A 72,089-nucleotide genomic window follows, 5' to 3' on the forward strand; every position below is an offset into this window, starting at 1 on the left:
ATGCACAAGCTACTGACAGAAATAAGAATACTAATAAGAATACTAACTAATAAAAATACTAACGTCTTAACCAAGAGTCATTGAATTAAATATAGTACAAATAAAATAACAACAATTAAGTATGAACTGATTTCATTAAGAAAAATGTTGGTCGAAAATTATACTACACTACAATGTATGTAGAAATTTTCCTGGAAATGGATATAAATAGGTGAAAATTATTATTATTATTATTATTATTATTATTATTATTATTATTATTATTATTATTATTATTATTATTATTGAGAATTCAATGCTACATTTAAATTCGCAAAGGGCATCACAGAGGCAGTGCGTGCGAGGGGAGTGAAGTATGCAGGTTCACAGAGGACTGGGTACAGTGTGACCACCCAGCAAAAATATTTCGTACTTACCTATGCAGAAAAATAGTAGGCTACTAGATCTGGGGAAAAATACTAAAATTTTATCTACACCCGTTTCACCCTACACTGAGAAAAATCCGCTCTCCGGACATCGGTATATTGTACAAATACACAGAATCCTCTTGTTTACTACAGAAATCAGTATGGAGCGTTCTCCATATGTTACATACGCACTTCCCTTAGATGTTACATCATGCCGTTGCAGGATATATGGCATCTAACAGTTTTCCGTATATCAGATGCATATACTTATGTTACATTCCTCAGCTATATGTTATATACGTCCATTTGTATGTGCGACCGCCTATATTGTTTCATACGGAATGTATTATAAAACATGCGTTTTCAGTTGTACGCCTGTTGTACGGTACGTTGTCAGAAACTACAGGAATTACATACCTAGCTACTTTTTAAAATACGCCACCTACATCTTTTCTCAGTGTATTTATGACATTTTACGATATTAGTATGTTATTACACTGAGAATAAAAGGTGACGTACTTAAAAAGATAGGTTACATGCGTAATTCCTGTAGTTTTTGGACAACGTACAGCAGACGTATAACTGAAAATGCATGTTTTATAATACTTTCTGTATACACCCGGTGTAAGTGCATGAAACAATGTAGGCGGTCAGGATCTCACGTACAAATGGACGTATATAACATATATCTGACGAAGGTAAGATAACCATATGTATGTGATACACGGAAAACTGTTAGATGTCAGACATCCTGCAATGGTATGATGTAACATCTAAGGGCAATGCCTATGTAGCATACGGATAACGTATGATCCGTACTGATTTCTATAGTAAGCAAGAGGATACCGTATATTTGTACAATATACCGCTGTCCGGAGAACGGATTTTTCTTTGTGTAGGTTTTCCGGCGGCTCCCCCTCCTCTTGGAAGAACCTCCAATTTTAAATTGTTTACTCAAAATTCGATACAAAATGTGCAAACCACTTACACCCTCCCAATTTTGACCGGAATCCCTGCTTAATTGTCGTACTAGAACTCACTGTAAAACCACAAAAGTAACACAAGCAGTGGCGTATTTAGGGGGGTGGCTTCCGGGCTTAAGCCCCCCCCCCCGAAATCTTACTTAGTATAGTAAAGTAAATGAAATATCTTGCAGAATTTTCACATTTCCAGGCAAAGCCCCCCCCCCCGAAAGTTAGCAAAGCCCCTCCCGAAACAAAATCGTAAATACGCCACTGAACACAAGTATGACAAATTTAGAGGATGTCGGGAGAAAAACCGAAATACAATAAAATGGGCTTATTGAGAAAATCGAGTTTTAATTTCTTAGAGGTCTACTGTTTAAACCAGGGATGCAAACAACCACTCGCCCGGGGCGAGTTTTTCATCAGTGCAGGCGAGTATTTAATATCATACCGAAGATAAGTAAATGATTTCTACTGTGGAATGTGAGCTAGTAGCTTTTTTCTTGGGCTAGTAAAATTTTGTTGCTTATTTGCATCCCTGGTTTAAACGGATTACCATATATGTAATATTGTTTGCTGTGGTCATTTGTTGGAGGAGGCGACTGGACGGCACTTATGTCCCAGTTCTATATACCACTGTTAGAAAAAACGCAGATAAATGTTACCAGGAACAGTAAAATGTATTTATGAGAAAAGGACTAGATCTGTTGATGAACGTACTAGTTCAGTAAATTATCATAAAAGGTACTAGATCTAGTACGAAAATTCTAGCAGTGGTCACACTGATTAGGTACATAGTCTAAACGATATGTGAGCATTGAAATAATAACTATGACCAACAGTGTTTCTGTCAACAGTTTTCACAAAACATTATCATGTTCAAAATTAGCATACGATCTAATCTACATATTATGTAGTCTCCAAATTATTATTATATGGTCTAATTTTTAGTCTCCAAAAATTCTAATTGCTAAAGTTTCACTTGGGAGAGTAAGTAGGCCTACCTGCAAACACCTTGTGTTTCACTCCAAAGGAAAAGGTAATACACTGTGTAAAATATTCCTGTTTATTTCCCTTTCGAATACTTTTTAATTCTCTTTAAATTCGTGTCCTTGGAAAATTTTAAAAATCATACTAATCTGAGTTCGAGTGCTAGTAAATTCGTGTATTCTTAGTGACCTCTATCTGTGTAAAACTACAATATATAAGCTTCAATTGTAAAAATGAAATGTTTTAGTTTCACTACTCACGTTATATCTTTTAGGCTATAGTGAACCAATGATTAATGAAAGAGAATGATTATGAAATTTATTTTTGGCTCTTTCATCGGGAATCGAACTCTGGAGCATGCGCACAAAAGACACACGCACTAGCTGCTAGGCCAACACGAAGGGCTGCAAACGTAAACGATATTATGGCATAGGAGGGGAAGGAATCGTAAAATTATTCCATTCAATAAATACTTTAGTAAACATTTATCTTTTGGCTTAACTTTATACTTTCACTACAAGTGTATGTGTGTGGTACTTTATTTCTCGGTAACTGCTAACACACCCCAAAAAATAAACTACTTTTAGACACAGTAGGACACTTTACCCATTACAAACAATCTTTGAACACTTCCAGATTACACGTTCAACCCTTTTTAGATACTGCATTGTCCGAGTATGTCCCAAATGAATGTACAAAATGTATGTCATTACTTTGTTTTCAAACTGTTTGCCGAGAAGTGTTTTAAATATGACATACTAGATACTGCTTTTAGAGAATTAACACTTTTGGACACGTAAAGCACACTTTATAAACACTATTTCATCAATTTCTCCCTCAACATCTGTACTGAAAATGTTTAAATAGTGTTTTATTTTTTACAGTGCAGGATCTGTATCAAATTTAGAGCACAAATAATGCATTGGCCAGAAGAACAAAAATGTTATATTTGGTGGCCGGGCTGTGTTGGATTCGACTCGCCTTGTATGTGATACATTATTATTAGGTAACTACTGGCCGGATCTGAACCAAATTTCTTGTTAAAATAACCCATAGTCCAGGAAAAAATTGCTGTATTTTGTAGTTTATGTTGTACTTTATTCCTCGGTAACCACTGACCGGATCCGAACGAAATTTCTGTGTGGGCAGGTCACCTAAAACTAAAGATTGTCATGTTTTGTGGCTAGGCTTGGATAAGGACACGGTCAGCTCAACAACCGATGCTGTGTTCTAAAAATTTGCACGTTGGCAGCTTCTGATTTCGATTCATGTTGGGTAGTTACAGTATTTGTAATGACTTCCGAAAAGGCATTTTTAAAAGCCTATGAACAAAATAGTAATTTTTGATAAAATTCGTCTGAGAAGAATAAACTACCACTTGTGAATATTTTTAGAAGAAATAAATTACATCACATTAAATGGTAATTAATGAAATATTTATTTATGAAATATCAACAAAATTGTCTACGACGTATTCGAGAAAATAGCCCGAAAGAAAAAAAAACACTCCTAAGATTGGACTACCTCTTGTGAGTGTTAGAATTATAGATAAGTAACGTCAGATTGTGGTCTTATTTATACTCTTCTTCTGGATTTTCTTTTAGAAATGAAGAAACTATACCGCATTAAAAAACTAACTGTTAATGATTTTGTTTTAAATGCTCGATTTGAGACAGAGAAACGACTTACACCATTGTACAGAGTTGATATATTTTTAATTATAAAAAAAGATCATTTTCGAGAAATTCAATTTAAAAAATACCTTCCAGAAAGCTACCCTGCAAATCCATCGAAATCTCTAATTCGATTAAGTTAACGATCACCATACATTTTTCACTCCCATCGCCGCTCCGAAGGAAAAATTCACAGATATGAAATAACATATGAAAGAATACCGGACTTCATTGTTTACGCCTGTCCAAACTTTAATTGACAAACGGAAATGCGGGAATAATGACCATATTTGTGATGAAAAATGATAGTACTGATTACAGATACCCAAAACTTAAACATTGTATCTACGAAACCCACGCGCCCTCCCTTCATCTTAGTGCGTGGCGTCATGAAGAAACTACCAGCAGCGTCACAGATAAGCATTCCACCGAATGCTGTTTCCGTGTCGTTTGACAGCTGGATTCCAGTGATTATGTGCTTTAAAGTTCCTGGATGACTCATAGTCAATGTCTGGATGATGTGTGATGCTGACGAGCAACAAGTCAAAATGCAACCAAGACAGATCTAAGCCAAAGAGCAAGATGGTTTATTGTATTCTGACGAACACTCTTCAGAATGTGGATACAGTGCTAGGAGACACATCGGGTCTAGTAGTCTACCACTACGCTATTTAATGCATGCATGGAGAGCATGCTCGCGGCTTTTCAGCCTATTTGATGGTAAGGTTCTGCCAAACAAGGAACCCTGCCCGTAGTTCCTCTTTCTTGTTCTTAGACCTCACGCACGAAGTGCACAATCAAGAATTGTCCCTCGACCTTGACGCCTTAGCATGTAACCTCTATTCTCTAAGGGAGTGGGCTATGCCGCCGAAGTCCCACCAACCAGTTACTTATTGGTGGAAGTGGACTGCTAGCGAGCCATTCCACCCATACTCTGCAGGTGTGGTACCCGAGCGTAATAAGGTATGCTCATCTCCCGCCCATGTTCACTATTACCGAGATTCCTGAGATTGGCTCACTGAATCCAACGGTATGACAGATCCCGGCAGAGTCCAACCCAATCCGAGAGCCCAGGCATGCCCGAGGGTGCTTGTTCAATCTCGGCCCTGACTACCTCTAATGTTCAACTGGCAACCGCCTTCACATATAGAGGTACCACGCACACGTCGAGATACTTCCGTATCTCCTTCGGATCCTATGGTACGTGTTAAGTCACCATTTGAATTTGGTGCCGGTCCATATCCCGCCGAGTTTCCTTCCTTCTGCGGGATCAGAACCATTGCCCAGATCACGGCACATCCCACACCTCCGTTCAGTCCTCCGCAGGCAGGAATCCGACATTCCCCTCCCGGTAGGATCGTCCAAGCAATACAGGACTTCCTCTAATTACGGTAGAGCTACACCGTGCATTACCAGAGCCAATGACTAATGTAGACCGTCTGCTCAAGGCAGACATTGTCATTTGAGAGCCGTGTCGCCCCTGGCAAGCCCGTCCAAGCCATGCAGGACTTCCTCTAATTACGATAGAGGTACACCGTACGTTACTAGACCCAATGGCTGATGTAGACTGTCTCCCTTTAAAGACAATGGCCATTTAGGAGCGGCGGCTCCTCTGATAGGCTTGTAAATTCCTGCACAAAACTTTCCCCGACTCGGGGCACATGAATTTACTTTCTCTAATTACGGTAAAGGTACACAGTACATTACCAGACCCAATGGCTGATGTAGACTATCTCCTTTTAAAGAGAATGGCCATTTGAGAGCGGCAGCTCCCCTGCTAGGGTCGTGTTGCCTTTACCCAGCAAGAGGAACGACCCTGGCAAAGGAACACTACTTCAGCGCTCCTTAATACGAGTGTGCATTAGGATACTAGGTATCCCACCCCACACCCAAGAGCATGCACGAAACGCTCTTTGAGGGCAGTACTTACGTCGTTGGATCGCCCCATTGGGCGCACCAACTATCCACTCTATCATACGTGTCGGGTACCACGTAACCTTATCTCCCGGACCCAACGGCATGGCCTGTTGCCCATTTCGGAGGATAGCCGAAGCCTCACCTCCGCCGGTAGGGACGGCAGTTGAAAACTACCTACCTTACTGAGAACGTGGTCACACGTACTCTCTCTGTTACAACGGTACGAGTTAATCGCCCATTTCGGAGGATAGCCGAAGCCTCACCTTCGCCGGTAGAAATATAGTGTTCCGCTCTGCGATGTCCCGCTTTATACATGCACTGGAACGACACATAGTACAGAGAGACGTCCCGATCTCCCCTTCTGGCGCCAAGCAGCCACAATGCATGATGCTCAGTTGACAGCTAGATGAGTCCCTCCCCCTTTCTCAGCACGGGCTTGGGGCCGGCCATGGCGGTGTTAGTTCCAGGAGACAGGAACAATGACGAGACAACCATAGCAAGGGCGCCTGCGGAGCATAACACTCGCACATGACCGTTATTCAAAGTTAACAGCCTGTCGTCATAGAGGCATGAGGCCTGTCATAGAGGCCTGTCGTCATAGAGGCATCATAGACCTTTATGCTGTTATTGGTACCTCAATTCGCGGTGAACGATGTACCAGCACCTCAATGGAGCATGACTTCATTGAAGAATGCTAGTGGCATCCCCATCACATACAGAAGCGATACAGGTGATACAGATACAATGCACAATTCAACCTAGAATAATGAGCAGTAGTCTGTTTAGGGATGAATTGCGATTCAGTACGCAGAGCGACTATAGACGTGTGCGCGTGTGTGGGAATGTTAGGAGTCATGTTTGTTGCTCTAACATTCGATAAATGTATCACAACCAATTCGGTGGTATTATGACGTGATCTGGATAGTTGTCTATGGAAAAATACTTATGTATGTGCTGGAGCAAGGCATTCTGAACACCCAGACATGCCGAGATTACATCTCTGAATTGATTGTGAGAATTTTTAAGGAGACGTTGAACCACATTTCCGATACATGAACAATAACAGCCATCCTCTTCGTGCACAAATTGTGCCTGAATTATTGAATGGGGAGGATATTCGACGGATTCCATGGCTTACAAGTTCTCCGGACTTGAACCCCATTCAACATGTGTAGAACGCCTTGGGAAGAAGATTTCCCACTCATTTTTCTTCCCACTTCTTTCTCCTTTCCAGGCCAAATATTAGAAAACGCTTAAACATGTATGAAGTTATTTTAAATGAACAGTCTCAATACGAAATTTCAGGTATTTAGCCATATGTAATTTCGAGGGAATATTACGACAATTAATTGTCACTCCTTTTCCTTCTAGATTATTTCCCCTTTATTATCAAAGATTATAAAACATCTGAAACGTGCGTATAATTTTAAATGTAGTAAAAAAAAATCATAGCTCTAAACTCAAGAATATCAAGATATTGACATCTACCTACGTAAATATAGTTCTATTCCTTACTACTTTTTCTTCCCACCGTTTTGGAGTTAGTTATTTCAAATCAAAAGTACAAAAACCAATTTTCGTCATTCTAACCTTAAGGAATTTCGAAATATTTCATAATATTTGCACGCCCACAGCTTTTTGTTGTCTTGGCTTTTCTTATTTTCTAGATCAAGTATTAAGAAACTGAAAAATGTGTTCAATTTCATCAAATGGAATATACGAAATTTCATGTATCGAACCGTAACGGATTCTATAGATATGGGGTCCTTAATATAATTGTAACAGTCATTCCGCTACTTCGTTTCAAAGTCAAATTTTAAAAAAGCACCTGAATCGCGCATTTAATTACTTTAAATGTAAATTAAGAAAATAATCATGTCTCTAAAGACAGGGTATTCTAAGGCATTCCGATCCTAATATGATAGTTACAGCACTGCTCCTTTCTCATGCTATCTCTTTTCTTCTCTTCTTGGTGAAACACGATAACCCGAGACGCTTATTTAATTATTTTAAATGAAAAGTTTAAATGCGAAATTTCATTATTATAACCTTAAGGAATTCCAAGAACTGGACCTATTATAATTGCCCCTCCTCCCAATCCTTCCACTTCTAATTTCCAAAAATTGTTCCTTAATGGTACCTTGCATCACAAATTTTATATTCTATCACAAATCTTATAAGTTCCTTCTTAATTATTTACATGTTGATCATCCAATCAGTCAGGGTCACTTCTTTTAAGATAGATATTAGAAAACACATGCTTTTGTTGTAGTTGCTATATTCTTATACGTACTGCTAATTCTTGAATCTTAGAAAGTGAATATAATACTTTTAAGTATTTACAAGTTAGAAATACTAGTACTAGATGTTAGTTTCATGCGATTATCTTAATGTGAGATCGCATTTCTGTTTCTAGATTAAGATTCAGCGGTAACAAGCATTACATATCATTCCGTGGCGTGTAGTAGCTCCCGTTTATTAACTTAATTTGTGGACAAAACTCGCCTATAAAAGAGACGTCGCTTCAGGTATGAGAAATCGATTTAACCGCGTCTCGAATTTGCGAAAATCCATTTAAAGATGAATTTGAGAAAGCTTGTCTGAAACGATTTTCAGTCGAATAAGATGAAGTATCAATTTTCGTGAGGCGGCATCCGATTTACGTAGATTAATCTGGTCCTTCTGAAATTTCCTTTACTGTTGCGACTGCAGACAATTGTTTTCCCATGACTTTACAATTTTCATGGAGTAAGGTAAATTTTTCATCTTCGGACATGAAAAAGAGATTGAGCTAGGTTTCGAATTTGCAAAATATCATATATACGCTATATCTAATAATGTAATATGCCTATATTATTCTAGAATTATAACTATGTGTAATACTCTCGCCGGGAATCAGATCCGGATCTCCCGCACCAAAGATTCGTGTGCTATTCACGTAGCCACGAGACAGAATTTCTGACAATTTTTACTTCATAAAGTGCAACTCTAAAATTTATACCCGTAAGAAAAGATTTGAAAACAGTTAGTTATTATTTCATTTAAAATACTTGTTATAGTAGTTATAATATAACTATTACTTATAATAGTTATATTATATAGTAGTTATAACTAGATTCTATATGACTTACTTTCTAATTTTTGATATTTTTGTTATTTTCTTGAAGTTATTTGGTTAAATCCAAAAACATTGATGAGCAACGTAGTGAAGATATTTAAATCTTTATGGCCATATTTCAATTTCGAGATAATGAGTAATGACAAACTTGCTGTGTAACATCTTATTATTTATTTATTTCATATTTGTTTAGACTCCGCAATTCTCTTCTAATAAGGTCCATCATTATTATCCACTTGAATTGTTATGTTGCTAAAAGTATAAACCGCAGTATAAGTGAGTAACTTAGCAGTAACTTAATCTCATTTCGCTTTTTAAAACGTAAACATATTTGGTCAGAAATCCTATTATTACTTAAACAGTTAATTTATTTTGTGTACAACAGAATTGTATTCTAGTCTATAATTGAAAATAGCATTTGATATCAGTGTTTCTTTTTAATATACGTAATCAAAAAAAGGATTGAACATGTACTTTTTGAATCCTCTACCTTTTAACTTTTATTTTCTTCCTTTTCGTAAAGTAAGTGTGGAATAGGAATATCTCGAGTGAGTTTCTTGTTCTATTATACCAGATCTCGCCATTTATCTTTTGAGAAGGAAGAGAAATTTCTTGAGTGGTTGTGTACTTCACGCAAACAGATGAATTTCCTCTTCATATTATTGTTTCCTGGTCGTGTTATTAAGACAAGTAAGAGCTACTGGGAGCGGTCGAATGGTTAGTACTGGATTTTCCAAGCCCCCTAGTCCCAGTTTCGATACCCAATGAGAGAACACGTATTTGACATTAATTTATATAGACTCTCATTCCCAGTTATTACAAAGGAACGATAAACAATTCAAATAAAGAATAATTAAGAAGACAATCAAGTTTTTTCCCCTACATTGCAGTGATCACAAAACGGGTCAATATCCCTACCGAAAATTTCTTATCAAGGTAAATTGTTTTACTGTTTACCATTCTGAAAAAAAAATTATGTACATTTTTCTTGAAACGATCTGTTGTTCTTTCTCAGTTAAGTGTAATAATGAATTTGTTCAAGCTATACACGTTCTGTTAGAGATAGACACATTTTATAATGAAGTTTGATGCTATTTTAATCTGTTTTCTTCATTTATATAGGGATATAAGTGTAATAGGCCAAAATATACCAAATTGCATTATCATATTCCCTTGGAATCATATTCAGATATCAATACCACAGGATTTGTGATTTAATTGAATATTTAAAATGCATTTTGTATATAGAAATATATTTATTGTAAAAATATTTTTTATAATATAAATAAGGTTTTGTGCAGAAATTCAGGTCTTACAGGAGTTTCGTGGTGCCGAAATCAGATGACTCAGATGACTCAGATGATTTACTAAGTTTACTTGGAAGCTGAAGCGAGATGGTGCCGTAAAGTTGGGAAAGTTGTGATCACTTCTGACCAAGGTAAGGTATTGCTGATCTGAAACAAGAAACAAGATATTACAGTTACTTCATAGTAATATAAAAGAAGCATTGAAATACATGTATATTAGGTCCTTCTCTAAATGAATATAAACACTGTTGTTCCATGTAGTACAGAAGATAGCTTTGTGAATTTGAATTTAAATTTATTTTTTAAATATATTAAGTAATACTATTTTTTTCCAACAAGGTTGTTTCATATTTTGAGAAATTAAACGGTCATGCTCGAAATTTACACAAATAATATTCGAAGAAAACTTCCATAGGCATCATTTTAATATATTTTTCTTCCTAAAATAGCACGTTATATCATAATAACTAATTTTTGATTGCCGTAATGACAGGAAGTATATAAACGTTTTCGTTATTGAAAATTAACCTCCAAGTAGGATTAAGTTACTGAGACAAATTTAGTGGTTATGTCGAATACTTCTATTTTTTTAATTGTTTTTTTTTTTTACCGTAAATCTTATCATGAAAGGAATAACGATGTCTGTTTTGTGAATATAAGTCTTCATTCTGTTCTTAAATTTGTATAAATGTTTCAGCTAGCGTGTATTTCCATATAAATATTTAGATTTCCAAAATTACGCAGATAAATTCGATCATTTTTTTAAACTTATAATCTGAGATCATTAGATTTGGATGTACCTTTTAACCATAATATCCATATCCGTAACCAAGACCAGATCGAAGCCCATATCCATATCCAAGCCCACTGTATCCGTATCCAACAGCTGGGTATCCATAGCCAATACCATAAGCTCCCAAGACTCCTCTCTTGTCTCTGGCAGTTTCCTGGGCGAAGGCAACAGCCAACAGGGCGAAAAGTACAAGAGCCTGAAAACGAAGTTGAAATATTTTAGGTTTAAAATAGTTATAATAGTAGGTCTATAGAAAAAATGTAAGCTTGAATCAGTTATTACGTGTTCCAGTGTTTTTGTAAGTATATTTTGAAGATATACTTTCACTTACCAAAAACTTCATGTTATTAGTTGTTTGTAGATTGTAGCTAACAATTGCTATGTTTTAAGATCTCAAAAATTGCATGTTATATACGAAGTCTTGTCCTTGCTCTTGTATAGTTTTACAATTGAGATCGATTACCTCTTTCACTTTTGCTGCTTTTCTTGCTTTTTTTTTTTTTTTTTGAGAACTTGTACTTTATTGTTGAGGTCATTGTCACTTGTATTCCAGCGTGTGTTGGTAATTCAATCAACCTTGAATAATTTGACATTATTAGATCGAAAGTTTCTGTTGGGTTCACTGAACAGTCCAGGAAGTTTAAATAAATGTAATTTATATGATAAATGCATGTTTCCGTTTCTAGTGATATGGCAGGTTACAAATACAGTAAATTATTGTTTTTTGATGATCACTTCTCCTACAGCTATTGAAACTTTTTTTTCAGTTAAGTTATTGCATTTCTTACTGAATGCATTTTTTCATAGTTCAAGTTACTTCTACGCAATCTGTATTTCCTTTCTCTGTAGTATTAGAAAAAAAGGTAAAGCTTTGAAAATGTCTTCGATTTTACATAAATACCGAAAATGGAACTAATAAATGAGGAGTATTGAAATAATAAGTCGACTAATTGGAGTTTAGTGCCCCATTGAGGTTATTTTAGATGGTATATCTTGCTCAAAAGTTGGTTCCAGACCACTAGTTGCAGACAAAAAATCACACATACAGGCAAAAATATGCATTTGTCACTTTGACTCGAATAATTCGAAGAGTTTTCTAGTGCCATATGGGCAGCGTACGCGATTTTGGCGACGGAGACCCAGTGTTCGATTCTCGGCTGCAGCTGATGTGATACAAATTACACGTTAAGCTATATGTTCATGTTTTACAATCTTCGCTGCTAAACGGGACGCTAAAATCAAAGAAATAAATAAATAAATAAACGAAAATCGCGATGATAACCTGTTTTAATATCAATTTTATTTCATTTTTTATTATGTTAAAAATATAAAATATGCATTTATTGCATATTATTGTCTTAATGCAAATATTATTACTTGACACGCGAGGAAAAACTAAATTATATTGGGCAGTATTCGACATTATTGACAAACAATTGTTGTAGTAGGTTAGAAATTTAACGCACTCTTCAGTATCTAGGTTAAGGTAGGTAAACGAGACATAGACATGATTCAAACCATATTGAGGTACCACTTATAAGAGAATCCGTTACTTCCGTACCAAAGGCACGTATGTTAACCGCTTAGGACAGAGAAAGTTCGACAATGAATTAAAGTAATTTCACGTTTGAATTTGTCAGATAATCTTTAATATTAATTAACTGTGTTGTTAGTAATAATATTGCAGTGAAATTTGGAATAAAATATTGATGTTGAAAACAACTAACTTCGCTGTGGTCATGATCTTGCTATATGGAGCAAGGGTATGGAGGGACCTATTCTACAGAGTTATTATAAATATGATTGAAGCGATTTCATAAACTCACTGTAGCTCTAGCAATTGAGATATTGTAACAAAACCAGTAGCATAGAAAAATTCAATAAGTTTTGTTTGTTGCATGTGTACTTCAGATTTCTCGCACGCGAGAACGCAGCAGTGAACAGTAAGGCAAAACGGCGACAGTGACCGAGAAAGCATTTTATGTCATGACCTCCAAGCTCTCGTGACCTAACCGCATACGTAGACCTTTGTTTTTTATGTGTGGTTATGTGAAAGAGTCAGTGTTCACACCTTCTCAACCAGCAAACCTACCAGAACTGCGAGCCCGCATCAACAATGCCTTTGAACTCATTGATAAGGAGAAGCTTCGCCGAGTGTGGGAAGAACTTGATTTTCGGCTTGATGTCTGTCGAGCCACTATGGGGGCACATATCGAGTTTTTCTATGTGTGTGAAAAAATTATCGTAATATATATATATAGTAATACAGTTATTTTAGAGCTGTGAAATCGCTCGAATCAAATATAATAACTCTGTACTTATTGATTTGTTAGGTGGGTAGTCACTGAATGTTAGAGTGGTGCATATTGGTATGACAGCAATTCGCAAACACCAATGATTAATTGGCTCTATGATGATTAAGTTTGTAGAAAGAATGGATAAATATGTCCTATTCTTAAAACGACAGTAAATGTTCTTTTACCGTTTGACATATGCATTTATCTGTTTGTTTAATCTATTCGATTTTGTTTGATAATTAGAGCAATGAATATAAGAACTAGTTTTTGAAGTTCTGGTAATAGTTTCTGAACATCTCCCTTGGATTCTGCCACCACACTACTACCATCATAACACTGATATATTATTCCTTCCACTAGGAATTCTCCTTTGGAAAGAACTTCAAAGACATTTGCAGTATGCCTTTAGATGATAAATCTGATAATTGAAAAAGACACAGTAGATGTTCATACACTTTCCAACATATCTATTTTTTGTTTGAAACTTCAGGTGACGCATATTGCGCTTACCGAGGAATATGTATAACAATGAACTTCAGTTTAGAATTTTTTCCATTGTACACTTGAACAATGGTGTACAAAGTCGAGTAGAACTTAGTTCATAAGAATTTAGTTGTTGCAAATCTTTGAGTAAACATCCTCAATACTCATGATATGATACCTCATTTACTGCGAAAAATGCACCACTTCACCTACATAATTATTGGGATTATATTGACATTTTTCCCCTGCACTATCTTAATTTAACTTATTCCCAAATTTGAATAGCTTCTACCTGGCTTTTAGATTATGCAAAATTATCACATCCTTACTAGGGATGGCCACAAAGATCCGGTTCCGGCGGAACCGGTTTCGCGAGGAACCGGTTCTCGGAGATCTGGTTTTCAGAACCGGTTCTGAAACCGGTTCCGGACCTGGATCCGAAAACCCGGTTCCAGAGCCGGATCTTAGGAACCGGTTCCAGACCTGGATCCGAAACCCTGGTTCCAGAACCGGATCTTAGGTACCGGTTCCAGATCTGGTTCTGAAAACCCGGTTCCAGAACCGGATCTTAGGAACCGGTTCCAGACCTGGATCCGAAAGCCCCCAAAGACCCGTAAAGGAAGCACAGAGTTCATCTTCAAAACACTGCAAAGAGGACCATGCGCTTGTGCCCTCCCCGCCCAGACCCGCTTGTGCCTTCAGAAAAAAAAATTGGTTCACCAGTGGGTGTTTAGCCAAATGAGTTGGCCAGTTTGCCTGTTTAGCCAATGAGTTTGCCAGTTACCCAGTTTATTTAGCCAAATGAAACAAGCGGCCGACGCCTGGGCGCCTGCCTGTCGCTTCCACCATTTCATCTAGCACACTGTTCACAGTCTGCCAGCAGCTAGGGTTTAGCGTAGGGATGGTCACAAAGTTTCGGTTCCAGCGGAACCGGTTCCACGATGAACCGGTTCTTGGAGATCCAGTTTTCAGAACCGGTTCCAGAACTGGATCTTGGGAACCGGTTCCAGAACTGGATCTTGGGAACCGGTTCCAGAACTGGATCTTGGGAACCGGTTCCAGAACTGGATCTTGGGAACCGGTTCCAGACCTGGATCCGAAGAACCGGTTCCAGACCTGGATCCGAAAACCGGTTACGGAACCGGATCCGTTCAGACCCGAAAACCGGTTCCACCAGGAACCGGTTCTGGCTATACCTAATCCTTACCCCTTTCAATGCTGACTTCCAATTGCAAAATTCTGTCACACTAAAAGTCTGATTTCGTAGTGTGTTCCATAAAATCTTTCTATATGGATAACAAATTGGTTGGCCCCTAAAAACGGGATATTCTAACTACAACGATACTTGTATTTTACATCTTTCTTATATCTTTATTTGTATTTATGGGCAAAATGTACTTTTAAAATATGCACAAGCTGTTCAAGAAAGGAAGAAGAAGAATATGAAAAGAGAAATAGAAGTAATTTCTTTTCTGTTGTTATGCGATGATATTTTGTTATGATATTGATTTGACGATGTGAGTTTAGTTCTCATAGTAACAAAAATATAAATAATACATAACAAAGGATCCATCTCGTGAAAGCTACATGTATAATTTCTAAGGTGTGTACAAGTTTAATTTGTTACGTACTGTAATAAACAGGTGATATCATGATACAGTGTTTATACGAATTTTGATAAATCGGTAACCTTGTTTATATAAATATATGAACTGTGGACCTTACCTTATAGTTAGACGTCATCCGCTACAGGATTACGTCTTATAAATTTGGTGGTTTCCGCCAAGGATTATATGTTATGGACCTTATAAATTTAGTTGTTTCCGCCAAGGATTATATGTTATGGACCTTATAAATTTGGTGGGTTCCGCCGCAGGATGAACCTCATAAATTTTGTTATTACCGCCTCAGGATTTTAGGAGATATGTGTGAAGTTAAGTAAACAATCTCCTAGATAATTGACTCCAGGATTGCAGATTGATTTTGAGGCTACGTAGTGATTTTGCTAAAAACATCAAAACGGAATACACTTTATTAAGGAGTGGAAGAAAAATTTTCAGAAATATCAAAATGAGTCTTCCTGGTATTGAAAATGCAACGGAATCAAATGGTAATAGGGACATGAACTCTCTTGACCTAGCTGACCTAATTAAACAGCAGATTGGACAACTGAGGCAAGATTTTGGTGAGCGATTGAATCAACAGATGGAACAAATGAAACAACTCGACAGTAAAATCCAGTAGCGTAGCCAGGATGAGTGTTTGGGGGGGGGCCCAAGTGCTGTTATAGGTACATATAGAAAAATTACAAACAAGAAAATATATAAACATAAAAATATATAAAAAGTTACAAACATCAAAGTACCAAAGTACATTGTCGGACCTCTTTGGGGGGGGGGGGGCGGCCCCTCCGGCCCCCCCCTTCCCTACGCCACTGGTAAAATCGACATTAACAGTCAACATTTATCAGAACAGATTAATTAGACAAATCAACGGATTGAACGAAGTGACCTTAAAATGGAACAGATTATACATAGATTCACTGAAGTGCAAAATTCCGTTGAAATAGTAGAAACTATAGTTAATGATCACACTACCCAAATAAGTGAACCTGAAGCTTCCACAGAAACTATAGAGAATATAGATCTAAATTTGTATCAACGAAGAAATATGACATCATTGATTTAAATGTGTGGATGAAATTTCCTGTGTGTTCGCAAAAACATACTGCAGTATTTATTGGATTAGATTATCCGGCTTCTCTCTTCATTCCAATGTTTTTGATTGTCTTACTGATGCTGTGTGTAACGAAGATTTTAGTATGCATCAATATGCGAAACGTTATGGTCATCTTCGTCTAGTGAATGCTATTGGTTGCTTGTATTCACGGTATCCAACATGATATTAATTCTGGAATGAAGTAATTGTAATAGAATCGTTTAATGATATGTACACGACAATGATTCATGTAGAAGGAAGAAAGTTAATTCCAGTATTCGTGAAATTCGGAAAGAAAACGTGTGTTCCCACCAATGCTTGTAGTGATTGGTCGATTGAATTCGAGCTGTTGAAATGTTCACTCAACGAAAAGACTAAAATGATAATAGTGAACAATCCGATGGTGTTTTTACAAAACGTGATGCAATGTATTGACTTCAAACATCTAGGTATGACATGGCAAAATTTTGAAAATCCATCAATGGTGCAATACAGTACTAACCTGAACCAATCTAGCCTTAATCGAAACCAAGTTCGAAGTATCTATGTGAGATTAAAGTTTGATTCCAATGGAGCTAAAAGATAATGTTAAATTCACGTGTACCGGTAATGTAACCGAATCTAATCTTAGTAGCAACAGTAATAGTAATCGTACTACACTTAAGAAGCATGTACTCATTAGATTTAATTTTCCTCGAATTGGATTTCGTAGAAGTTCCATAGATGGCAAAAATTCTCAAAATAGGAAACAAATAACTATAGAAGTAAGTAACGCGCAAGACTGTATATCGGTTTATGACTTTCAATGCAACTTGAATTAATTAGTTGGTCATGTAACTTAAACTAATGTCGTGGTATCCGAGAAAGAATACATTTAATTAATTTTTGTTATACTTCACTGTAAATACCGTAATGATTTCGTTTGCTATTTGTACTTTATTTAAATTCTATGAAGAGAATACATTCGTACATGATCTTAATAAGAAGTTCTTCTGCTCAAACCGTAACACTTTTTTTTTAATTATTATATTTATGAACTGCATTTTGGCACGTTTTTCAAAGTATACCAAAAGTAAATGGATGCAGTTAGTTAAAACATTAGTTCCTTCTGAAGTTGTGACCAAAGTTAACATGAATGACATTTAATCTTTGAATTTATTCTTAATATAATAATTTCTTTACTTGTGTTAGTTTTTGTTGAATGTTGATTATCTTGTTTTGTTCTAGATATTGTCGATATTTCATTTTTAATTTGTATTTTGTTTGAATATATCATATATTTGATCCTTTCTCGTTTAAAAGAGCAATTATGTAAATGTCAGAATAATATCCTCTTCACAATCTTCTTAGTTTTGCCCGATAAAATAACATAGATTTTGTTGACCTTCAATTTATAATATGTATCAATGGCCTCTAAAGGACCTCAAATTAAACAACTTTTATGCCGCTATTTGAATGTACCTCTTCTTATCGACGTTGAAGTGTATAAATATGTGAAATGAAATTAATTAAGAGAATTAAGTTAAAATATGAAAATAATATTGATATAAAAGTAAATATGGTATACGATTATATGAATTGTAATTTTTATATATACGAGGGTCATTCAGAAATTTGAGTAATTCGTATGTAATAGTTAACGGTCAGGGATTTCTCTTTTTTTCTTAAAAAAAGATCCTATTGTCCAGGCGGCACATGCAACGATACTTGTATTTTAACATCTTTATTATATCTTTAGAATCTGAAAAGAAAACCAATAAAATGTTAGAAAAAATGAGAAAGGGCTTTGAAGAATATGGAATGAAAATAAATGTTAGAAAGATAAAAGCCATGGTGATTGGAACGAAGGGGTCTGTGTTAAATATAAAAGTAGGAGGGGAGAAAATAGAACAAGTGAATAGTTTTCGATATCTGGGTAGTATTCTTAGTAATGACATGAAGCGCGAATGTGAAATAAAAGCAAGGATAAGAATGGTGAAAGAAGCCTTTAGGAGGAAGAAAAGTCTGTTTTGTGGGACCTTGCATAAAGAGTTGAGAAAAAGACTCATAAAATGCTTTGTGTGGAGTGTTGCACTGTATGGGGCGGAAACGTGGACATTACGTAAAGGTGATGAAAATCGACTGGAAGAAGAGAAACTGGTTGGGGCATTGCCTAAGAAGAGATTGTGTCATGAGGGACGTCCTAGAGGGTATGGTGGCGGGAAAAAGAGGGAGGGGCGAGGAGACTACAATTAATGGATAATATAAAAACAGAAAGATCATACGCGAAGACGAAGAAATTAGTGGAGGACCCTGGAGCATGGGAGCTTCTCAGCTGCGGCAAGTGACCTGCCAATAAAGGCATAACACCTATGATGATGATGATTATATCTTTATTTGTATCTATGGGAAAAAATGTACTTTTAAAATATGCACAAGCTGTTCAAGAAAGGAAGAAGAAGAATATGAAAAGAGAAATAGATGTAATTTCTTTTCTGTTGTTATACGATGATATTTTGCTATGATAGTGAATCAACCATGCGAGTTTAGTTGTCAGTGCAACGGAATATAAATAATACATAACAAAGGATCCATCTCGTGAAAACTACATGTATAATTTCTAAGGTGTGTACAAGTTTAATTTGTTACGTACTGTAATAAAAAGGTGATATCATGATACAGTGTTTATACGAATTTTGATACATCAGTAACCTTGTTTTATATAAATATATGAACTGTGAACCTTACGTTATAAATAGACGTCATCCGCTACAGGATTACGTCCTATAACCAAGGCCTTATGTGATACCACTGACTTTGGAAACTGCGTTCTTTTTCACCGAAGTCTTTCTTGAGGTACTCACGTAGATTAGTCTGAGCGGGTCTTTCGTCACCAAGATCAGTCTTTGTGCAATGCAACTCGAGATTGTAGCCTTGGTACTCGACAATTTACTCTGAAGTTATCTACTGAATCTTCCATTTTATTTCATGTAATGTCACTCACATCCTGAGAAGTTAGATCTAGCTGTTTACAAACAACAACAATACGCATCTTATACAAAACCTTTTTTGATGATACCTTCTTAAGTCACTCACAGTTTAGATGAATAATATAAACATTGACAAAATAATCTGCATTGAGAATTTAAAGGAATTATTCTTTAGATACCGTTAGCTTGTTCTAAATTAAGAACTTTTTTACATTGTTTCAGTATCCTATTGCGAGTAATTTGCTAATTCAAAAAATGTGATTTCTTAAAGTTTTAAATTCCCGTACAGTGGAACTCAAAATTGAAATTGTTCTCCCCATCTATGATTCTCCAATAAAACTATTTAACAGGAGAGATTTATAACATGGTTTTAATTCAGTGATGTAAATAACCACTCACCCGGGGCGAGTGCTTCATCGGTGCGGGCGAGTATTTAATATCTTACCGAAGCTAAGTAAATTCTTTCTACTGTGGGATGTGGGCTAGTACCTTTCTTCGTGGGCTAGTAATTTTTTTTTTATTATTATTATTTGCATCCCTGTTTTAATCGCATTACCTTTATGCAGGAACAAATGTGGAGTATCTATTTAAAAATGAAAGAAAACATTTTCACTAGTCTAAGCATGAATCTAAATATGGTCTTAAGAGTTGTTGTAAGATCCTATATTTTGTTTATTAGTATGAGTGTTCTCACCAAAAATATGTTTTACATGTTCATTGTAATTAAATGAAATTTGAAAGGACAACTGAACAAAATGTAGAAAGATTTAAATCAGTATATATAGAGTTCTGTTGAAATATATGATATAATTTATTCTAAGAACTTCTGTAAGTCAAACCACGCCTACTATAAGTACCAGTGAATAGGATTTATCCAGTGAATAGGATTAATAGGATTTATTAATTGAAATTAGGTTAAAGGTTGGTTTTCGTTCTTGTGTTTCTTCCCCTAACCTGTTACTTGAACTTTGTGACCTATTTCAGCCCCGAAATGATGAAAACTAACGCCGATCGACGAACGATTTCTAAACTAATAAACATATAAAACATATCAAGCAATTTGTGTCGACTTTTCACTTGGGGTGCACTACTAAATTTTGGAGGTGCCCGGTCACCTTGTGCAACAATCCTGTAGATACGTGCCTGTCCCAGACATAGTAATGTAGGTTAAGTGCTATAAAACTATTATTATTTTTCAGTATTAAATAAAATAGTTGTCCCTAAAGATGTCTGTTCTCCTTGCTTGTCCCTCCGAGCAATTTAAGTTGGCTTCGTCATTGGTTACAAAATTTGTAATATTTCCTAAAAGAGATTTAAAAACTATGAACGAAATAGGCCTAGTAATTTCTTTGAGAAAATAGTGTGAAAATAATTAATTAACACTTGTGAATATTTTCAGAAGGAATATCTTACCTCACATTAAACGGTAATCAATGAAATATTTATGAAATGTGAACAAAACTGTCTACGACAGAGAAATTTGCCCGAAAAGAAAACTCACTCCCAAGAGTAAACTCCCTCTAGTGGGTCTTTGAATTACAAACCACTAACATCAGGGTCTTACAGGTATTAATATTCCCCTTTCGGTTTTTTTAAAGAAATAAATTATGCTGCATTAGAGAACTGTTAATGATTTTTTTTTTTTTTTTAAATTATCAAAGTCATTGTTGAGACAATCATGCAAAAAGAAGACTTCGATGAGTAAATTACCTTTTGGGGTTTCCCAGAGATAGGCGATTTATACCATTCTACAGCATTAGAGTCGTTTTCGGGAAAATCGATTAAAAATGCCTTCCAGTTAGCTACCCTGGAAATCTTTTGAAATTTTAAATTAATTATTTTCACGATCACCATACTTTCTTCACTCCCATTCCCACTCCAAAGTAAACATTCGCAGCAATAAAATAACATATGAGTGCTCACCCCTGTCCAAACTTAAATTGACTAACGGAAATGCGGGAATAATGACTACATTTGTGATGAAAAACGACAATACTGGTTAAAGATACCTAATACGTAAACATCGTGCCTACGAAATCTACGCACCCTCCCTTGATCATAGTGCGTGACGTCATGAAAAAAGAGCAGTCCATCGAATGCAGTTCCCGTATCATTTGACATTATTCAGGATTCAAATGATTATGTGCTGTGCATTTTCAGGATGACTCATAGTCATTGCCTGGACGATATATCATGCTGGCGAGTACCAAGGACGTCTACGAAGCACAATATTGGCAGTTGACCGTTATTTAAAATTATCGGTCCGTCGACATAGATGCATTGGTGCAACATAGATTGCTCAGGACCTTTATGCTTTTACTGATACCTCAATTTCGCGGTAAACGGTGTACTAGCGCTTCAATGGAGCATGACTTCATTGGATAATGCTAGAGGCATGTATTATCCTCTTCCTTATTACAGAAACAAGCGATACAGTTGGTGCAGACACAATACACAATTGAACCTATAATGTTGGCGGTAGTAGGGTTTAGTGATGAATTTCACACAGCGACTCTCGACGTATGCTCTTGTGTAGAGGAAGGTTAGGACTCATGTTTGTCGCTCCAAATTTCGAGAAATGTATCACTACCAAGTCGGTGCTATTATGACCTGATTTGGGACAGTGGTCTGTTGGTAAATGCTCTTGTATTTGCTTTAGCAATGCATCCTGAACATCCAGACATGCCAGGATTCAATCCTTGAATTGATTGTGATGATTTTTGAGGAGACGTTGAACCACAGTTCCGATACATGAACAAACTGGTCGTCCTCTTCGTGCAGAACTGGAGGCTAGATTGTTGGATTGGGAGGATATTCGATGGGTTCCATGGCTTCTTGCATGTTCTTCAGAATTGAATAGGTTTGCAACTGGTCACTCTCTCCTCAAACCCTTTTAGATCTCAGAACTGCTATACTGGATGTGCGGAATACCCTACCCCAGTAACCAGTATTTCGAACATTGTGCATCGTGTATTACAGTTCCGGGAGACCATATTCTCTATTAGGTAATGTACAGAGTCACTAGGAATATCCGAATCCCATTCCAGCTTCAATTCAAATTCGCAGTTTTTGACACTTGTTTTGAATCCTCATTGACTTAGGTCTTTTTTTTTTTTTTTATCTATATGTGTGTCTCAGAATCCCACTTCACCACATTTTATCTATGATTTCAATTGGGAGTTACCAAGATATTTGGGTAAACATGTGAAGAGATGAAAAGATGTGTGTTTTTCGTATCTGTATTTTATACTCTTCATCATCTCGTATTTTCTTAAAGAGATGAAAATGAATTTAAAATAAAACATCTAATACAAAATACCTAAATTGTGTTCCTGATATTAATATAGCACATAATGACATAGTCTGGGAAGACAAGAATAATTTACGGGTACTTAGTCGTTGCTCTTGACCGTATAACAATTGTAATCTATTACCTCCATCGACCTTGGACATTCTTACGAGCAATCTTAATAAACAATTCGACTGGATGGACTGAAAACTATAGAAAGAGGAGTGATCCAAATTTATGAAGCAATTTCTGTATATATTGTAGCTCCAAGTCTGGGAATTCCGAAATTTCGATTTCGAAAATTTCGAAAACGTTTAAGGTATATAAATTCCTAAATTATGTTTGTGAAACTTTTCTTTCTTGTTCTGTTTGTCAAAGTAGTTCCTTTCAATTAAATTTTTCTACAGTTAAATGTCTTTCCGCAAACTTTTATTTCGTTTATTATAATTTTCATATTAATTCCCGCTTGTCATGTTTTCAGTATACTATTGAGAAGTAGAGCTTCGGTGGTTCAATGGTAGTGCACGTTCTCCTGGTGTGTGGGAACCAAGTTCCCGTTAAGTGAGCTTTGCGGTGGACAAGTATCGTATTCCATTTTTGTCCGTTCGTTCATTCCACCACTTTCTTCATTGTCACCAATCTCGTAATCTCTGTCTCCCTTAGCCTCGGTACATAATCGTGGAACGTTAAATTAAAAAAAAAAAAAAAGATACATTCGGGAGTATTGTCAATTTAAGACATTTAGATAAGAGATAAAAATAATTGTAAGTTGTAGATATTGTTTCAGGAGGAATAGAAGTGATAACTAAATACAGGCCCGCAACCAGAGGGGGGCTAGGGGAGGGACTGGCCCCCCTAAACTTTTCATGGCCCTTTAGGCCTCAATGCAAAATGCACAATTTAGATATTTGTAGGAGAATTTTTAATGACTGCCCCCCCAACATATTCATGCCCCTCCCAAAGCTCTGTGGCTGGTTTCGGGCCTGACTAAATTAATAAAGTCAGTTCCTTTATCCTCAAATTTAATTTGGCATAACGTTATTGCCCTGCCTAACTAAGCTGTATGTTTGTAAGAAAAGCGAATAGCTTATCAAAATATACCGTACTTTGTAACATTTCTACAATAGTAAAATCTTACCTCCTGTATTATTGGAACCTAAAAGTAATTTTGGAACTGATTTTCTACTTTAACATTCATCTTTAACAATTGCGAAATAGAAAAAGACGAGAGTTGTTATTTGCAGTAATTTACGTTCTAACTGTTGAAAAAACGCAGCAATGTATTTTTTTGAGGGGAGTGGTATAACTTGCAACTTCGGAGTTTGTATTTTTGTGTCAGTCAGGTGTCAGTTTTCCAACTTCGGAGATTGTATTTTCGAAACTTATGTTCGAAGATTGTACTTTATGCGTAGATACATTATTCTCTTAGTGTATTTCAAAGTGGCAAACTGAAAGCGTGTGGTGTGGTGGTGTACTGACTAATTTATAAATGTGCTTGCTAGTATTTATTGTTTATTTTCGGTAATTTCCATCAGCTATGCACTGCTAGAATGTTTGGTAGGTATACGCTCGACCGTTATAGCTTATACCCATCCTAATACACTGAACATTATATGGAAGTAATAATGGGAATACTTTGTTGTTCATGGTGTATGTGTTGGTGTCGTATAGATGGGACGGTTTCAAATTTGTAATCGATTTGATTCTTTGGGATTTTATAATCTTAAGATTTTTACTAAATGATACTCACACTGTTACTCAAAAATCATTTAAAGAAACAAAATGCATTACACGGAAGTGCGGTGCTCTTCCGTGTACGAAATCTTGGACAGATTTCCGGCTCGCTCTATGTAAATATATACTGATTATATATGTTAACTATATACGAAAATTGAATTTAAGTCCCTCCCGAAGAGACGACGTTATCGTCTGCGGAAAACAGTAAAAAAAAAAAAAAAAAAAAGTTATTGTCAATAATACATAATTATGATATTAATCCCGTTTTTTCTAAACCATTTTATCTGTACCAAGCAATGGCATCTCGTGACATAATTTTTCGTAGTTCGTTACCCATTCATGAACAAATGCTCCATTTTATTTGTATATGAAATTATTTCTTATAGTCTTCTGGGCAATCAACTTGTTAATAAATCTACTGAAGTTTACTTTTCACGTATTTTCACTGTTGATACTATAGCTAATGCACTGAGACTGAGCCAGGCTCGCAACTAGAGGGGGGCTAGGGGGCTTTCCCCCCATAACTTTTCGTGGCCCCTCCAGACCTTAACACAAAATGCTATTATTAATACAAAAAAAAAAAAAAAAAAAAAAAAAACAATTTAGCTATTGGTAGGAGAATGTTTAATGACTGGCCCCCCAAACATATTCATAGCCACCCCAAACCTCTGTGGCTGGTTGCGGTACTGGTTTGAGCTACAGCACTACTTTAAATCATTTTATAATCTTTAATATGGTAAAACAACTTTCAGTTTCTGAAGTCGACATTGAATTATCATTTACTATGATTTCCACGAATTCTGTTGTATTCCATTCTCTTTCTACGGGCTCACCGTTGATTTCATGACGATATACTATTGGCATCTGTAATAGACTAAGAACGTCTGCTATCTCGTATATTTGAATTGCCAGTTATTATGTTTCGTGTACTGTGAACAATATACACGAAACATGTAAATAATGTTCAGACATCAGTATCACAGTTCTGGTAATTTCATTGAATATTAAAATGCATTTTATATTTCCAAATATATTTATTGTAAAAATAATTTTTTGTAATATAAATAAGGTTTTGTGTAGAAATTCAGGTTTTACGGGATCTTCATGGTGTTGAAATGTGACTTATTTGACTCAGATGCAGAGGATAATTACTAACTTTTACTTGGAAGCTGACTAAATGATGCGGTAATATTGGTAAAGTTACAATCAACTTCTGACCAATATGAGTTACTGTTGATCTGAAATAAGAAACGGGATATTACAATTACTTAATAGTAATGTAAACAAAGTACTGAAATGTATGAGATTCTTTTTTAAAATTGATATGAACACTGTTATTCCTTGTAGTACAAATTTAGCTTTGGGAATTTGTATTTAAATCTATTTTAAATAAATATATTAATTTAAGTAATATTTTCTCTGACGAAGATGTTTCATATTTTGAGAAATTAAACGGTCATGCCAAATTTCCAAAATTAGTATTCCAAGAAAGCGTATACAAACACAAGTTCAATACATTTTATCCCTAAAGTAGTAGTACGTTGTGATAACTAATTTATGATTGCCGTAATAGCACGAAATATAAAAGTTTTTGTTAGTGAAAATTCACCTTCAAGTAGGATCAAGTTACTTAGACACATTTAGTGATAATATCGAATATATATTTTTTTAAATTTTGTTACCGTAAACCTTATCATAAAGGTCATAATGGCGGCTATTCTGTAAATTATAGTCTTCTCCAATCTGTTCGTAACTTTTTACAAATGTTTCAGCTAACCTATTTTTCCACCTAAATATTCAATTTCCAAAATTACGCAGGTAAATATTGATTACTTTTTAAACTTATAAACAGAGAGTATTAAATTTGAATGTACCTTTTAACCGTAATATCCATATCCGTAACCAAGACCAGATCGAAGCCCATATCCATATCTAAGCCCACTGTATCCGTATCCAACAGCTGGGTATCCATAACCAATACCATAGACTCCCAAGACTCCTCTCTTATCTCTAGCAGTCTCCTGGGCGAAGGCAACAGCCAATAAGACGAAAAGTACAAGAGCCTGAAAATGAAGTTGAAACATTTTAGGTTTAAAATAGTTGTAATAAATAGTGTAAATATTTAAAAATGTAAAATTGAATCAGTTCTCATGTATTCGAATGTATAGTTTCTATACCCTGGGCGCGGCGAACCATGATTTCTGACAGCTCAGCTCTCGAGGACAATTGAGGAGTGCGGTATTGCCATGTGCTTCTCGCCTAAGGGGAGAATCGTCTGCTTCCTCGCTGAGGGCGAGAGAGGGTGAGTGAAAGTTTGGCAATGTGCGGTGGTTACCATGGAGACGCGACAGGTTCTGAGCCTAAGCTTGGTTGATCTGCTGTCTTCTGCTCACTCGCCGTGCCCTTGTGCAAAGCTGTCAGAAATATCGTTCACCGGCCAGGATATAGTTATAATACTTTTACTTACCAAGAACTTCATGTTAATAGTTGTTTCGTAGATTGTAGCTAACAATTGCTGTGTTTTAAGATCTGAAATATCGCATATTATATACAAAAGTCTTGTCCTTGCTCTCGGAAGAATTGAGATCGATTCCCTCTTTCACTTTTACTGTTTTCTTTTTCCAATTTCTCGGGAACTTGTACTTTGTTCTTGAGGTCATTGTCACTTGTATTCCAGCGTGTGTTGGTAATTCAACCAACCTTGGATAATCAGACGTTATTAGATCGAAACATTCCAATTGGTTGACTGAAATGTGCAGGAAGTGTAAATAAACGTAATTTATATGGTAAATGCATGTTTCCGTTGTAGTGATATGACAGGTTACAAATAAATTATAGTTTTTCGATGCTCTCTTTAATTATTTTTTCAGTAAGTTACTGTATTTGTCATAGAATACTTAGGTTTTTTTCTTTCTTTAAGTTACTTCTATGCAATCTGTATTTGTTTTCTCTGTAGTATTAGAAAAAAGTTAAAGCTTTGAAAATATATTCGATTCTAGGTAAGCACCGAAGGCGATAAGTCAATTGATTTGAGTTAGTGCCCCATTTTAGAATTGAAATTATTTTCGATGGTACATATTACTCAAAGTTGGTTCTAGACCATTAGTTGCGTTTTCACTCTAGATTTCCCTTAACGAGGGTTGTGTCGTGAATCACACATAACGAGAAAAAAATATGTATTTGTCACTCGACTCGAGGAATTTGAAGAATTGATTATTTCAACGATTTTCTCAAAAATGTTTCTGACGATTTTGTTCATATTTCATATATATATATATATATATATATATATATATATATATATATATATATATATATATATATATATATATATATATAAAATTAACATTGCTATAATGTGACCGTTTCTTTTGAAAAGGTCAAAAGGCTAGTTTACTCTTGTGGTGAATTGTATACAGGTGATTTTCTCAAAAACTGGCAGGGCCTAAAATTGAGTGGAGTACTCCACACTTTGTGAAACTGTAGGAAAAGAGTGTGGAACTATAATTCTTAAAGTGTGGAGTGGTATTAATGTGAGTACCTTACTTTTCTCGGATTATGCATTTAAAAGCGTTTAGTGTGTCAAACTAACTCTTACTGATTCAATACATTCATTATGCAATGGGGGGTTACTCAATTCCATATAACTGCCAGTATATGACATTAAACCAGAGTTAATACGTATAGGTGTCTCCTAGATGGCAGGGAAAACCATTGCCAATTTTGTGGTGAAGGAACTTTTTAGCTATATTTAGTTTTCAATTTTTTTTTAATTTTCAAATAATATTTTTAATAACCAAGATAACATTTAGTTTTCAAACGTTTTCGGTTGCATTCATATAGTTTTAAAATATGCAACTAACTGCACTTTTATCTGTTGTTTCAATAGGACATAATACACTTTTCCGATATAATGAAATGTGTTGTTTTGTAGATAAAAGTTACACGATCCTTTGAACCCGTTATAGAAATATGTACTACCAGAGATAACATACATCAATAACCGCTAAAAATTTAGCCGAAGCACAGCGTTACGAAAATCAGTAGAAAGAGTAATGTTTCCCAGAGTGACTTCGATAGTTACTGATAATGAAAACATGAATACAGGAGAACACAAAGGAATGTGGAAATTGTTAACTGATGAAAGAGTTGCTTCAGGTGAAACGTTACTTCTGTTGAAAATTTGGTGTGCTGCCCATCACATTAATTTAGCATGGAGAGATGTCACCAAGAATGTCCAAGAAGTTTCATCTCTCAGATAAGCAACATCTGGACTGTGTGCATTCTATCACTCTTCAGGGCAGCGAACGAAAGGTTTAACGATTGTAGCTTCAGAAAATAACTTAGAAGTTTTGCACTACCCAGAATATTTTGACGTCAGGTGGACAAAACTTTCATTCAGTATGCTCACTACTCTCCTAAAAAATTGGTATCCAAGCTGCCTTTACTTGTAAACGGAAAGCCATGTATGTAATGAAGCCAATGGTCATCTGCGTAAATGGATAGAAGTAGATCCCCTTCATCTTCTGTGTCTTGTGACAGACGCTCTATATGTTTTAAAGAACTGCCAGCAGAAGTTTGAGAGTGATGAAATGTTTCTTTTGGACATAATAACAAATAAAAATAGAACTAAAGCACAACTAAAGCACACTAGTAGGCTACGAAGTCCTGGATTCCATAATTAACTTTGTTAGTCAGCGTTTGCGTATGAAGACAGTATTGTTGCTTTGGAGCCTTTGCGTGTTTTGCGAGAGGATGTAACTGATGATGTCCTAAGAGAATGCCACAAAGTTATTTGTCTTGATACAGATCTTTTGCAGTTCGCAATGCAATATAGAGAGGCATCATCGTGCAGTATGTTGAAAGGTCTGGACGCTAAAAGCCTTCTCATGAAAATCTGTGGAAATCAGACATTTCATGCTCTGTCAACAAGTCTAGCCCGAGTTGTTGCTTCGAAACCATCTTCTTCCGATGTTGAAAGACTTATAAGTGACTACAACATATTGAAAACAGATAACAGACTGTCTTTAGCTCCCACTACTGTGAAAAATTACCTTCACGTTATATAAATATGGATCCGTTGCAAGATTTTAGCCCAATCCCTGCTGTTATGAAATGGCTGGCCAGAAAGGAAAGGCGTTTTGAAGTTGGTAGGAAGTCAAAGGAACAGCCCTGGTATAACGGTGTATTTGCCTCGGCAGAAAACAGATTGAGACAGCGTGATGATCATGGAAAAATGACAGTGAAATTCTCATGTAAGAAAAAGTTATTATTATTATTATTATTATTATTATTATTATTATTATTATTATTAATAATAATAATAACAATATTTTTTTTTGGTCGCAGGTAAACATGATGTACTGGACAAAACAATGATTATATGTCTAAACAAATGCTGACTAAACTAGTTTTTCTATACTATATAAAATTTTTACCAGTGTGGAGCTGTGATTTCGTTGAATTTTAGGCCCTGAAAACTGGTCAGTTAGTTCTGTTCATGTTTGAGAAACAAAAATTAGCAACCCTATTATAATCCTCTGAAGTTTTTTCGTTTGGGAAAACAAGGGGTTGCATATTCTTGGGTCAGACTATTTTATCAAAAACTGCTCAATCCATCTTTTCAAATTTTTATAAATAAATACTCCACTAACAATATAATGTGGCATAAGCTTGTTCTTCTGAAAATATCTACAACGGATTGTTTGTTTCTGGTGGTAAGTTTTATCACATGAGTTCCCACCGGAAATCGAACCCAGGTCTCTCACATCAAAGGTACTCGGGTCTCTCTAGGTGCCTTTCGCGTGGGAGAGACGAGTTCGATTCCCGGTGGGAACTCATGTGGTTTGGATCTCTCGTTAAGCTGTAGGTTGATGTCTCATATAGCTTCGCTGTTACAAAAGGACGCTGAACTCAAAAATCTAAATCTAAATGTTGTTTCCGAACGGTTTCGTTAAAAACTCTTCAGCCGATTTTGTTTATATTTTATAAGAGACCCTATAATGTGGTGTGAGTTGTTTATTCTGAAAATATCCACAACGGGTACTTTAATCATGAAGTGGGTTTTTCAGACAATTTTCTTTAAAAAGAATTGTAATTTTCCTCATATTTTATAAGTAAAGACAATATCAACTCTACAATGTGACACATGTCATTTCAAGTGAAAGGTTAACAAGACGTAGTTTAATCTCGGGGGTAGAGATGCAAGGGCTCGGAAAAAAACCGGCTTTTTTTTAAAAAAAAACTCGTTTTTTTCTGCTTCGCTTTTTTGCTTGGGAAATTTTGGGCTTTTTTCAAAATACTGCTTTAAATTGATAAAACAGACTTTGTATCGCTTCTCTATATCACAAAAAGTCATTTAATTAGTGGTTGATGCTCATAACAATATAAAACATCGGAAATAAACTATGAATTTCGAAAAAATATTTCAAACAATTTTTCTTCAATATATTTACATTATGAATTCCACAGGATTAACCAATGTATATAATAAGAATTTTTAACCTCCTATATACAAAAGTAAGTAGAGTTGGCAAGAACTGTGGTTGTTTTTGAAAATGCCAAAAACCCGTTTTTTGGGGGATGTTTAAACCAGGCTTTTTTGGTTTAAACTAGGCTTTTTTGATTTAGATTTTTTGCTTTATGTATTTATATTACATATTCACAGAAATAAGTTTGTTTTGCCTTGATGTTATTATGCAACAGCGGGGTTATGCTGCAAGAACTCCCATAAGCTTAAAGAAGTGCGGTCAGTAAATTTCTTAAGTTGAGAATCTCCCGCCCTAGCCATTGGGAAAATCCCGTCATTACTTGAAATGTAAGACAATAACGGGAAAATCCTGTTATTGCTTTGCATGTAAAATTTAAAGGTCAAGGTACCGTAATCAGTACGCTAAAACTGAGGTATTAAATTACAAATTTAGTACGTAGATATCATTGAAAGTCCAATCCAAGCTAATTTTGGAAGCTACGTAGGCAATCGATAAATTTTGCCAATTTCTATCAATATATTTAAGCAATCTTGGCTTCCTTATAAAACAACACGCATTTATGCATGCAGAAATATACAATTTGGTTTGTTTCGTATATTTAGGCTTAACATCCTTACGAAATACCGAGGTTATCAAGGATAAGGCTTTCGCTTAATCTGGCATCCGAACCGCTACTTGGGTTACGCATGAAAGAAGGTTTGTGGTTCTACCGAGAATTGAACATGGGACACCTTGATTAAAAGGTGAAAGGGAAATAAAACTATTGCAGGTGGTTTGATATCTGGAAACGTCACCATGAAGTTCACACGATTCGCATTTTTCATTCTTTTTATTTTTGTGTTTAAACCAGTTATTAAAAAAAAAGTTGGTGTAAACCAGCCAACCCTAAAAGTGAACACTTCTTTTTAAAGAATACACAAATAACTAGCAAAATAGTATGTAGTATTTTTACTTCAAAATATTCCATACCCTCTTTTTGAAACAAAATAAAATTAAAATAAAACATAAGAGAAATACTTAGATTTATATAATACACTTAAAGGCTGCACATCTAGAGCTTTTGGTTCTGTATATTCTTGAAATTCTACAGTTAAGTTTTATAGAACCACCATCACAGTTTACCCAATCCTCAAGTTTTCTGAATTTTTAACAAGAGGGATTCAACATATCATTACGGAACTCCCCCCCCCCAAAAAAGACTACGGAATATATTTAAGTTAAGCCAAATACAACTGCACAACAAACATGACTGAGTGATTAGCTTTTGCGCTTCTATCGGGAAGTCCGGGATTCAACCAGCATTCGACCATTCTGACAAAGCTTTTCTTCATTCCATCTGTGAATGTAGAAATAGTGCGTGTACTGTGTAGTGTAGTGCGTAGTGCGTAGGCGACCCTTTTTTATTGTTTTAAAAATCGTTATTATTACTAATTACCAGCAGTGACGGTTTTGCGAAGGTTTGGGGGGCGGTCTTTCGGACTGAAACCCGTTCCCCAAAGTTACGGAATGTCTGCAAGAAACGAAATATCTATTATTTATGCCTTTACTCATAAACTTTAAGCTCCCGTCAAATAAAAATTACGAATGTTTAGAAAAACTAAACATTAGTAAGAAAAACCCTTCCCAAAATACTTTTCTAAATCCGTCACTGATTCTCAGTATAAAATGATTTTAAAGTTGTATCTGGAAGATTATTGCTAAACATATAAACGAAACGAAATATTATTTATGCCTGTACTCATAAACTTCAAGCACTTCCCAAATTAGGACTTTTTAGGAAACGAAACAATCAGAAAAACCCCTCCTAAAGTACTTTTCTAAATCCGCTACTGATTATTTGTATAAATTGGTATTGAAGATTGTGTCCGGAAAATTATTGCTAAATCACTTCACAGCTACAGTATAACAGAAATGTGGAAGTACGGTTTGACGGATATATTGAAAAACGTACGCTTTGACGGATAAATAGAAAAACGGGCAAGTTTAACTTTTGCGCTAGAAGCTGGAGTACTAAAAGCTCTTAGAAATGAAACACGGATGACAAACTAGAGAAGAAAAAAGATGTCGATAACTCAAAAGTTAAAATAAAGTTAAATAGCCTCTAAATTACCCTCAAATACTACATTCTTCATGTTAGCTTTAATTCGTAAAACATGTGCTCCATCCATCTTGATGGTGAATTTCAGAGCGAAATATCACATTCAGGTCATGGAATTCTTATCTAACTATAGAATATACTATAAGAAAGCTATTTAGATAGAAAAATCATGAAGTTGAAAAAAGCCAAAATTTCCAAAATTCTCGTTTTTTTCCCAAAAAAGCCGGCTTTTTATGTGAAAAAAACCATCGATTCAAAAAAGCCGGCTTTTTTGCATCTCTACTCGGGGGAACTTTTCTTGAACGTTTTCTAAACATGCTTTTTATAATTTTGTTAATATTTCATAAATAAATAAAATTTGCAACATAACTTGATTTAATGTAATAAATAGAAAGGAGAAAGTTAATTGCGGTGGTCCGTATTTTTCATTTCATTTCTTCTTTTTTAATTATGCATTTTAAATAAATTTCTCTCATATTATTAATTAAATATTTTTAAGTAGTAAAGAGTATTATGTTTGCTTAACCTAATCTAATCTGGTCTCCATTTTACAGCTACTAAAATTAGTAAGACTAGCATTAAGACCCCCTCCCTACATTTATCTTTCCCAGATTAAGGATAAAACTTTTTATTGAAATTTGAGGTTAAAAAATTGTGGCAAATCAATAAATAAATAAAATGTTCATCAAAAGAATTAATAGTTCCTTTATGCTACTAAAATCCTGAATTATGACAATTCAATAAATATAATTTTATTATAGGAAGTGTTTTAGAAATCTACGCATAAGAAAAGTATTAGAATTTGTACGGGTTAATAAACGTTCCTGAAATATCCATTATTATTATTATTATTATTATTATTATTATTATTATTATTATTATTATTATTATTATTATTATTATTATTATTATTATTATTATTATTATTATTATTATAGTGCATAGCTTGTGTGAAGGTGTATAATTAAAATTATGGTTTCCCGTGTACAAAATCTCAGTAATTATTGATGTAGAGAAGTTTAAAAGTTTTAATGACTGGTCGCCCCCCCCCCCCCTTTTTCGAATTTCTGTGACTGGTTGCGTGGCTGTCGGAGCAAAATATCCTAGTTAAGCTAATGTAAAAGAGAGGAATTAAGGAAAGAGAAGAACTTCCAATTATCTTCGTGCTCTCCAATATTTAGCTTAAAAAATTTAGCATTCTTTTTCGCCAGTTTCGGTCAAGATTATGTAATGGGAAATCCAGTGAAAAGAACACTTTGTAAATAAACTCCATGCAACATTTTACCATATTAAATAGTAACTTACATATTCGCGTTACTTTTTCATAACTAAGTTCTATGATAGTTAAATGAAATAAATTACTTTAGTTCCATATTGTTTACGTTTACTTCTGAGAGAATTGCACGGTCATTTGGGTCAGTCTGCATTTATGTTTACTTTAATTTTATCAAGCGGATAATTTAAAATGAGGAACAGAAACAATTATAATACATTTTCTTAAACAGAATGTTTCGTATCACATGTTAGTTTCGCAGGAACTTTATACTGTTCAAATGTAACTGCAACATATAATTAAAATTAATTTCTGTTTCTAACGAGGTTTTGTGATAACCTTATTCTGAAGATTCCATTAAACGTGACAACTGCGTATTGTGAGTTGATTTTCAGTTTAACGTCCCGTTCAGCAGGTAATGGGTGATACAGTATAAATTAAACCTAAACAAATAATAAAAATAAATACGAAAATCAATATTTTTTTAAAGCAAAACTGTGACGATAACATCTAATGATCAACAGTGGACATTCCAGAGAAATGGTTATAAATTATAAATTAAGCAATAAAGAGCAAACGTACTAAAATTAAGAAATATATGTAATGCCGATTGAAAGCAGGGAATTCTTGTTATTGTTCGGTTCAAAATCTTTTTAGCCCAGTCAAAATAAGGACAGACTTTGAACAAATTGCAATAGAAATTAAACATGCCCCAAAATGATGCTGAGCTCATTCTAAGCAAACCTGAAAAAGTCCTCAAGAATATTCAATGTGGAAAGTCATTAAATCCAATATGGCCGCCGTTGGTGGTCATTTACGACAGACATAATAACAAACGGAGTAATTATGTGACTTTGTAACAAAATTACAGGCTCAGCATCTCTGATAAAAGTTATAACGAAATACTTTAGTTTGTATAATATTTACCTGTACCGTGGGCAAAAAGTGCTCATAAATATGTAATATACTTAGTAGAATGTTCATTTTAAATTAACAGAAAAGAAGAATGTTTTTAATATATGTAAGAGATTATTATGGGATAGTTATGGCTATGTACATGTTATGTGTTGACCTAGTCAAGTGAATTTATGTATTTCACGGTTTTAAAAAGGAATATTTAAGACATATCAAGCAATAAAGGTGAGACTAATGATCTTTTGAATATCTGAGTTGATTCTTGTATAAAGAAAAGTAATTATCGCTTCGTAACTTATATATTACAAGACGGACCAGGTTGACGACGCTTTTCTATAGAGTCGTTATAAAAATTTGGTTTACCAAACCCGGGACCATTTGAAAATTCAGTTCCCGAAGAAGGAAAGTAGGGCTGAATTTACTTGGATATTACCATTTATGAATACGAACTTAACCGTATTACGAAGCGGTAAGGTCATCAAAAGAAAAATGGATAGTGAAATAGTGCAACAGGAATCTAATACCAGTAATCCAGGTGAAATTAGTGCAACACCAAGTTTGTCATCTGAGGATCGACTTTTGTTAGCTGTGCAGCGACAAATTATGCAAATGACGACTGAGATAAAACAAACCATGGAACAGAAGCTCAATGAATCTAACACAAACATGGAACAGAAGTTCTATGAAGCTAACAAGACCATGGAACAGAAGTTCTATGAAGCTAACCAGACCATGGAACAGAAGATAGAACTGAAGTTCTATGAAGCTAACCAGACCATGGAAAAGAAGATAGAACTGAAATTTAATGAAGCTAGCAAGCAGTATGAAGAATTAAGTAAACGAATAGAACGGATAGAACTGAAATCAGACGATACGAAACAAACAATCGTCCAGGTGATGAACGACATATCCTCGCAGTTTGAAGAGAAGTTAAAAAGGTTAGCCGATGAGTGTCAAGAAAAGCACGATCATCAAAATCATGAAATCTGTGCTGTAAAAAAGGATTTAACGTTAATAGAATCTTCCGTTAAACATCAAAAGATCCAGTTGGCTACTATGCAGGAAGAAATTAAAACGTTACAGGTTAGAGACACCATTTATCGCAATAATCTGGGCAGTGATCGCTTCGAGTTTCCCCAATCACCGGATATAAATACGCCTTCGCCGGAATCTGAGGAGGATATTATATTAGAGGAAAATTGTCCGAAGATCACTGATGAACGAAATATAAATGGTATCATGACACAGCACGCTACGGACCGGAACAATCACACCACAAGAACAAGGAGTGAGAAAAGAAAGGTAAAGCTAAGTGTCAAGATGAGCGAAATCAAAGCCATGAGTAAATTTAGTGGTAAGTGCAATGAAAATGCTAGTTCTTTCTTAGAGAAATTCCAAGACGAATGTAATATAATGTCTATCGACCGATCACAATACATGAAATTAATACCCCATGTATTACTCCCACCTTGTTCCTTATGGTTTAAGGCAATACGTGATCACATTAGTACATATGAGGAATTTAAAGCGGCATTGATCGCGAATTACGAAAATGACTTTTTGCTGGCAAACAGAGATGCCACTCTTAGAAATCAACATTTCAATCCTCGATTGCACAAATCTATTGTAGAGTTTGTTATAAATGTCTATAATGAATTAAAGGTTGTTAATCCCTTGCAATCGGAATCAAGAATAATTGCATCGATTCGCAATTTGCTTCCATTTAAATTACAGCAGATCTTATTTTCCACACAGTGTATGAGTTTCAGTCATTTATTAATGCTTGTACAATGCTACGAAACTCAATACCATGCTATGAATCTAACACAATCAGGAATGGGTAAAAATAAGAATAATTCAGATCATTTGGTCCCTGTTCGGAATTTGAATATCCGAAGTGTGAATAATAATGAACCGAACCTAAGACGAGTATACTCTAGCAATCAAAATGAACAAAATAGACAAGGTTATGTAAGGAATCCGCCTAACCTAATCAACCGAAGTAGACACAAAAATAATAGAAATACATGTCGAAATCCTAGAGATGCTATCAATCCTATGTATAGACATAATCATTGTTCACGAGATGGTACTTCGTATCCAAATTCAAATCACGATGAAAGACATGTACAACCTAATGTAGAACCTAACCACGATTGTGCGGTACAATGCACTTTATTAGATTCATATGCCAGTGCGAATGTAACATGATTACCGTTAACGAAATTAGGTTAAACCCATGTTGGTTATAGATTCTTGTGAATTTTCGTTTTAAAGTTTGTGTTAATATTAATAATGAAAACGATGGTTATAAATATTTGAAATGCATCTAGTTAAAGAGTTAGTAGCACCCAACATTCTTGATCAAATAAATAAGAATGAAAAATAACAATAGTAATGAAAAATGTGTTTATTTAATAACAAAAAGGTGTCTTTTGTTTCTGTAAAATAAATTTATTTACTTCCATTTGATTATTCAAACGTAGGTTATGTTTAATTTTTATTCTTTCTTATTAATGTGAAGAATCATAATTCAATTTATAATTAGTTAAAGGCAAAAAAATTACTTTATATCAGATTGATTTGTGTTTAATTGTCAAAGATTATGTTAAGAATAAGATCCATTCTATAAAATCAATTATTCAATAACTACCTTGAATGAAATTCTTCTTTATTTATGACATCTTAGTGCTACTATGTATACATTACAATTGCAACATCTAACTTATTTGTTATACAATGCGCCCGAAAAGAATAAATATTATTTGTCACATCATCGTTTGTAATAATGATCGAAACTAGTAATCTTGATAATTTGTGTTTCACCCTCGTTAATTATATTTCTAAGCGACGATGTTTTTAATGATAAAGAATAAATAATAATGTAATAAAAGAGAAATATTAATGAAATCAAAGATTTATTGTAAATGTATTTATGTGAATGATAATAACTAATATTTTATATATATATGAGGGTTAACCAAAAAGTAATGAAGATATATACGAGGTGTGATCAAAATATAAAGAACATATGTAATGTACGAACATTAATCTAATCAGACCAGTGGTTCTTGAATATAAAAGCCAAGCCTACTCATGACTTTTATATTCAGTCCCTTTGTCGGGCGACATTTTCTATAACGAAATACTTTAGTTTGTATAATATTTACCTGTACCGTGGGCAAAAAGTGCTCATAAATATGTAATATACTTAGTAGAATGTTCATTTTAAATTAACAGAAAAGAAGAATGTTTTTAATATATGTAAGAGATTATTATGGGATAGTTATGGCTATGTACATGTTATGTGTTGACCTAGTCAAGTGAATTTATGTATTTCACGGTTTTAAAAAGGAATATTTAAGACATATCAAGCAATAAAGGTGAGACTAATGATCTTTTGAATATCTGAGTTGATTCTTGTATAAAGAAAAGTAATTATCGCTTCGTAACTTATATATTACAAGACGGACCAGGTTGACGACGCTTTTCTATAGAGTCGTTATAAAGTTGGTCACTTTTATGTGTCCTTTCGAATCAGGTATTGGACATTCCTCTAATATACAGGGTGTCTCAAAAGTCCCATGATAGAGTAACTCTGTTATTATCAGAGCTATAACAAAATGAAAGAGGGAAAACCGTCTCCAAATATGATGTTTTCAATCTAAGGTGTAGGATTTTTTTTAAATCGGACGAACCGTTTGTGCTGTACACTCTTTATATGCCCAACGTTAAATGAAAATGCAACGTTGCCATTTACCGGGAGATGAATAAATTTTGTAAGAGTACAATGAATAGGGGCATGTTCGAAATGGGGGCTGGTCATCGACATATTAGCGGAAAAGGCAGTAACTTCATTCACTTATGTTGTTGGTCCCAGTAAATATCAAGGTTGCATTTTCACTTAACATTTGGCATATAAAGAGTGTATAGGCCAAACGGCTCGTCCGATTTAAAAACTCCCTCACTTTAGAATGAAAACTTCATATTTGGAGACGGTTTTCCCTTCTTACATTTTGTTGTAACTCTGATAATAACAGAGTTATCTATATCAGGGGATTTTTGAGACACCCTGTGTATTAGAGGTATGTTGAATGCCTGATTCGAAAGGACCCACAATAGTGAACAACTTTTGTCAGGGATGTTGAGTCTGTAATTTTGTTACAAAATCACATAATTACTCCATTTGTTATTATGTCAGCCGTAAATGACCACCAACGGCGGCCATATTGGATTCAACTACCCTCCAGAATGGATATTCTTGAGGACTTTTTCAGGTTTCCTTAGAATGTGCTCAGCATCATTTTGGCTCTTGTTTCATTTCTATTGCAATTTGTTCAAGGTAAAGTGTCTTTTTTACGTACGTTGACTGGACTATTTTCCACCGCGAATTCTGTCGTGGAATGTAACGCTTAAAATATATAAAATGATAATCATGCCTGTTGTGCTGTATAGTTGCGAAACGTGGTCACTAACTCTCAGAGAAGAACGCAGTTTGAAAGTATTTGAAAACAAAATCCTTAGACGAACATTCGGACCCAAGAAGAACGGGAATGAGAAATGGCTAAACCTCCATAACGAGGAACTACATAATTTATACAGCTTACCAAACATTGTTAGGATCATTAAACCAAGAAGGCTGAGGTGAGCAAGTCATGTAGCCAGAATGGAAGAAATTAGGAACGCGTTCAAAGTATTAACTGGAAATCCAATCGGAAAACGACCGTTAGGAAGACCTAAACGCATATGAGAGGACAATATTAAGATTGATCTAACAAAAGTAGGAATACGAAATAGAAACTGGATCCAATTGACTAAGAACAGAGGTCAATGGAGAGCTTTTGTGAATGCAGTATTGAACCTCTGGGTCCCGTAGGCCATAGATTTAGTTAGTTAATATAAGGAAATCAAACTGCATAAAAGTAAATATATAATATATACTGGCTTATTCTTCCTCTACTTGGCAGAAGTGATTTTTTAGAAAATGAAAATATAGCTTCTAGAACCTTTCCTTGACAAAATTTGAGTTATTCCAGGCACCATTTCAGGTTTCTTTGTAGTGTAAAATAATGCCCCAGACCCATTTATTTGGAGTTATGACAGTTGTTGTTTCCTGCGTGAGTGCCTTGGAAGAGTTGTTGTTTCCTTGGGAATGTTCTTTGGAGTAAATGTTTCCTTAAGAAGATGCTATTTTCTTAGGAGCATTCTTCGGAAGAGTTACCATTTCCTTGCGTAGTAGGTGAATCTTTACGGAGCTAGTTCAAACAAATTGTAGACTTCGCATTACAACATTTTGAAAGTTGGAGGTAGATATTTCCATACGCTTTCTTCTACTTCGTTCCTACACTTTCACAGAAAGAAATTAGTATTTTTTTTTTTTTTTAAAAAATTTAGTATCTTTGAATGAAATACTTCCATTCAAAAGATAAAACATATTTTTAGAGATGTATTGGTGTTTGATCTAAGAGTATTTGTTACAGACATTTTAAGCAAGACTTTTGACGTTTTATATAGTTTTAAATTTATTTTCTAGAGATTTGCTACAAAACATATTCGAAATGATGATTGTACTAATTTAAATCGCATAAGAGATTGTAGAGCAACCAAATCTGGAGCGGAAAGAGAGGTGAATATTAACGGTTTCCGAATTTCACACAAAACTCATACCTATAAATCCCAACAGTAGCGTAGAAAAATTCAAAAAGTTTTGTTTGTTGCAGGTGTACTTCAGATTTCTCGCACGCGAGAACGCAGCAGTGAACAGTGAGGCAAAACGACGACAGTGACCGAGAAATCATTTCATGTCATGACCTCCACGCTCTTGTGAACTAACTGTATTCGTAGATCTTTGTTTTTTGTGTGGGGTATGTGAAAGAGTCAGTGTTCACACCTCAACCAGCAAACCTTCCGGAACTGCGAGCCCGCATCAACAATGCTTTTGAACTCATTGATAGGGAGAAGCTTCGCCGAGTGTGGGAAGAACTTGATTTTCGGCTTGATGTCTATCAAGCCACTATGGGGGCACATATCGAGTTTTTCTATGTGTGTGGAAAAAAAAATATTGCAATATATATAGTAATACAGTTATTATAGAGCTGTGAAATCGCTCGAATCATTTATAATAACCCTATACTTATTTATTCTTTAGGTGGGTAGTAACTGAATGTTAGGGTGGTACACATTGGTATGACAGTAATTCACAAACACCGATGATTAACTGGCTCTATGATGATTAGGCCTGTAGAAAGAATGGATAAATATGTCCTATTCTTAAATCGACAGTAAACGTTCTTTTACCGTTTGACATATGCATTTATCTGTTTGTTTAATCTATTCGATTTTAACGGAACTTTCTGTTTGATAATTACAGCAATGAATATAAGGAACTAGTTTTTGAAGTTCTGGCAATAGTTTTTGAACATCTCCCTTGCATTCTGCCACCACACTAGCACCATCACCACATTGATATATTATTTCTTCCACTAGTAATTCTCCTTTGGAAAGAACTTCAAAGACATTTGCAGTATGCCTTTAGATGATAAATCTGATAATTGAAAAAGTGTAGATGTTCATACACTTTCCAACATATCTAATTTTTTGTTCGAAACTTCAGGTGACGCATATTGCGCTTTCCGAGGAATATGTATAACAATGAACTTCAGTATAGAATTTTTTTTCATTGTGCACTTGAACAATGGTGTACAAAGTCGAGTAGAACTTAGTTCATAAGAATTTAGTTGTTGCAAATCTTTGAGTACATATCCTCAATCCTCATGATATGATACCTCATTTACTGTGAAAAAATGCACCACTTCACCTACATAATTAATATGATCTCTTTGTTGCTATTTGTTCTGCAACTGGAATTATATTAACAACATCTTTCCCCCTGCACTATTTTAATTTAACGTATTCCCAAATTTGAATAGCTTGTATCTTGCTTTTAGATTATACAAAATTATCAGATCCTTACCCCTTCCAATGCTGACTGCCATTTGCAAAATTCTGTCACAGTAAAAGTCTGATTTCGTAGAGTGTTTCATAAAATCTTCCTGTACGGATAGCAAATTGGTTGGCCCCTAAAAACGGGATATTCTAACTACAACGATACTTGTATTTTACATTCATACATACATACAAAATCATTTCATTCCCATCCATAGATGGGCGGGCCGCAGAAGGTTACGCCTTCTCTCTGGCCAGAGGTGGAAAGGATTGTAGATTCGAGAAAAGATGGATGGAAATCAGGATATTTACGAGTTTGGAGGGGTATAAGATTCAGCCTTAATGGGCTGTATGGTCGTTAATTATTGTGGCATAGCGAAGGGCGAAAAAGTGTAGTGGGCGAGTGAGCTGCCAAGAAAATGAGGTTTAAGGAGGGTATATGTGCGGAAGGTCTTGATATATGTGGCGAGCTGGATTATAGTCCGCTGTTTGAGCCTCTCTTTCATAGATTGCCAGCAGATGGTCCTCAGGTGGGTAGATGCGACGAGGAAAGGTAGGAGTCTGATCTAAAAGGTTTGCAACGATCGGATGAGCATTTGTAAGGTGGTGTATGATATAACGGGTTCGGAGACGATAAATGTGAGTAAGAAGAAACGGCATTGTCGTTTGTTGATAGACAAGTGCGGTTGGTGTTTGGGGTGGCAGTGAAAAGGCTATTCGGATGGCTCGGCATTGTATTTTACATCTTTATTATATCTTTATTTGTATTTATGGGGAAAATGTACTTTTAAAGTATGCACAAGCTGTTCAAGAAAGGAAGAAGAAGAATATGAAAAGAGAAATAGAAGTAATTTCTTTTCTGTTGTTATTCGATGATATTATGTTATGATAGTGATTCGACGATGTGAGTTTAGTTGTTATAGTAACGAAAATATAAATAATACATAAGAAAGGATCCATCTCGTGAAAACTACATGTATAATTTTTAAGGTGTGTAAAAGTTTAATTTGTTACGTACTATAATAAAAAGGTAATATCATGATACAGTGTTTATACGAATTTTGGTAAATTAGTAACCTTGTTTATATAAATATATGAACTGTAGACCTTACGTTATAAATAGGCGTCATCCGCTACAGGATTGCGTCTTATAACAAAGGCCTTGTGTGATACCACTGACTTTGGAAACTGCGTTCTTTTTCACCGAACTTTTTCTTGAGGTACTCACGTAGATTCGACTGAGCGGGTCTTTCGTCCCCAAGATCAGTCTTTGTGCAATGCAACTCGAGGTTGTAGCCTTGGTACTCGACAATTTACTCTGAAGTTATCTACTGAATCTTCCATTTTATTTCACGCAATGTCACTCACATCATGAGAAGTTAGATCTAGCTGTTTACAAATAACAACAATAGGCCTCTTCCACAAAACCTTTTTTGATGATACCTTCTTAAGTCACTCACAGTTTAGATGAGTAATATAAACATTGACAAAATAATCTGCATTGAGAATTTAAAGGAATTATTCTTTAGATACCTTAGCTTGTTCTAAATTAAAAACTTTTTTACATTGTTTCAGTATCCTATTGCGAGTAATTTGTTAATTCAAAAATGTGATTTCTTAAAGTTTTAAATTCCCGTACAGTGGAACTCAAAATTGAAATTGTTTGCCCCATCTATGATTCTCCAATAAAACTATTTAACAGGAGAGATTTATAACATGGTTTTAATTCAGTGATGTAAATAACCACTCACCCGGGGCGAATGCTTCATCGGTGCGGGCGAGTATTTAATATCTTATCGAAGCTAAGTAAATTCTTTCTACTGTGGGATCTGGGCTAGTAGCTTTCTTCCTGGGCTAGTAATATTTTTTTGATTATTTGCATCCCTGTTTTAATCGCATTACCTTCATGCAGGAACAAATGTGGACAATCTATTTAAAAATGAAAGAAAACATTTTCACTAGTCTAAGCATGAATCTAAATATGGTCTTAAGATTGGTTGTAAGACCCCATAGTTTGTTTAGTAGTATGAGTGCTTTCACCAAAAATATGTTTTACATGTTCATTGTAACTAAATGAAATTTGAAAGAGCAACTGAGCACAATGTAGAAAGATTTAAATCAGTATACATATATAGTTCTGTTGAAATATATGATATAATTTATTCTAAGAGCTTCTGTGAGTCAAACCTACTATAAATACTAGTGAATAGGATTTATCCAATGAATAGGATTAATAGGATTTATTAATTGATATTAAGTTAGAGGTTGGTTTTCGTTCGTGTGTTTCTTCCCCCTAACCTGTTACTTCAACTTTTGACCTATTTCAGCCCCAATGAAAACTAACGCCGACCGACGGACGATTTATAAACTAATAAACATGATATAAAACATATCAAGCAATTTGTGTCGACTTTTCACTTTGGGTGCACAACTAAATTTTGGAGGTGCCCGATCACCTTGTGCAACCCTCCCGTAGCTACGTGCCTGTCCCAGACATAGTAATGTAGGGAAGTGACACTAAGTGACAACTATTTTATAACACTAAGTGACTTAAGTGTTATAAAACTATTATTATTTTTCAGTACTAAATAAAATAGTTGTCCCTAAAGATGTCTGTTGTCTCCGCTTGTCGCTCCGAGCAATTTCAAAGTTGGCGTCGTCATTGTTTACAAAATTTGTGATGTTTCCTTAAAGACATTTAAAAACTATGAACGAAATAGGTCTAGTAATTTCTTTGAGAAAATCGTCTGAAAAGAATGAATTAACGCTTGTGAATATTTTCAGAAGGAATATCTTACGTCACATTAAACGGTAATCAATAAAATATTTATGAAATGTGAACAAAATTGTCTACGACATATCAGAGAAATTAGCCCGAAAGGAAAACTTACTCCCAAGAGTAAACTCCCTCTAGTGGGTCTTTGAATTACAAACCAATAACACCAGATTGTGGTCTTATTAATATTCCCGTTTCGGATTTTTTTAAAGAAATAAATTATGCCGCATTAGAGAACTGTTAATGATTTTTTTCAAAATTGTCCGTCATTGTTGAGACAATCATCCAAAAAGAACACTTCGATGAGTAAATTACCGTACCGGTACCTTTTGCGGTTTCCCAGAGATAGACGATTTATGCCATTCTACAGCATTAGAGTCGTTTTCGAGAAAATCGATTAAAAATGCCTTCCAGTAAGCTACCCTGCAAATCTATTGAAATTTTAAATTAATTATTTTCACGATTACCATACTTTCTTTACTTCCATTCCCGCTCCAAAGTAAAAATTCGCAGAAATAAAATAACATAAAGTGCTCACCCCTGTCCAAACTTAAATTGACTAACGGAAATGCGGGAATAATGACCACATTTGTGATGAAAAATGACAATACTGGTTAAAGATACCTAATACGTAAACATCGTGCGTACGAATTCTACGCACCCTCCCTTGATCATAGTGCGTGGGTTTGGGTACAAAACCTCGCGGCCAGAACCTCGCGGCGACAACCTCGCGGACCAAAATCTCGCCTGGCCAAAACCTCGCCTCCCAAAACCTTGCGGCCCAAAATCTCGCCGGGCCGAAACCTCGCCTGGCCAAAACCTCGCCGCCCAAAATCTCGCCGGACAAAATCTCGCCAGGCCAAAACCCCACCTGGCCAAAACCTCGCCGCCCAAAACGTCGCGGGCCAAAATCTCGCGGAGCCAAAACCTCGCGCCCGAAAATATCGCCATACCCAAAATCTCACCTGACGAAAACCTCGTTGTAATGATATCGCGACACAGAATCTCGCCTGGTCTAAATTAAGCGAGACGTAGTGTCGCCTGGGAAGAAATGTCGTCAGGATAAAACCTCATCACGACGATTTCTTCAATGTAGAATGTTCTATCGCCAGATTTACAAAACTTATTAGGTTTTGAAACTTGACATTTTGTATAAATCTTCTTGCTCCACAAGAGCACAAGCTCCAGATAAGACAATATTTTGCGAAATGTATGCCCTAAGGAGGAATGAAATGGAAGGCCTTGAATGAATTTTGCTGTTCTCCAGATCTAAAAAACTACTAAGCATAGAACCTTTACGTTTTGGTACAAATCTTCTCCTTGTACCATAAGAAGGTATGTTGCAAAATGCTTCTCGTAAGGGAGTGTTGAAGTTTGGATAATTCTCGAGCGTTGGCTTGATCTCAGGACCACGAGGTTTTGGCGTCGAGGTTTTGGCCACGCGATGTTTTGTCCGTATCCCTAGTGCGTGACGTCATGAAAAAACTTCTAGCAGCGTCGCAGATGAGCGGTCCATCGAATGAGGTTCCCGTATCATTTGACATTATCCAGGACTCAAATGATATGTGCTGTGCATTTTCAGGATGACTCATAGTCACTGCCTGGACGATATATCATGCTGGCGAGTACCAAGGACGCCTACGAAGCACAATACTCGCAGTTGACAGTTATTTAAAATTATCGGTCCGTCGACATAGATGCATGAGTGCAAGATAGATTGCTCAGGACCATTATGCTTTTACTGATACCTCAGTTTCGCGGCGAACGATGTACTAGCACTTCAATGGAGCATGACTTCATTGGAGAATGCTAGAGGCATGTATTATCCTCTTCCTTATTACAGATACAAGCGATACAGTTGGTGCAGACACAATGCACAATTGAACCTATCATGTTGGCGGTAGTACCGTTTAGTGATGAATGTCACACAGCGACTCTCGACGTATGCTCTTGTGTATAGGAAGTTTAGGACTCATATATGTCGCTCCAACATTCGAGAAATGTATCACTACCAAGTCGGTGCTATTATGACCTGATCTGGAACAGTGGTCTGCTGGTAAATGCCCTTGTATTTGCTTTAGCAAAGCATCCTGAACATCCAGACATGCCGGGATTCAATACTTGAACTGATTATTAGGATTTTTGAGGAGATATTAAATCACAGTTCCGATACATGAACAAAACGGATGTCCTCTTCGTGCAGAACTGGTGGCTAAATTGTTGGATGGGGAGGATATTCGATGGGTTCCATGGCTTGCATGTTCTTCGGACTTGAATAGGTTTGCAACTGGTCACTCTCTCCTCAAATCCTTTTAGGTCTCAGAGCTATACGTACTGGATGTGTAGAATGTTCTACTCCAGTAACCAGTATTCCATACATTCTCATAGTCACAATAGGAATCCATTGTGAATCGTGTATTACAGTTCCGGGAGACAATATTCTTTATTAGCTAATGTGCAGGGTCACTAGGAATATCCGAATCCCATTCTAGCTTCAATTCAAATTCGCAGTGTTTGGTACTTGTTTTGAATCCTCATTGACTTCGGTCTTTTTTTTTTTTTCAATCTATATATGTGTCTCACAATCCAACTTACCATGTCATACAATCCCATTCACTACATTTTATCTATGATTTCAATTGGGAGTTACAAAGATATTGTTGAAAAGATGTTTATTTTCCGTATCTGTATTTTATACTCTTCATCATCTCGTATTTTCTTAAAGAGATGAAAATGAATTTAAAATAAAACATCTATTACAAAATATCTAAATTGTCTTTCTGACATTAATATAGCACATAATGGCATAGTCTGGGGAGACAAGAATAATTTACGGGTACTTAGTCATTGCTCTTGACCGCATAACAATTGTGATCTATTACCTTCATCGACCTTGGGCATTCTTACGAACAATCTTAATAAACAATTCGACTGGATGAACTGAAAAATATAGGAAGAGAAATGATCCCACATTTATGAAGCAATTTCTGTATATATTGTAGCTCCAAATCTGGGAATTGACAATTTCGAAAACGTTTAAGGTATATAAATTCTTAAATTATGTTTGTGAAACTTTTCTTTCTTGTTCTGTTTCTCAAAGTAGTTTCTTTCAATTAAATTTATCTACAGTTAAATGTGTTTCTGCAAACTTTTATTTCGTTTATTATAAATTTCATATTATTGTCAATTTCCGCTTGTCATGTTTTCAGTATACTATTGAGAAGTAGAGCTTCGGTGGTTCAATGGTAGTGCACGTTCTCCTGGTGTGTGGGAACCAAGTTCCCGTTAAGTGAGCTTTGCGGTGGACAAGTATCGTGGTCCATTCCTCTCCGTTCCTTCATTCCACCACTTTCTTCATTGTCACCAATCTCGTAATCTCTGTCTCCCTTAGCCTCGGTGCATAACGTGGAACGTTAAATTTTTAAAAAAGAAAAAAAAAGATACACTCAGAAATATTGTCAATTTAAGAGATTTAGATAAGAGATGAAAATAATTGTAAGTAGTAGATATTGCTTCAGGAGGAATGAAAGTGATAACTAAATACAGGCCCGCAACCAGAGGGGTGCTAGGGGACCTGGCCCCCTAAACTTTTCATGGCCCTTTAGGCCTCAATGCAAAATGCACAATTTAGATATTTGTAGGAGAATTTTTAATGACTTGCCCCCCCCCCTAACATATTTATGCCCCCCCAAAGCTCTGTGGCTGGTTTCGGGTCTGACTAAGTAAGTAAAGTCAGTTTCTTTGTCCTCAAATTTAATTTAGCATAACGTTATTCCCCTGCCTAACTAAACTGTATGTTTGTAAGAAAAGCTTATCAAAATATACCTTACTTTGTAACATTTCTACAATAGTTAAATCTTACCTTCTGTATTGTGGGAACCTAAAGGGAATTTTGGAACTGATTTTTCTACTTGAACATTCATCTTTAACAATTGCGAAATAGAAAAAGACGAGTATTGGTATTTGCAATAACGCATGTTCTAGCTGTTCAAAAAACGCAGCAATGTTTTTTTTTTTTTTTTTTTTTTTTTTTTTTTTTTAAGGGGAGGGGTGTAACTTACTTCGGAGATTGTATTCTCGAAACTTATGTTCGAAGATTGTACGTTATGCGTAGATACATTATCTTTTAGTGTATTTCAAAGTGGCAAAAGTGTAATCATGTGGTGTGGTACTGAATAATTTATAAATGTACTTGCTAGGATTTATTATTTATTTTCGGTAAATTCCATCAGCTGTGTATTGCTAGAAGTTTTGGTAGGTATACGCTCGACCGTTGTAGCTTATAACTATCCCAATACACTGAATATTACATGGAAATAATAATGGGAACACTTTGTTATTCATGGTGCATGTGTTGGTGTCCTATAGATGGGACGGTTTCAAATTTGTGATCGATTTGATCCTTTGAGATTTTATAATCTTAAGATTTTTACTCAATGATACGCAAGCTGTTGCTCAAAAATCATTTTTAGAAGCAAAGTGCATTACTCGGAAGTGCGGTGCTCTTCTGTGTACAAAATATTTGATATATGTTTGGTTTGCCCTATGTAAATACTGACACTGGTTATATATGTCAACTATATACGAAAGTTACGGAAGTCAGTGTCAAATAATACATAATCTTGATGTAGACTTGTCGTTTCTAAACCATTTTATCTATATCAAGCACTGGCGTCTCGTGACAATTTTTCGTAGTTCATCGCCGTTAGAAAATTCAATTCATGATTTCTTTCAGTATTCTAATAAATAAGCAAAACGATGAAATCAATGAAAGTAACCATATATATATGTTCACTGAATGAAACCAGACTAAGGCTGTGGAACTGGATGTATTGAAAGTAACATAAACTACAACTAATAATCTCCAAATAACACCCACCGGCATCTACACAGCGATTCTGCCACTGTAGATAAGTTCCCTGGAACTCCTCTTGTGAAATACTGTTCACGGTCCTTGTAACGGCAGCTTGAACAGCTTCGATAGACTCGAATCGACGTCTTTGAGGTCTCGTTTTAGCCAGAAGAAGAGGAAAAAGTCACACGGGGACAGATCAAAGCTGTAGGGAGGTTGTGGAAGCGTAGAAATATTTTTCTTGTCCAAAAACTTCTGCACAATCCTTGTGTGTAACTGGGCACATTGTCGTGGTGCAGGGTCCAGTTATTGTCGACGTCTCTTCGAACGCGGGCGACCATTCTGCGGAGCCTTTCGAGGACCTGGACGTAGAAAGTTGAGTTCACCGTCGCTTCTTGTGGGACGAATTCCTTTGGACGACGCCTTGAGCGTCTTGGAAAACGATGAGCATCGTTTTGACTTTTGTCTTGCTCATCCGCGCCTTTTTTGGACCAGGAGACAGCAGCTTGTGCCACTCCGCGCTCTGCCGTTTGCTCTGTCTCCGTTCCCGATTTCCCTAACCGAACACAAAATTTAATGGCGTAACGCTGCTCAAGCAAACGCGGCATTTCGCTTTGTTCCAAGGCATTCGTACAACGTCTCACTCAACACTCGACTCACACCGAACCACTGCTCGCAGCAGACTGAACACTTGTGCGTGGTGTTGTTACGGCCCCCACCACCTCTCCCGGAGTTAGTTTCACTGCGCGACGCGACTAGCTAGTCTGATTTCATGCAGGACAAACCCTGTATGTATATATATATATATATATATATATATATATATATATATATATATATATATATATATATATATATATATGTGTGTGTGTGTGTGTGTGTCTGTGTATGTATGTATTAGGGATGGCCAATTCCGGAATTCGGAAAAATTATTTTTTCTTTTTGTAATTCTAAGAATTTTGTTCCAATGCAAACGAACAAATTTCCTTTTTGTAATCCTAAGAATGTATGATGCAAGTTAAGCTGAAACTTACATCCTAAAGTATACACTACTCAATCTTCCCATGGTTAATGAGATGTAGTCCAAAAGTACGATGTACTCCTAATATTTAATTTTTGTTTTACTGTGATATTGTCCAGAGGTAATACATATATCACACTGAGATAAACAACTTGACATAATGAAGATATCATACGTAGTTTTCCAGAAAATCGTGAGAAACGAATTTTGCCAGTGTGATGCAATTGATAACTTTTATGCTGGAATAGTCTTATTATTTTATTTTTATTATTATTATTAATAATAATAATAATAATAATAATAATAATAATAATAATAATAATAATAATAATAATAATAATAATAATAATCGTTTATGTACTGTAAAAGAAAAATATGAACCGTTAAGTAGTATATTTTATCTGTCGTTTTTTGATATCTTCTAACAGTAATAACAAACTGCTTGTAAATACGCAATGATGATCAAGGACAATGGCATATTAATGTAAGGACTACTCTGCAGACTAGCAATAAACAATAAACAATAACAGATAAACAATAGTTGCAAAAAAAAAAAAGTAACTAACTTGGGCATGTCAGAATGTTCGCGAGAATATAGGGACGCATTGAGACTCTAGCAAAGAGCGTTGTGTTATTATTACTCAAAGGGCCGTACGATGGAGGCATTAACGCTCCTGTTAATGGCACTAATGAGCACATACTTGCTCTAACGGTTAACCTCATTTTTGAGATGATTCTTAGAAGTGGGCGTGTTGGCATGCAGTTAGAAGACTTATATCCATTATTTAAAAAGCACACGTTATCTGTGGAGTACTAACGATTTGCGTCACTATCGAACACTAACGTAGCACTAGCGACGTTTAAAGTCGAAATTGGAGTCTGACATAAGTGGCTTGTCAACTTCACGGACATTATATTTTCCAGAAATGCGAGAATTTTGCGCCCGGGAAATTTGCGCCCTACCACAAAAATAGGAAAAAATGCGCTCGCAATATATTTGCACTGGGATGTTTGCGCCCTATCGCAAAAAGAGGGGAAAATGCGCCGGCTATATATTTGCACTGGGATGTTAGCGCCCTACAATTCAACTTATTTTTGTATTGTGTAAAGTAAATTCCACTCACATTTGAACTAGTCTTGCCTCTCATCGTCTCAGTGAGTTACTCCATCCGTTATAACATTCCGAACAAATAAAAAAAAATACAATTTTAGTTCACTAAAGGGCAATCCATACAAATACAATTTTTCATTATATTACAAAATTTACAATAAAAGTATAAATGACTGATATATAATTATTTATTAATATAATCAAAGAGTATAATTTAATCTACAAAAGGCTGTTTGGCTCTACCCAGATATCTCTGTTCACAATCCTTGCGAGTTGTTTGGCTTTTCAGGACACAAAATATAGAAAAGAAAATGTAAAGTGAATATAAAATCAGTTCAGTAATATTATCAAGAAAACTATGTACAGTGTGTTTGCTTGCTGGAATTACACTTCAAACACACAATTGCGTTCAGTCGTTCTTTCAGAAAAAATGTTCCGGGGGGCACACTTAGTATTCCGGAGGGGAGGGGTCACTGCTGGTACTATTCTATTTATTATTATATTATAAACGTATTATTTTGGTCTCCTCCGAGGGGGCACTCTGAGAGCTCTGGGGAGGCCAGTGTTCCTCCAAAATCATCTCTGGAAGAAGCAGTGATTGCGTTGATCCGTTGTGTTCTTTTGGCTTATATTGAAGTTTATTCTCCCCTTATATAGCCACAATGAAAATAAATCACAAATGGCATGGTTGTGGGGGAGTTTGTTTATGCTGTAATGTCAGCCCCTCCGAGCAAATGCGTAAGCTCGAATAGGTTCTTTTATTTCGCAGGGCTCAAACTTCCCGGTGGAGGTACATCGCAGGCGCAATTTTCCCTGTTCTTGAGGTAGGGCGCAAATTTCCCAGACGCAAAATTCTCGACACCGTTCGAATGACCTCGGAAGACTATATCTTTTTCAATACTTTTTTATATTTTTTTACTCGAGATTTCTTCATAGCTTCTTATTAAAATACTTACTAATATATCCTCATTTTATTGTCCTAACCAATCAATATGGGTATGTTGTCAGTAAAATATTTAGATTGATCGAGCCTCTGGTGTGTAACTACAGTATTTCATATCATCCCTCCATTAGAAATCTTGGCTAAACGAACCAATATATGTTGCCAATAAAATAGTTTAGAATGATTGAGCCACTGGAAATAACCACAGTATTTCGTGACAGACCCCCCCCCTCTTCCTATTACCACATTCTAGCTACGTGCCTGACTCAGTTAATTCTCTACATTCTTTACCAAGCACACATTTTCTAAAGCGGAAAATGCTCTCTAAATACCTAAGCTCATTACTTTCAATAGATGCACAAATTGGGTAACATTCTATCTACATGAATGTTATATAGCCTATGTCGATTACTGGAAACCGCTTCTCGCTATCTATTACCATATTTACTATATAATGATTAACGTTAAAACCGGAAATGGTTTATTTGTACCGCTTCCGGCTTGAATATTACATTCATCAGGGAACTCGATTCTTAACTATTGACTCTGTACATTGTGGACAAAATTGATGGTAATCCATCAGATAGTTCTTGAGACTGTTTGTTTCACTGACGGACAGAATGAATATATGGCTATAGAGTTTTGATATACTAAATTCGTTAATGAGTGATGATGGAACAAATATAAGAAAGGGAACCAAGAGTAGGCCTACCACCGGAAAAAATTTTCGAACACAAAATTAGCTATCGAAAACCCACATGTCCTGGGTTAGAATACCATAGATGAAAACTCTACCACTGAGTTATCAATCACCCGCTTATTAGTTTTATTAATTATTATATTAATATAAATTAATGAATGCCTGCTTATGTTAATTATTGAACAATTACATTGTATACTTCGTAAAGTCAAAAATTATAAATTTGTATTTACTGTACATACAGTGAGCGCAGAAAGTGTTCGTACACCTATGCTATTGAAACGAGAATGCCTGCGAAAAAGAAACAGAAAATTTAAGAAGTGTAATAACACACACAATATGAATAATGAAAACTAAGCTTTATGAATATATCAATAAAGAACCACAAAGACAAGTTTAATGGTCAGAAAGTAAATAAATTCCTTAGAAAATGTATAGAGTAGACGCAAAAAGAGATCGTACACCTGACGTACGAATACGAAACAAAGATACCACAACTGGGGTTCACTAGTATTCACCTGAGTATACACCTCTGTATAGCTTGAGGAATAACAGAATGAGTTTAGTTGTGAATAGGAGTGAAAAAACTGCACGGTGGGCTGTCAAAATGGGGAGCAACCGAACAGAAACAAATGAGGAGACAAGAAAAGTAATTATTAAATTGCATAAGAAAGGTACGTATTTGAGAAAGATAGCAAACCTTGCAGACAGGCCTCGTTCAACAGTACAAACAATAATTGCGATGTATAATGTTTCTATCACTGTGCGAAAAAAAAAAAAAAAAAAAACTGGAAGACCAAGAGTGTTGAGTGAACAAGATAAACGTTACATTATTAGGGAAAGAGAAAAGGTTCCGAAAAGTAGTGCTGTGCAATTGGCAACGGATCTGGAAACACGCGGTGTTAAAGAATCATCCAGTACAGTGCGGAGTATTTGCAGGGTATCATGGTCGGATAGCCAGGAAAATGTTATGGGTGAACAAGACAAATCGTATAAAGAGACTGAAGTTTGAAAAAGAGTATAAAGATAAGGGATCAGCCTTCTTTCTGAAATAGGGTCATATTTTCGGACGAAAGTAAATTTAATCTTATCGAATCCAATGGGAGGCGTATGGTATGGCGCAAGGTGAATACAGAGATCAATCCTCAAAATCTCGTCCCTAAAGTAAGACACGGAGGAGGGTCCGTGCTCGTCTGGGGTTGTATGAGTGCCTCAGGAGTGGGTCGTCTCCACTTTATCGATGGATTGATGATCCACAAAGTGTATATTAACATATTAAAGGAAACTCTCCATAATAGTGCGCAGAAAACAATTTATTGTTCAGCAAGGCAACAACTCCAAACATACAGCGGAAAATACTCGATTGTGGCTACTCCATAATACCTTGGAACAGCTTCGCACACCTCCCCAATCCCCAGACATGAACCCCATAGAACATCTATGGTCTGTTCTGGAGACAAGAATCAGAAGGCACAGCTTCTCTACTAAAGAAGGCCTGAGAAAAGCTATTCAAGAAGAATGGAACATAATCAGTCCCGAAGCTACAGAACTACGAACTACTACAGGTGATATCAATGCCACGAAGACTACAGACAATCATTAACGCACAGGGTAATCCCACAAAATATTAAATAACGTAATATACTTTATAAGCATTAATTCAAGCATAAGTGTACGGTGACTTTTTGCGTTTACAAAAAAGGAATTCTCTCTTTCTTCTGAACAAAACAGTGATTGTCTTTGTTTGGCCTTTCTCTTGTATATAGAAATAAAAGGTATGAATGTGTAGTCTTAATTCTGGTTATATATATTTTTTTCCACCTCCCGTTCTCATGCTAGCTGTTTCCAATATAAAGTATGCACGGTGCACGAACACTTTCTGCGCTCACTGTAGGTATGTTGACAATAAGCGAATGTTATTACAGCAGATTTCAGATGGGAAGCGGCATGGCCTTGAGTTGGCTTTACGCGGCGTCCAATTGGCTTTGAGCGGTGTTGACAATTCGCGACAAGCAGTTCTGCACGCTGACTTCTCGCGCTACTGCGAATCTTGACAATAGCAGAGGCGCTTATTAGAAATATTGTATTAGCACATTAACTGCTCACTTTACGAAGTAGAAAAAAGAATTACGAACACATACGTGAAAACTACATCTTTTTATGACAACTGGTTGTCATGATACACGCTTTGAAAGGTTTCCATATAAAACAATTAGTAAAACGAGCGTTGAGTCCCGTCTAATTTCCAATGGATTTTTCTTCAATTTGGAAATGGAACTAAACTTTTATTAAAGGATAATCAGGGGTGTAACCAACAGGTTGTTCTAGGGGAACATTACTTTCAGGGGGAGGAAAGCTTTTCACGCATTAAAAACAGAACAAATGACCTCTTTCAGGATATGAAAGCATTTTAACTCACCATGTATACTATACACATATTATGTTTTCTCGATGCTACCTTAACAAAAGACGGATCTTGACAGTACTGAAGTTGAAAAGCGGATTGTAAGAGATAAATCAACAAGCTATTCATAAGAAAACAAATGCTGTTTCTAGCAGTCTGTTTATCCGACTTTGTGTTTATGTAGGTTAAAATACTAAAGGGAAAAAACTCGAAAAAATATCAACTCAGATATTATTATGCAATAATATAGTAGTGAGAGATCCTGAGGGGACTGAGGGAGCCAGGGCCCTCATTTTATTTGTAAATGTGCAATATTAGGCATAATTTGAATGCAATTTGTCACAAAATCATCATATATGCTTTCTGCATCTGAATGCACCTCCCCCCCAATTTACAGAGAAATCAGCGTCCTTGTAATTAGGTACAGAAACTGTATTGATGATGTTTTCTTTTTTCTTTTTTTAAAAATCGTATTTTATTATAAACGTTCCTAATTTGCATTAACTATTAAATAAGTTTACTAAACATATACTAGATGAACCTCATTTCGGGGCTGGAAATAGTTTGGAAAGTCAAGGCCCTCTTTTCCCCCGTTTCTACACCCTTGAGAATAGTAAGCGATCGAATTAAATAACAAGCCTCTGCAATTTGATTCATTTATATATATATAATATATATATTCGATTCCCGGCGGGAGCTCATGTGGAAGAACAGAAGGTATGGGACATTCGTAATATTGTTTTGAAATTGCCTTCATGCAAGATTCTTCCTTATTCGACAGAAGAAACGCAGTATGATTTTTTTTCTTCGTTTCAATACCTTACGTATGTGTGGCCAATTACGTAATCCTTCTTTACTCCTCTAGCAGGGATGCAAAAGCACCAGGCGTCTGAGTGGTGTCATAAATTATTGTAACCCAAAACAAACTCGACCATATCGCGTTGTAAGAGTATGTTATTATAGGAACAGACATGGAAGCAAAGGAGCTGATTGTGTGTGTAGGAACGCAACTTCTCTTCTAGCATAAACAGAATTCATCAGTGTCTAGGTTGCTTTCTTTCGTGGTAGTTCATTTGTTCTCCAAAATTATAGTTGACAATGTCTTTAAGGAAACCGAGTACAAGTGCGGAATTTTCTTTAGAAAAAAAAAAGTGCTACGAAGTGAAGCTCGAAGAATTATTTTTTTGTGTTTATAATTTTTGGAACTCATAATAAAAAATTTACAAGAGTCAGATTCAGACAATGGCGAAATATTAATTGACATAGACGATAGTGAAAGTAGTGTTGAAGACGAACGTTTAGCAGTTCCACTGGAATAAGTTAATAGGTAGGTTATTCAGTTGCTATATATACTTCTAGGATACACAGCTAAAATCTTTGAGTTTGCTGGAATAGTATATTTACATTGTGAATAATGTTGCCAATGTATGTGTAATAATCTCAACTAGAGGAAGAGCGAGAAGGGAAAGGGGAGTCCGAAATCCGGCAACACCGCGCGGAATATCCCACAGCATTGGCTACTGCCCGTGATGCTTTACATCTGAAAAACACAATAGTTGTTGAGATTTCTTTTCCTTCACTGCCTTTCGCCTGGTTAAAAAGTAGTTTGCAGTGCTTTGGAGCAGCTGCAGGTGGGAACGCGATAATGTTTGAGACATACCGGCGACTTTTTTGTGTGTGAAAATAAGACCTTCCTCATAAAGCAGTAAATAACTGCAGTAGCAATTGTCTACGTAAGTGATAAAGACATATCCAACTACAAGAAACTAATACAGTATATATATTCATTATTGTGTTTCTCTTTTAACAGCTACTAGCTAGGGATGGTCAATTCCAGAATTTTTACTTTCCGGAATCCGAAAAGTAAAATCGGAAAAATTCCGAATTTTTCTAAATTCCGGATTTTTCAGTGTCAGAATTTATCGGAATTCCGGAATTTTCCCGAATTCCGGATTTTTTCCGAAATCCGGATTTTTTTCGAATTCCGGAATTTTTCCGAATTCCGGATTTTTTCCGAAATCAGGATTTTTTCTGAATTCCGGAATTTTCCGAAATCAGGATTTTTTCCGATCCGGAAAACAAAATTTCCGGAATCCGGATTCCGGAAAATTTTGGCCATCCCTAGTATGTATGTATATATGAGTACCGGTACCCATTCATGAACAAATGCTCCATTTTATTTGTATATGAAATTACTTCTTATAGTCTTCTGGGCAATCAACTTGTCAATAACTCTTCTGAAGTTTATTTTTCACATTTTTTCTCTGTTGATACTATAGATCAGCGTTTCCCAACTGGTGTGACGCGGCACACTGGTGTGCCGCGAATGGACCGCTGGTGTGCCGCGAGGAAATCGGATCAAAATTATTAATTCTATAGCAATCAAATTGCAAGACATAGGAAAAAAATGTAAATTTTTGTATCTCACATTACTATGAATTTCTACCATGGAAAAAATTACTGTAATTGTAATATATTATTCTACATCTATTACTGTGTAGCAGACAGTATTTCGGCTCGTACACATTTCCACGGTTAGCTGCTATGTTACGCTTCAATTGAGAGTCATACTAACACCGAAAAATGGAAGCATTTGTACGGTACGCGTCAAGTGAACCTTCGTAGAACACTCATCAGCACGTGACTGATAGAACAACACTTTGTTCAACAGCTGTGTTTTGACTTCGACGCATCGCAAGCTGTGTGATTGCAATAATATGCACCGGTTATGGTTAAAACAGCAAAGTTAAAAGTACAAGACATTTGTTTGTTCGTTCTTTATTTAGTGATCTTAGTTTTTAGTGAAAGGTTGGATACAGTTTTCGAAAAATAAAGCGTATTTTTAAAAATCTGAGTCTTATATTTCATTGCAATTGTTTTCTGTCTTAAAATTAGAATAAAAAAATAAGCATAATGAATTAGCATAGGGTAAAAACAGTGATCGACCTTTCATCTCTATGAGAAGGAGATCAGTAATCACAGAAAAAAAAATAACCGTGGTATTTTATATTTGCAAATAATAATAATAATAATAATAATAATAATAATAATAATAATAATAATAATAATAATAATAATAATAATAATAATAATATGTCTATGAGTGTGCCGCGAGAATTCAAGTTACACCCGTAGTGTGCCGCAAGTTGAAAAAGGTTGGGAAACGCTGCTATAGATAATGAATGCACTGAAACTAGTTTGAGCTACAGCACTCTTTTAAATTATTTTATAATCTCTAATATGGTAAAACAACTTTTAGTTTCTGAAGTCGACGTTGGATTATTAGTATTTACTATGATTTCCATGAATTCTGTTGTATTCCATTCTCCTTCTACGGACTCACCGTTAATTTCACGACGATATACTATTGGCATTTGTAATAGACTACGAACATCTGCTATCTCGTATATTTGAATTGCCAGTTATTATGTTTTGTGTAGTGAACAATATACACGAAACATGCAAATAATGTTCAGACATCAGTATCACAGTTCTGGTAATTTCATTGAATATTAAAATGCATTTTATGTTTACAAATATATTTATTGTAAAAATAATTTTTGTAATATAAATAAGGTTTTGTGTAGAAATTCAGGTTTCACGGGAGCTTCATTGTGCTGAAATGTGACTTATTTGACTCAGAAATGCAGAGGTTAATTACTAAGTTTTGCTTGGAAGCTGAAGCTAGATGGTGCGGTAACATTGGTAAAGTTACGATCAACTTCTGACCAAGATGAGCTACTGGTGATCTGAAACAAGAAACGGGATATTATAATTACTTCATAGTAATGTAAACAACGTACTGAAATGTATGAGATTCTTTTCTAAGATAGATATGAACACTGTTATTCCTTGTAGTACAAAAGTTAGCTTTGGGAATTTGTACTTAAATTTATTTTAATTAAATATATTAATTTAAGTAATATTTTCTCCGACGAAGATGCTTCATAATTTGACAAATTAAACGGCCATGCCAAATTTCCAAAATTAGTATTCCAAGAAAGCATATACAAACACAAGTTCAATACATTTTACCCCTAAAATAGTAGTACGTTGTGATACCTAATTTATGATTGCCATAATAACACGAAATATAAAAGTTTTCGTTAGTGAAAATTCATCTTCAAGTAGGACCAAGTTACTTAGACACTTTTAGTGATGATATCGATTTTTTTATTTTTGTTACCGTAAACCTTATCATAAAAGTCATAATGGCGGCTATTTTGTGAATTACAGTCTCCTCCAATCTGTTCGTAACTTTTTACAAATGTTTCAGCAAGCATATTTTTCCACCTAAATATTCAGTTTTCAAAAATTACGCAGGTAAATTCCATCATTTTTTAAACTTATAAACTGCGATTATTAGATTTGGATGTACCTTTTTAACCGTAATATCCATATCCGTAACCAAGACCGGATCGAAGCCCATATCCATATCCAAGCCCACTGTATCCGTATCCAACAGCTGGGTATCCATAGCCAATACCATAGGCTCCCAAGACTCCTCTCTTATCTCTAGCAGTCTCCTGGGCAAAGGCAACAGCCAACAAGGCGAAAAGTACAAGAGCCTGAAAATGAAGTTGAAATATTTTAGGTTTAAAATAGTTGTAATAAATAGTGTAAATGTTTAAAAATGTAAGGTTGAATAAATTATCATGTATTCGAATATATAGTTTCTAGTTATAATACTTTTACTTACCAAGAACTTCATGTTATTAGTTGTTGTGTAGATTGTAGCTAACAATTGCTGTGTTTAAAGATCTAAAATATCGCATGTTATATAGAAACGTCTTGTCCTTGCTCTCGGAAGAATTGAGATCGATTACCTCTTTCACTTTTACTGTTTTCTTTTTCCATTTTCTCGGGAACTTGTACTTTGTTGTTGAGGTCATTGTCACTTGTATTCCGGGGTGTGTTGGTAATTCAATCAACCTTGGATAATCTGACGGTATTAGATCGAAACATTCTAATTGGTGGACTGAAAAGTGCAGGAAGTGTAAATAAACGTAATTTATGTGGTAAATGCATGTTTCCGTTTTAGTGATATGACAGGTTACAAATAAATTATTGTTTTTCGATGCTCACTTCTCGCACAGCTATTGAAATTATTTTTTTCAGTAAGTTACTGCATTTGTCATTGAATATATATTTTTCTACCTTTAAGTTATTTCTATGCAATCTGTATTTGTTTTCTCTGTTTGCTCTGTTTTCTCTATTTGTTTTCTCAAAAGTTAGAGCTTTAAAAATATATTCGATTCTATGTAAGCACCGAAGGCGAAAGCAATAAATGATGCATTGGAGATAAGTCAATTGATTGGAGTTAGTGCCTCATTTTAGAATTGAAGTTATTTTCGATGGTATATATTGCTCAAAGTTGGTTCTAGACCATTAGTTGCGTTTTCACTCTAGATTTCCCTTAACGAGGATTGTGCCGCGAATCATTACATACCGAGAAAAAAATATGTATTTGTCACTCGACTCGAAGAATTTGAAGAATTGATTTTTTCAACGATTTTCTCAAAAATGTTTCTGACGATTTTGTTCATATATATATATATATATATATATATATATATATATATATATATATATATATATATATATATATATATATATATGTATATATACCCTATACACAGGGTGGTAGGTAACTCCACCGACAAACTTTGGGAGGCGATCCCTTATACGAAATGAAAGAAAAAAGTTCTAATAAACATGGGTCGAAAAATGCCTCCTTTCAGTTATGATCCATTGAAAATTGGAAAAATCATTTTTCAAAACTCCCTAACTTAGAAACTATAGGACCTATCCCAAGCGGTTTAAGGAATTACACAGGAACTAGTATGTTCTCTATCCATGTTTTACCATCTTCCGTTATCGGTGAAATGAACTGTGAAAAGGATATTTAAGTACTAATGGTGCGTTCGTTTCGCTGGTTCTGGTGAATTCTGAAAAATGGACATTTAGATAGAGCGTATACCAGTTTCTGTGTAATTCCTTACTCCACTTGGGATAGACCCTATAGTTTCTAAACCAGGATGTTTTGAAACGTGATATTTCGAATTTTCGGTAGTTGACTCTGAAAGGTGACGTTTTTTGACCCATGTTTATTAGAACTTTTTTCTTTCATTTCGTATAAGGAACCGCCTCCAAAAGTTTTTAGGTGGAGCTACCTACCACCCTGTATATATATAAAATTAACATTGCTATAATGTGACCGTTTCTTTTGAAAAGATCCAAAGGCTAGTTTACTCTTGTGGTAAATTATATACAGATGATCTTCTCAAAAACTGGTCAGCTGGTTTTGTTCATGTTGGAGAAACAAAAATTAACAACCCTATAATAATCCTCTGAAGTTATTTCGTTTGGGAAAACAAGGGGTTGCATACTCTTGGGGTAAGTTTTTTTTAGACTATTTTATCAAAAACTGCTCAATCCACCTTGTTCAAATTTTTATAAATAAATATTCCATTAACAACATTATAATATGGCATAAGCTGGTTCTTCTGAAAATATCTACAACGGATTGTTTGTTTCTGGTGGTAAGTTTTATCACATGAGTTCCCACCGGAAATCGAACCCAGATCTCTCACATCAAAGATACTCGGGTCTCTCTAGGTGCCTTTCGCGTGGGAGACACGAGTTCGATTTCCGGTGGGAACTCATGTTGTTTGGATCTCTCGTTAATCTGTACGTCGATGTCTCATATAGCTTCGCTGTTACAAGGGACGCTGAACTCAAAAAGCTAAATCTAAATCTTATTTCCGAACAGTTTCCTTAAAAACTCCAGCCGATATTGTTCATATTTTATAAGTGACCCTATAATGTGATGTGAGTTGTTTCTTCTTAAAATATCCACAAGGAGTACTTTATTCATTAAGTGGGTTTTTCAGACAATTTTCTTTAAAAAGAAGTGTAATTTTCCTCATATTTTATAAATAAAGACAATATCAACCCTACAATGTGACACATGTCATTTCAAGTGAAAGTTTAACAAGACGTAGTTTAATCTTGAGCGTAACTTTTCTTGAAAGTTTCCTAAAAATGTCTTTTATAATTTTGCTAATATTCCATAAATAAATAAAATCTGCAACGTAACTTGGTTTAATGTAATAAATAGAAAAGAGAAAGTTAATTGCGGTGGTCCGTATTTTTCATTTCATTTCTTTTTTTAAAATTATGTATTTTAAATAGATTTCTCTCATATTATTAATTAAATAGTTTTAAGTAGTAAAGAGTATTATGCTTACTTAACCTAATTTAATCTGGTCTCCATTTTACAGCTACTAAAATTTTTAAGACTAGTATTAAGACCCCCCTACATTTATCTTTCCCAGATTAAGGATAAAACAGTTTATTGAAATTTGAGGTTAAAAAATTGTGGCAAATAAATAAATAAAAGATTCAGAAAAAGAATTAATAGTTCCTTTATGCTACTAAAATCCTGAATTACGAGGGTCACTACAAAAGTTTTGAGATGTGGAATAACTTACATACTTAAAATCAATTTAACACTTACATTTTCTCAAAGTATTTACCATTACACTGGGCACACTTTTGCATCCTCGAAAACCCTTTTGGAAGCAGTGTTGCCAGTCTTTTTCTTCAAGTGTTGAAAGTTCATTCTCGTAAGCCACTACAGCTTCTTCAGGGCTGCAAAATCTCTTCCCACGCATGCGATCTTTGATCCTGGGGAACAGAAAAAAATCACACGGGCCAGGTCAGGGCTTTACGGCGGATGAGTCATAAGTTTGACGTCTGTAGATTCTAAAAACTGAATTGTGATGTTGGCCGTATGTGCGGACGCGTTGTCATGATGAAGCAGGATCCCACGCAATCCAGTTCTTGGACGCCGTTCCCGAAGCTTCTGGAACATTTTTGTTAGGCAAACAGCGGTGTACCACTGAGCAGTAACAGTCCTTTGTTCTTCAAGTGGAACAGTTGCAACATGGCCAGATTTGGAGAAGAAAGTTGCGACCATCTTCTTCCCCAGACTTCGCGGTCGCTTCACTTTCGTGGGTGGATTTTCATCTGGAAAGATCCAAACTGTAGACTGGCGTTTATTTTCAGGGTCAAATTGATAGATCCAAGTCTCATCACCAGTAACAATGTCAGAGACACGTCGAGAATTGCCTCCATCAAATCTTGCAAGCATTTCTTTACACCATTCCACACGCATGCGCTTCTGCTGTTCAGTCAAAGTGTAAGGCACCCAACAAGATGAAACCTTCCAAAGCCGAAGATGATCATGAAGATTTTTTGTTACTGCTGGCGATCCAATGTTTACTGTAGATTCAATGTCCTTGAAAGTTATTCGAAGATTTTCTCGCATCATTTGTTCCATAGCGGCAATGTTTTCATCTGACACAGCTGTTGCCGGAAGTCCAGCTCTCTCTTCATCTTTAAGCGATGTCCGACCTCTTCTGAATTCACCAAACCACCGAAAAATTGTAGCACGGGAAGGAGCAAGGTCCCCAAATGCCCCCTGCAAACGGTCACGGCTTTGTGTCTCTTTCAAACCACTTTTGAAATCATAAAGGATCATTGCCTGAAAATGTCCCCTTTCGAGCTCCATTCTAGAGAGCCGAATACTGCTCACATCAACAAACAAGTGAAGGCGATACGGCCACGCCGATAAGCGAAATGAGTTGAAACTTGCTTCGCTTCTTCGCTCTGGATACCACTACCGAACGCAATTGTTAGAATTCAAATACTGTGCCACAACAATGCGTATCTCAAAACTTTCTTGGTGACCCTCGCATGACATAATCTAATAAATAGAATTTTATTATAGGAAGTGTTATAGGAATCTCCGCATAACAAAAGTATTAGATTTTGTACGGGTTAATAAACGTTCCTGAAATATCCATTATTATTATTATTATTATTATTATTATTATTATTATTATTATTATTATTATTATTATTATTATTATTATTATTATTATTATTATTATTATTATTTATCGTTATTATTATTATTATAGTGCATAGCTTGAGTGAAGGTGTATAATTAAAATTATGGTTTCCCGTGTACAAAATCTCAGTACCGTAATTATTGATGTAGAGTGGTTTAAAAGTTTTATTAACTGGTGCCCTCCCCCCTTCTCGAACTTCTGTGACTGGTTGCGGGGCTGTCCGAGCAAAATATCCTAGTTAAGTTAACTTAGAAAGAGAGGAATTAAGGAAAGAGAAGAACTTCCAATTATCCTCCTGCCCTCCAATATTTAGCTTTAAAAATTTAGCATTCTTCCTCGCCAGTTTTGGTCAAGATTATTTAATGGGAAATCCAGGGGAAAATAACCCTTTGTAAATAGACTCCATGCAACATCTTATCATATGTTACAAATATATTACATTTTCTTTAATAGAATGTTTTGTATCACAAGTTAGTTTCGCAGGTACTTTATACTGTTCAAATGTAACTGCAACATATAACTAAAATTAATTCCTGTTTCTAACGAGGTTTTGTGATAATCTTATTCTGAAGATTCCATTAAACGTGACAACTGCATATTGTGAGTTGATTTTCAGTTTAACGTCCCGTTCAGCAGGTAATGGGTGATACAGTATAAATTAAACCTAAACAAATAATAAAAATAAATAGGAAAATCAATATTTTAAAAGCAAAACTGTGACGATAACATCAAATGATCAACAGTAGACATTCCAGAGAAGAGGTTATAAATTATAAATTAAGCAATAAAGAGAAAACCTACTAAAATTAAGAAATATATGTAATGACGATTGAACGCAGGGAATTCGTCTTATTATTCAGTTCAAAATCTTTTGTCATCGCGTATTCTGTCGTGGAATGTAACGCTTAAAATGTATAAAATGATAATGATGCCTGTTGTGCTGTATAGTTGCGAAACGGGTCACTAACTTTCACAGAAGAACTTAGTCTGAAAGTATTTGAAAACAAAATCCTTAGACAGCCATTCGGACCCAAGAGAAACGAGAATGAGAAATGGCGAAAACTTCATAACGAGGGACTACATAATTTATACGGCTTACCAAACATTGTTAGGGTCATCAAACCAAGGAGGCTTAGGAGGGCAAGTCATGTAGCCAGAATAGAAGAAATTAGGAACGCTTTCAAAGTATTAACTGGAAATCCAATCGGAAAACGACCGTTAGGAAGACCTAGACGCATATGTGAGGACAATATACGATAGATCTAACAAAAATAGGAATACGAAATACAAAGTGGATCCAATTGACTAAGAACAGAGGTCAATGGAGAGCTTTTGTGAATGCAGTATTGAACCTCCGGGTCCCGTAGGTCATACGTTTAGTTAGTTAATATAAGGAAATCAAACTGCATAAAAGTAAATATATAACATATACTGGCTTATTCTTCCATTACTTGGCAGAAATGATTTTTAAAATGATTTCTAAATGAAATGAAAATATAGCTTCTAGAACCTTTCCTTGACGAAATTTGGGTTATTCCAGGCATGATTTCAGGCTTCCTTGTAGTATAAAATAAAACCCCAGACCCATTCGTTTGGAGTTATGACAGTTGTTCTTTTCCTGCGTGCGTGCCTTGGAAGAGTTGTTGTTTCCTTGGGAACGTTCTTTGGAGGAATTGTGTCCTTAAGAAAATGCCATTTTCTTAGGAGTATTCCTTGGAAGGGTTACCATTTCCTTGCGTAGTAGGTGAATCCTTACGGAGCTAGTTCAAACAAATTGTAGACTTCGCATCACAACATTTTGAAAGTTGGAGGTAGATATTTCCATACGCTCTCTTCTTCTTCTACAGAAAGAATTTAGTATATATATATTTTAAATTTAGTATCCGCGAATGAAATACTTTCATTCAAAAGAATAAAAACATTTTTAGAGATGTATTGCTATTTGATCTAAGAGTATTTGTTACAGACATTTTAAATAAGACTTTTGACGTTTTACATAGTTTTAAATTTATTTTGTAGAGATTTGCTACAAAACATATTCGAAATGATGATTGTACTTATTTAAATCGCATAAGAGATGATAGAGCAACCAAATCTGGAGCGGAAAGGTAGATGAATATTAACAGTTTCCGAATTTCACACAAACCTCATACCTATAAATGTGCAAAAATTAGATTTACTTGAAAGAAAATATGAATGTACAGCCTATTAATTTTTTAAGTTGTAAGATAATTTAAAGAGGAACTTTTCCCTCTTGCAAAGTGAATAAGATTATTTGTTGAGAAGATATTTTACACTGATGGACTAGGCCAGGGCACAAAATTTCCGGTCGCCAGGTCGCCACTGGCGAGTAGAAACAGAGCTAGCGACGTTCTGTCTAAACGCATAGGGCTGCGGAGTTTTTATTTCGCACGAAAATAATTGTCACTGAGTCGGAGAAAACATGAAATGTGAAGTCTTCATAACGGACATGGGAAGTGAAATCTTCACAACGTTGTATTTCGCCCCTCCTTTTCCGGTCTCAAACGAAAGATATATATGTATTTTTTTAACATGTATATGAATTGTTCAATTCAAAATTGATTATCCTGAATCTAATTGTCTGGTTTTGAAATTTTATGCTGTGATGCAATCTCTTTGTCAACCCAAAGGTCTTGGGAGGGGGCTATCTCTCATAATTTGTATGTTGAAATATATTAGCGATCAGCATTTTTGGATTGGCGAGTGCGTCTGACTTTGAAATTTTGCGCCCTGGTTTAGGCATGTACAATTGTGATGTGTAAAGAGCTAAATTTAACTTTTCAGAACTAATGCCGTGGTCATAATCCACTGTCCAACAGTACTATTAACTGAGTGTTCAGATTCCAAACTAAACACATAATATTATTGTAAGGTATCTCTGGTTCGTATTTAGTAATCTTCAAAATAATTCAAACACTTTATCACTTTCTGAGCTGATTTTTAATACTTAACCATGAGAAGCGTACATAATCAACTTTTCTGCATATACAACAAGATGTCTACATACATGTACATTTATTTACGACGTTGCTATAGCAACAACTCTCTTTTTTAGTTAACGATTACCAAAATAATGTCTTGAAATCTCTATGTGTCTTTCTTTTCTTTATACATAATACTGCTCAAATAATTCGCCTCTGATCCCTTTCTATAAGCTGGGACAGATTGCTAATATTATATATAATGTTATCGTTGTAGATGTCGTCCGACGGGACTTCCGTAATAGTTCTACTATGAAGGAAAGAACCCTGGATTGAAGGTTATAAAGCATCTACCTTTTGAATAGCCCTCGTATATTTAATATCACCTTTAATACAAATATTCTACTTTTCCATTTATATATAATATATTATAACATTACACATTTTTATATTTATCAATATATCTCAATACTAAGAACGACGATTTACAATTATCATGTATGAGGCTATTCAAAAATTAAACCTAATTGATAGTTTCCTTCATGGTCAAATTACAAATAAAGATCTTTATAATATTAAATATTAGTAGGGTCAGAAGGCAACAAAATTATAACATATAAACACATTGAGAATTATCATTTAATACATTAATAAACTTTGAAAAATTAAGAGATTCGATATTCATTATTCTTATTCTTTCCATATAATAAGGTGCATCTATTTTATATATCTGTCATTACCTTCATACGTTTACATTAAAATTTATGATCTTCTATTTTTAAATATTTATAATATTCGCATGAAATTCGAATAGAATAAAACACGAAAACAATAGTAGCGTCTTACAATAAAGCTTTTAAATAATTTCTTATCATGAAACACAAATTAACATTTCCTCAATTAATGCTATAAAAGGAAATTGCAACAAAACTATAAGGAACAAATTCAATAATATTTTCAGTTAACTGCCATAAATTAAGTTCGTCAATATTCCGTAAATGATTTGCTTTATGCTTTCAACATACATTTTAATAATAAATCGATTGAAGAACATATTAACCATAGACGTAAGCAAAGGTCAATTTAAGACAAATCTATCGGACGCCTTTTGGGATAGTTCAAGTTATACGTTCGAAGGGCTCATTTGCGCAACATTGTATAGCACAATCTTGTGTACTTGTTTGTCTTTCATAGGATACCATATTTTGATTCCTATTTACAAAATTCCTGCCATCTGCAAATTGATTTTGTGAAGATCGGCGATAATTATTACTCCTACCTAATTGATAGTTTCCTTCCTGTTGTTATTTCTAAAATTCCTAGCTCCATTTCTATAATTAGGTTGCGTTTGATTTCCGGTACCATTATAACTATTCATTCTATTATTAAAGCTACGGACATTAGAATCATTTTCAGGTTGTATATCTACATTACGAACAGGAGCATATTGTGTCTGATTACGTGCATAATTACCCTGACCTCTATCCTGCATTTTATTGTTATTCTGTATTGCAGACTGACTCTCATAACTCTGAATAAGCATAATTAAATGGTTGAAGTTAATGCACTGCGCCAACATTAACAACTGTTGTAGTCGAAATGGCAATAAGATCCTAATGGAAGCTATAATTCGGGATTCCGGATGGTTTGGATTTAGTGATCTTAACTCATGATATGTAGATACTACAAATTCAGTAATACTCCGGTGTAATTTTGGATTGAAATGCTTCGTTCGCAAGACGGCATCTCTATTCGCTATCATAAAATCGTTTTCATAATTTGATAGAAGAGCATTCTTAAAATCTGAATATGTATGAAGACTACCTCTGATGGCTTTGAACCATGTTAAGCATGGTGGTAATAAGATGTGCGGCAATAGTTTTAAAAACTGAGACTCATCTACACCCATGAGCTCACATTCATCCTGAAATTTTTCGAGAAATGCCCTAGCGGGGATATCTTCTGGCACACCACTAAATTTAGTAAGCGACTTAACTTCGCTGAATCGCAACCGTTTACCTGTATTCGTCTTCATACCTCTATTGGAGATGTGTTTACGCCAGGATGTTTGCCTCACTCTTCCTTCTCTTTCAGTACTCTCTGCACAACTCGAAGATCCATCAAGTTCCAAAGTTGGTCTGGGAGGACGATCAGGTACCCAACCTGTAGATGTAGGATGATTCGTGTATCCATTATCCTGAAATGGAGTTTCGGGAATATATCTCTCCTTGATAAAATTTACTTCGTCTTGCAGTAATTTGATGTGATTTTCATGAGTATTAATCGTGGATTCTAGAACATCCATTGACTCTTGAATTTCCGTGATCCTTTGTGCTACTTTTTCCATTTTCTCATCGTACTGCTCAAATTTTTCCACTACATGTTGATTCATCTGATTTAATTGACGTTGAACAAGGTCCCATCTGTTTTCATTGCATTGCTCCAACTTCGCTATCTGTTCATCAAAATCATTAGCTAGCTGAGTTAACTTCTGGTCCAATTTTTCATCAGTGTTGAATTTGCTGGTCCAATTTTTCATCAAAGTGTTGAATTTGCTCTGACTGTTTCCTCATTTGTTCGGACTGGTTTCTTATGTTGGGCTAAGTCTTTTAAAATGTCAGTCAAATTTTCATTAGGACTCCTTTCTGGACACACACTCTGATCACCAGTTATATTACTACTTGTTGTACTCATAGCCATATTTCGATGAATCACTTTGCCACTTCTCAATATGGTAACACTAAGGTCGCGTTGAAAGCTTGCCGTTTTTACTATTCTTCAAAACGACACTTTTATAACTCCCGGTGTTGAGGCACCAATTTGTAAGGTGTCTCTGGTTCGTATTTAGTAATCTTCAAAATAATTCAAACACTTTATCACTTTCTGAGCTGATTTTTAATACTTAACCATGAGAAGCGTACATAATCAACTTTTCTGCATATACAACAAGATGTTTACATACATGTACATTTATTTACGACGTTGCTATAGCAACAACTCTCTTTTTTAGTTAACGATTACCAAAATAATGTCTCGAAATCTCTATGTGTCTTTCTTTTCTTTATACATAATACTGCTCAAATAATTCGCCTCTGATCCCTTTCTATAAGCTGGCACAGATTGCTAATATTATATACAATGTTATCGTTGTATTATGAGGATAAGAAATTAGTTGGCTCAGTGGTAGAGAGCTTAGCAATAGTGTGAGTGCTTCCCGACTCGAACGTAGGACATGTGAATTTGTAGTAAACAGCATCGTGTCCATGGGCTTTTTTTCAGACTCTCTTGTTTCCTCTCACATTTTCACTCCACCAATTAGTTCATAATTATCCATTTTAATTAATCATCTATCTCCTTTAGTCTAATGGGCATAGCTGTAGAACGGAAAACTTAAAGAATGCGTTTTATTTTAACAAAACATTATACGCTGGACATATACATACTTGGCAACATCTGAACCGGTCTTATAATGTTGTAACCTACTACAACAAAGATATGTAGAATATTTCCCTATAGATTTAATGAGATTTCATTTTGTTAATAGCAGTTACATGCTTCGTTTCCTTTAAAAATGTTCATAATTAATCTACTTTAAATCGTTTTTTTTTTAAATAACAAAATGTAGGTAGGCGTAATGTTGGAGAAATATATAAAAAAAACTTTCTAAATATTGTGTAGCATATCATTCAATGCAAGCAAACTTTGTGCTACGTAAGTGGATGGAAAGTACTTATAAACCTTAATTTTCCATAAAGTTCCATAGATCCTCTTTTAAAAATGGGATGCAGCTATAGAATGCCTAAAAACTTTTCTAACAAACACTTTCATAAGGGAAGTTAGGAAACAAAAAAAGAAGGAGAAAATTAACAATATGTGAGACGAACACAAAAATAATGAAGACTTTTGACTTATTGCATTATTGTACAATTCACTTACAAAATCACAAACATCATATCGATGTTCATAACCTGTACAGACAGTATGAGCCCCCATGACGAAAATCTGACACGTAACCCATTCTTCTCCTCCCTTATCAC

At 35.2% G+C, this 72,089-nt stretch overlaps 2 long non-coding RNA genes across 2 annotated transcripts; both read right to left on the bottom strand.

Moving 5' to 3' along the window:
* Window positions 1–25,740: 25,740 nt before the first annotated feature.
* Window positions 25,741–27,162, bottom strand: LOC145694091 (uncharacterized). Its single transcript, XR_014132922.1, has 3 exons — window positions 27,131–27,162; window positions 26,538–26,726; window positions 25,741–25,901 (listed from the first exon to the last, which is right to left on the bottom strand). It is a non-coding gene; the product is annotated as an uncharacterized LOC145694091 (long non-coding RNA).
* A 32,552-nt stretch (window positions 27,163–59,714) lies between these two features.
* LOC145694092 (uncharacterized) lies at window positions 59,715–60,928 on the bottom strand. The gene is made up of 3 exons (XR_014132923.1): window positions 60,892–60,928; window positions 60,571–60,760; window positions 59,715–59,941 (listed from the first exon to the last, which is right to left on the bottom strand). It is a non-coding gene; the product is annotated as an uncharacterized LOC145694092 (long non-coding RNA).
* Window positions 60,929–72,089: the final 11,161 nt, after the last annotated feature.

This window comes from Thermobia domestica, chromosome 9 (genome assembly GCF_964235325.1).
Source record: "Thermobia domestica chromosome 9, izTheDome1.hap1.1, whole genome shotgun sequence".
Classification (NCBI taxonomy): Eukaryota; Metazoa; Arthropoda; class Insecta; order Zygentoma; family Lepismatidae; genus Thermobia; species Thermobia domestica.